Here is a 72089-nt window from a genome sequence, read left to right as displayed (position 1 = left end):
CTTAGAAAAACTTGTGCATGCTTTCATCACCAGTAGGGTGGATTATTGTAATGGACTTCTCACTGGCCTTCCCAAAAAGACCATAAGACAGTTGCAGCTCATACAGAACGCTGCTGCTAGGATTCTGAGCAGAACCAGAAAATATGAACACATCACACCAGTCCTCAGGTCTTTACACTGGCTGCCAGTTACATTTAGGATTGATTTTAAAGTATTATTACTGGTATATAAATCATTCAATGGCCTAGGACCTCAATACATTGCAGATATGCTCACTGAATATAAACCCAACAGATCACTCAGAACATTAGGATCACATCGGCTAGAAATACCAAGGGTTCACTCTAAGCATGGCGAGTCTGCTTTTAGCTACTATGCCAGCCGCAGCTGGAACCAGCTTCCAGAAGAGATCAGATGTGCTCCTACAGTAGTCACATTCAAATCCAGACTCAAAACACATCTGTTTAGCTGTGCATTTACTGAATGAGCACTGTGCCACTGTTCGTCCGACTGTTTGCACTGTATTTTATTTTATGTTTTAATTATTCTGATTTCTGTATTTTATCTTTTATTCTAAACTGTTTTAATTATTCTGATTTCTTTTGATTATTTTAATTTCTTCTATGTAAAGCACTTTGAATTACCATTGTGTATGAAATGTGCTATATAAATAAACTTGCCTTGCCTTGCCTTGCCTAAACAAAAGCGCTGCTTTGCACTCTAGTTGCAATTCTGCAACACACTTACTCCTTTATGCAACACACTTGGTCCTGCATACTACACTCTATTTCATACATAAGACACTTCGTTCAAAAATTAAATCTCAGGGTGCCATTTGGAAAACACATCTTTCCAAAATACAAAACACATCGGGTAATTGCAACATCTCAAATTGACACCTGAAAGCACTTACTTGCAAAACTAAACACCAATGAGCCAGCTACAAAAAGCCCTCAGTTTAGCCATTTCAAGAACTTTGCAAGCATGGATGGAGGGATAGCAAGAGGTAGAGGCAGAGGTAGAGGAAGAGGAAGAGGAGGAAGAGGAGGAAGAGGAGGAGGAGGAGGAGGAGGAGGAGGAGGAAGAGGAAGAGGAGGAGGACATTGTCAAGGTCAAGGTCGAAGAGCCCATGCACGGATCCCTATTTCTGATGATATAAGAGCAACTTTGGTGGACCATGTCATCAACCATGGCCTGACTATGAGGGAAGCTGGGCAGAGAGTCATCTCACATCTAAGCAGCTTCACAGAGGCATCTGTAATAAGAACATTCCGACTAGAAAACAGGTATGTCTTCACCTTCACCTTCTACTCTACTCAGATGGTATTTACAGCACTGTACTACAGTATATCACATTACCACATCATGTGTACAGGGAATTGCAGGGTGCTAATGGTCCTTTTGCAGCCAAAGTGGTAGTTTTTGTGAAACATACCATGATTACAAGCATACCTCCGCCTACTACCATTAAAACACTCCGTTCATTTTTAGGAACAGCAGGTTACTTCACCTCAAAGCATTCAATAATTTGAAGAGAGCACTATGTCAAGCACCAGCATTAGGAATTGCCCAATCTGATAGACCCTTTGTGCATTATGTCCATGAACACTTAGGCTTTATGACTGCATGTCTAATGCAAGATCATGGGGGCAGTTTACGCCCAATTCATTACTATTCTGGTAAACTTGACATAGTCGCTCAAGGTATGGGCCCATGTCTTAGAGCAGTGCAGGCAGTTCATTTAGCTCTTCAGGCTTCATCGGTAATGGTGTTAGGTCAGACTGTAAATGTAAAATGCCGTCATGCAGTGTCCACACTAATGAATCAAGCAAAAGTCACTTCTGTAACCTCCTCCCGTTGAGGAAATTGGTTAGCAACTCTCACAGCTCCGAACATTGTTTTACAGTGTGCACCAGTCACGAAACCATCCTCATGTATGATGTCTACAATGACTGAGAATTTGTTAGAGGATGAAGGAGAAATGACTCACGATTGTGTTACGCTTACATATACACCTACGAGTGGAGTAAAAGAAACTCCCATAGAGAATTCAGAATTTGAGTTGTTTGTTGACGGTTCAGCTCAAGTAATCAAAGGTAACAGATGAGCAGGTTATGCAGTAACGTCCACCATGGAAGTGTTAGCTTCAGGACGTCTTCCAGATCATTTTTCAGCTCAAGCTGCAGAACTAGTAGCCCTAACAAGAGCATGCACGCTAGCTTCAGGATCAGTTGCTAATATCTACACAGATTCCAGATATGCTTTTGGGGTAATGCATGATTGTGGTGTCATTTGGCAAACCAGACAGTTTCTAACTTCTGCTGGATCCCCCATTAAGCATGCTGAATTAGTGAAAGATCTAATGTTTTCCATGAAACTTCCAAAGAAATTAGCAGTGATCAAAGTGAAAGCACATCTCACAACTAATACTACGGAAGCTAAAGGTAATGCTCTTGCTGATATAGGAGCTAAACAGGCTTGTTTCTATGCAACTGTACAAGTGTGTTCAGGTAGTGCAGCACAGAAGACAATTATGCCTCCTGAATCAATAATTGATCTGTACAAAGACGTTCCTCTGTATGAAGCATGGACATGGTTAGACAAAGGAGCCACAATGGATTCATCCGGTTGCTGGACCAAAGGGGGAAAGTATGTCCCTCCCGAATCACTGTTGCCATATTTGGCTCAACAAAAATCACAATTTGGGTCACAGTGGTCCAGCAATGATGAATCACAGGTTCTCAAATCAGTGGTGGAATCCAAAAATTCAGAAATGTAGCCACAGAAACAGCCAAGAGGTGTGTTACATGTCAGAAAAATAATGATGTACCAGCAGCCACTACACCAGCAGCACATGCCCCAGCCCCACCAGGACCATTTCGTCACCTGCAAGTTGATTACATATCATTGCCTCGTTGTAAGGGAAAAACTGATGTTTTGGTAGTAATAGATACGTTCTCAAGATGGGTAGAAGCTTATCCAACAGGGCGTGCTACAGTTGCACTCTTGATTTCATTCCCAGATGGGGATTACCAGATAGCATTGACTCAGATCAAGGTACACACTTCACAGGACAGCTAGTCAAGGAAGTGTCTAGAATTTTGAAGATTAACCCTCAGGGGTCTGAGGGGTTTTCTTGGTCCTGGAGGTGTTTTGACATGCTCTGACATTTGTGCTTTTTTTCAGTTATTTATAAACATGTTAATGGCAAAGGTGTAAATTCACTCTGTATAGCACAAACGGGGCTACGGTAATATGTGAGCAACATGTATGTACATGTTTGTATTTTTGAGAGAATGTTGTTTATGCGTGATTATTGAAAAAACTAAAACTTAAAGTGTCTGAAATAAGGCCACAAAACACATACTAAATATGTGTCTACAAGACTTTTGACTCATGGGCATTGTTGCCTAGAGTTTTTGCTTCAAAATGATCTGAAAATCATCCTGCCTAATAATTTACACAAAACAATACATTGATTTAAATTTTATAAGACACCTTTTGTTTGGAAAGGCAATATGCGTGGAGGCGTGTTCACACCTGAGAAGACAAAGGCCGGATAATGTGCCACATATATAATGAGCTGCATATTAATTGGCGTTTCACACAGGAGTGTCACAGGGTCCCAAAGAACGCAAGGACAAAAGAAATTATCTATATATACATATTTTACAATTAGAAATTGTAACCAATTACAAATAGGTTACAATTACAACAACAATTACAATTTTAACAATATTTCAAGTGTATTATTTCTTTGTAAAAAGTATACATTTTATCATACGTATTAAAAAAGGTAAGGATTCATTAGTTTGAATATTGGAACAAACACTATAATAACATCTTAGTTGATAATTCAATATACCTACTTTATTTTTGACAAAACATCATACTATAGTATTTTTAACAAGCAGAAATTGGTGAACAAAAGCTTAACTATTTAATGTGACAGTAGTCTTTTTTTAAAGTCAAAACGTTATAATCTATCCAAAACTAATCACAAAATCTTGTCTAAACATTCATATTTAGTCTGTAACATATTGTGTATGATATATTAGTATATACATGTTAATTTGCAGTTTGTTGCTTATACAGACATTTTATTTCAACATATTTCAGTCTATTTTTACTCATCTTAGTAGGCTATAGCAATATAGTTTGGATGTGTTCATGTAAATTTAATAACATGTTTACTAATGTAGATGCGAGAGGGAATGAACGGCACAGACACGCGCTGTATAACTGAAGTAAAAAAAGCGCACGCGCGCCTGTGCCGTTCATTCATCATTTAGCCCACACACAGCCACGCAATTCATATTTAAACAGTCTTTTTGCGGTTTATAGAAATTATTCAATATCGCGATTAGAACAAAGCACTTAAGAATAAATGACTTACTACATCAGCTGGATACGTTGCTCCTCGAAATGAAACTGCCAGCACTTCTGATACATTTTCCAGGGTTATTAGATAGTATTATTCCTCACAGGGTAGGGATACACAGCGGTAGTAAGAAACTTACTAAACATGATGTGTTTTATAATCCAGCTGGTGGGCGTTGGCATGTTTGCATGGCTTGCCTTAGATCATTTGCGTTTGAATACCGCGCGCTCTCCGTGGGCGTGGCACATTAACGCGTAATGAGGTATAATGAGCTGGAAAGACAAATACTGACATCTCTCTCTTTTCATACAGATTACATAAACTGAGAATATTGGTTTTTTTATATAAATTCATTTAGAAGAAGAAAATTTCAGCTTCATAAAGAGAAATCTCTCGTATCTCTGTGACAAGTATTGACGGAGTTACAGTTCATTTTTCGGACGCGTTTCATAATGGACCTCACCGACGAGAGAAGGTAAAACGCGCATCATGTTTATTTTTCTTTATTTGACGAAAAGCACAACACTTTGTTTTTATTGTGAGTACCCACAAAAAAAATAAACACTTAACAGGATGTAATGATGTACAGGACTTATATGTAAGATGAAAATCAACAGAGTAATTTGAGTCTCTTTTGCACTGACAAGGTAAAAAGTGAGCTGGTATCGCCGGCGATACCGCCGACCCCAGAGGGTTAAGTGGAATCTTCACTGTCCCGCAAGCATCAGGACAGGTTGAACGATCGAACAGAACAATCAAAACCAGACTAAGCAAAATGCACCAGGAAGGAGTACCATGGGTGGGAGTACTGCCAGCAGTACTGTGTAGTATGAGTGCATCACCTAACAGAACAGTAGGCTGATGTACACATTGCCTCAGATGCCCTGATTGCTTACTGTGAAAACCTAAGAAAGGCAGTACAGAGTGCCAGAGAGAGATATGAGTCATGTTGGCAGACTCCACCAGAAAGTGGACACACAATCATCCCAGGTCAATGGGTCATGATAAAGTCATTCAGAAACAAGCCAATAGAACCTAAGTGGCATGGGCCACATCAAGTGATGTTGATTACAGCAGCTGCAGTATTGTGTCAGGGAAGAAAAACCTGGACTCATTGTACACCCTGTAAAGGTGTTCCCCCACCTAAATGGAAAGGTTAGGACACGGAACCAGTGAGGAGCCCCGGGAAGAACCGAACGCAACAGGCTTCGGAGTTAACCCTGGGTTGAAGACTTCCCTCATAGGCCCTATCCTAGTCCATCCTTAACTCACTGTTCCTTAGGTGTCAAAGGGTTTAAGAAATAGGGAAAGACGGAACAATAATAGCAGACTCAGAAAAAGTTCACAATCCTAGTGTTTGAACAAATACTGCTCTACTGTCTTTTGTTTTTCTTTCTTACTCTGTGCAGACACCACTTGATGACTGTCCCGAGACCCATACACACCAACCTCTTCACCTGCGTATGAAGCCACAACCTCCAGAAAACAACTAGACCCACTTCCGAACCAACTATCACGAAAGAAAAAAATACACAACACAGAGACTCACATGCGAAACCTTCAGTCATCCATCAACATGATCAAGATTGTCGTACTCCTAAGCATCATGGACATCGCACAAAGTGTGGACTCCAGAAACAAAATATTCTTAGAGCTTATGAATATGTCAAGAAATGCCTTGTTCGCTGGAAAGGACGTTTGCATGCCACACCACCTTCAGTAGGAGCAGGACTCCCCTGGGTGGCACACCCTATCTCCAAATGTGACACGTGTACCTTATTCAATCATCATACCAGTGAATTATACAACACGAATACATGTCACAATACAACAATTCCTCCAGCTTCTCCGTGTTGCATTACAGGACTACCATCCTGTAACCTAACTTCAGCTACTCCCATCATGACAGATATACTCCTGCCAATGATGTTCTATTGGTGCATGGAAAATTATGCTCCAGCATCGACTCCACTGGGTGAAATACCTCGTGAACGTTGCAGCTTTGTGATTGAAAGGGGAACAGAATCCCATGTGTACATTACTACAACAGATAAGAAAGAGGAAAATGACTTAACAGAGTGTTTCTCCAGAAACTCATCCCTACCAAATTGTTTTGCAATAAATCAGTTGTGTATGATCTCTCCACAAACTGACACTTTTTAGTTATGTGGAACTTCTGTTTACAGCATCCTCCCCAGCCAATTTAACGGAAGGTGCACCCTGGTTTATGTTCTACCAGCTATCAGAGAAAATACACACTCCACCCCTAGCTCCCCACAGCTACAAAATTCAGCTCCTACCACTAAAGAAGCAGATGGCTGCATTCCAGGACTCACTTGTGCACAAAATAGATATTATGTTGTTGTTTGTTCTACTGCCGTACTATCTATGCGTCCACAGTATCAAGTGTTTCATTCAACATATGAATCACGCCTCTCACGAGAAAATCACAGTTCCTACCAGAAAAGACTATTACCCGTAGGGACGTCAAGGACCCTAAAATTGCAGGTTTGTTTCTGTGTAAGCATGCAATTGCAGAAAAGCAAACACAGAACATGCGTTATATGCCTGTAATGATCACAAGTTACAAGAATGAACGTTTAAGTGTTTAAATTTGTATTTTGTGAGAGTTGTTTAGAACTCTCAAAGGGGGAAATGTAGGATTACAAATTTTATTTAAATGTTTAATTTAGATTTCCAATACAATAGTATTTTATATTGAGAAAGTTTATAAATGATGAGGCCAGGAAATCTCTGCAAACGGTAGGGGTCCCAGCGGGATATATTTCTGACTGTCATCTCAGTACGAGAAGGCTAGGCTTTTTTCTGTTCTCGTTGTTTACCGGCTGAAGAGTCATGCTGAGCAAGTTTGACCACCTGCTATTTTATTACTGAGACCGTTTGTCTTGGAGTTCTTGTCTCAGTGCGAGAAGTCCTGCACCGTACTGTTCTCATGTCTCAGCTCATTTACATGCTTTGTTCATCACAATGTAATCCCTCCCCCTTGAAAGGTATATAAACTACAATGTAAAGTTCCCTTAGTTAGACTTGTCTTGGGTAAGATTTTGGACAAAGCAGACTACAGCAAATAAAGAATCCTGCTTAAAAGATGCCCCCAAGTCTCCTGGTTTTCGCTTGAGTTTTTCTACACTTAAGAAGAAGAAGGTTTAAAACAGACTTCGAGTTGAATATGTACGGGTAAGTGTTACTGTCCTTTACATTTACAATACAGTCTTGGTGAAATCCAGTAGCAGCTGAATATGTACCATATCAGTATCACATGGATCCATTCCTGTGGGGTGAGGTGAGGGTTCTGTATGTGTAGCACTGTAGTGCAGTAATATGTTTTTTTTTTTTTGTTACAGAGAATCTTGGTCATGGATGGAGCAGCACAGCCTCATGCATTCATTTTCATTGATGAAGCTGGATTCGACCTGAGCAAAACAAGACGACGGGGTCGTAATCTAATTGGTCAAAGGGCAATTGTGCACATCCCGGGGCAGTGCGGGGGAAATATCACATTGTGTGCCGTCATAAGCCTTCGAGGGCTTCTGCATTATCATGCAAAACTAGGTCCATACAACAGCCAACATATGTGACCCGTCACAGAAACCAGGGACACAAGTTGGCAGCACAACTTTCGAGCAAAATGAGAAAGAAGAGTTTTTTTCAAATTTGGTGAATTTCATTTTTTTGCAGAATCTGTTAATTGAAATCACGAAGAAGTCTCTCCATGTTTGAGATAGCAGTATTGGTATATTTAAAAGCTTACATTTTGAGGTTGAAATCGGCTTGTTTTCGGAGATTCTAGCATGCAGTAGGGGCGTGGCGTGTCATTGTCTGTGTGTATATCCATACTGAATAACCTGACGCTTTTGCCCCCGCCCTCCAAGTGAACCGCATGGCTACTTATTATGCTGTGCTCTGGCCGGCTCTATCTGAGATCGAAATTCAATGAAGATGGATACCGCAAAGATTGTCGCAGACGAGCTGAACCGTCTGGCAGTTACACCGAAAATGTTTTCGCCACACTTCGTGGGCTCGGGAAACTGAACCGGAGGTATGGGCGCGGCGCGCGCGCCCTCAGTGCTTGAATACGGCGGCTTGGCTCACTGACAGCGGTGGCTGGCTGTTTCACACTGACGTCCCGATTGCTTTGAATGGGGAACGTTTTGTGAACAGGGAACAGAGTTAATGGACTGGCAACAATCTCCATAGAACATGAACTGGCACAGAGAATCGAAATAGAGGATGCAGTTAAGACCTTTGCTGCGATGAAGGCCTGCCGTGCGTGTTTCTGAAATGTAAGTTTAGCTTCATTTGCTCTTTAGTCGTTATTTAAGATGCTGAACCTGCTGATGATATAATGTGCTTGCGGACATTTCATTTGTGTGTGTATACGCACATAAGAAAGTGGTGTAAAGAGATTTGCAACCGTAATTTGAGGAGGTGAAATGTGATTATTTGGAAAATTCCTGTCATGACTGCTTAAAGAAAAATGCCAGCAGGCATTTGCCTCCTGCATAAACTTTAATATTGTTGACATTTTGGGCACGCGAGCGTTGCGCACTATTTGCGTTATATGTAGGCCTATGGCTTATTGGTCTCTGTGTGTTGTTGCTGGTTTTGCGTTATATGTATATGGCATATTGGTCTTTGTGTGTTGTTGCTGGTTTTGCGTTATATGTATATGGCATATTGGTCTTTGTGTGTTGTTGCTGATTTTGCGTTATATGTAGGCTATATGGCATATTGGTCTTTGTGTGTTGTTGCTGGTACGTTGCAAAAAGAGAGAATAAATAATGCTAGCCTATGCAATCATATCTTTGTGTAGGCTAGTTAGTTGACAATAACAGTGTAACAAATTCATAATGGAGATACCAACAGTCAAATATTGGGTAATCAAAGACATTTTAATGGATTCTCCTTGCAGATGAATACACTCACACATTAATTGCACTCACTCACATTCATACACAGTAAATACACTCACTCAGATTCAAATTGGACATTAAATTCACATTTCAGCTCTTTTCTTCTTAGCTGGGCAGGGAGAGGGACAACTTATTTTCTCAACTAATGGTTTTGGGCATGTAATGTCCTTTTTATTTTCTGTGCAAAACTCACGGATATTTTTGTACAGATAAGTCTTTCTTTTGAAAAATCCAGGCCAGGGCACTTGATGACGCTTTGGCGACTTTTCTCTCTTTTGACAGCGACATTTCTCAAATTAATAATATTTAATCGTTCTGAGGAGATCTGCTAACTTGTTTACAAAGAGCGCTCGCTGCGAGTCTGACGGGAGGGTGGATGGACCAATCGCGTGCCGGTCAGTCGAAACGGGGCTTCCCATCGACAAATGATCAGTGTTTGTGTACATTTCTAAGCTTATTGATTGGTTCTATACAACGTGTAACACCATTTGGAGAGCAGAGATAGTGACGTTTCAGGGGATACCCGGGAAATGCTCAGAGGTGACGAGAGGAGTTGAGAAAAGTGATGTTAATTTAAAAAAAAAGTATTATTTTATTGTTTTTCCACATAATCGGCCCATATCTTAAAATGGAACGTAGCGACTTCCAACTCATTTCGCCAAAGCGGGTCACATTTGATTCCTGCCGCTCTTTTGACTACTTTACACATTTTATAAGCTCTTCGCGAGTTCTCAGCTGGTCAAAATACCATCATATGTAGGCTATGCACATACAATGAGCGCATTTAACCCCGCACACCGCTGGCTTTGGGAACGCCCCCAGCGTGAACGCGTCTGACGTATCTATGTCAACTAGTCCAATGGAAGGGATGATCGTCACAGGCGGGTGACGTCATGACCAGGAAATGATAAAAGGGCATCCGGTGCAAACCGGCATTAGCTTCTGTTGCCTCAGCAAGCGATCTGTGTATCTGTCTGTCACTATTTACTGTTGTCTGTTCAATATATATATTATCAAGAAAATGGAGAAACAATTCTGCCCTACAAAGGCTAAGCGCAGTAACTACACATTTGGTCAAAAATGAGCTAAGACTTCTAATGGGCTTTATGACATGTGTTCTGTCTTAATATAACACTATTATTTTTTGTTCTGTCTAAAATATCTGGGTTAAATTATGTTCCGTTTCGGAGATGCATTACCACTAATCTACCCATAACATGTTTGACTGGCTGGTATAAAAACTTTAAAGGCCCTTTTCTCCGTTTCTTTGTTTCCGTAGTTACTGCACTTAGCCTTTGTAGGGCAGAATTATTCAAGCAGTGTGCGCCTCCCTGCCCGCGTTATTTAACGGGTGGGGACACACACAAGCTTTGTGTAATGTGTTTGGGAGTGGAGCATGCGGTTTCACCCTTAGAGGGGGCTGACTGCCAGCATTGTGAGCGGCTACCGCTTCGTATGCTCCACATGCTCCTTTCCCGTCTGTCACTTTTTGAGGAAAGCTGTCAGGCTCGCGTTCCTCAGGGTGCAGGACCCGCTGCTGCCGAGGCAGCACGGAGAATGCATTCCTGGGGATCGCAAAAGGATCTCTCAGAGGGGTTGGAGACGGGTCCGAGGGCTCTTTCTCCTCCTTTGCCTGGGGGATCCTCTGCTCTCTCTCCGGTGTCGGAAGCCTGCGCTGTGGCTTCTTCCGCCAGGATGCTTCAATATTTCAATATTCAAATATTGATTGCCCAGCCAAGAAAAGAGGTGCTCTTCCGAAAAGCAAGTAAGACAATAGTTTTTTAACATCTAATATTTCACCCCCACCATGAGCTCGCGAGCTATCTGTCACCCGGTTCAGCATCGCCTCTGAAGGCCTCAGCTTTGCCCACAAAGCTATTAAAAACTACTTCTAATTTAGTGGGCAAAGCTTATACGGCAGCAGGTCAGGCTGGGGCGTGCTTACACACCATGGCACTGCTTCAGGCTTATCAGGCTGATCTGCCGTGGGAATTGGACAGGAGTGAGGGAGTGGGACCCGATGAAGTTCGAGAACTTCGTCGGGCCACAGATTTGTCTCTCAGGGCTACTAAGGAGACCGCCAGAGCAATTGGGCGGTCTATGGCAGCCCTTGTAGCCACTGAGAGGCATCTCTGGCTGAATTTAGCAGAAATAAAAGACAAAGATCGTGCGTTTCTGCTGGATGCACCTTTTGAGCCTTCTGGTCTCTACGGCGACGCGGTGAATTCAGTAGTCGAGAGATATCAGGAGGCCAAAAAACAGTCAGAGGCTTTCAAAAAATTTCTCCCTCACCGCGTCCAACCCCCTGGGGCTGCTGGGCATGAGCCACCCATGGTGCTTCAGGGCGCAGTGGACTCCAGCTAAAGTCAGGCGCAATGTCAACTCGACGTTGCGATGGACATGAACTCTCTGAGGGGTGTTCAAAAGCAGTCAGTTTGGGTAGTTCCTGCCAGTTTGCTTCAGGTCCCCGAGCTGAGTGTTTCAATTACACCAGAGGCCAGCCTTGAGGGGCTGGTTCCCTTAGTAGATTTTCTGACAGAGTGGAAAAAACTGCCAAATATATCTCAATGGGTCTTGCATATAGTAGAGAGAGGATACAGAATCCAGTTTAGTTCTCGTCCTCCACGTTACAACGGGGTGTTACTCTCAGTAGTGCATCCCGAGCAGGCTCTGGTGATGGAGAAAGAGGTGAAAGCTCTGCTAGCGAAAGAAGCTATAGAGCAGGTGTATCCACCCGACAGGGAATTGGGTTTTTACAGCCGTTAATTCATTCTTCCAAAAAAGGATGGGGGGGGTTGCGTCTCATTTTAGATCTTCGTCTGTTGAATCGTACAGTTCAAAAACTCAAGTTCAAGATGCTGACACTCAAACGGATTGTGACTCAAATCAGATCCGAGGACTGGTTTGTCACGATAGATCTGAAGGACGCATACTTCCATGTCTCCATCCTCCCTCTGCACAGGAGGTTCCTGAGGTTTTCTTTCGGGGGCAAAGAATACCAGTATCGGGTCCTTCCATTCGGTCTAGCTTTATCACCCCGTACATTGACAAAGTGTGTAGATGCAGCTCTGGCCCTGCTCAGGCTGCAGGGCATATGCATTCTGAATTATATCGACGACTGGCTGATTCTAGCGGAGTCAGAACAGTTGGCGGTTCAACACCGAGGTATCGTTCTCGCGCATATGCAGACATTGGGGTTGAGGCTCAACGCCAGGAAGAGTGTGCTTTCTCCATTACAGAGGACCCCTTTTCTTGGTGTAATATGGGATTCAGTCACGATGCGAGCCGTTCTATCGCCCGCTCGTGTAGCTGCTATCCTGTTAGCCACAGAACAACTAAAGCTAGGCCAGTCACGCACTGTGAAACAGTTCGAGAGACTGTTAGGCCTCATGGCAGCAGTGTCTAATGTGATACCCTTTGGCCTGTTGTACATGAGACCTTTGCAGTGGTGGCTCAGGAGTTCTCCCCGAGGGGAAACCCACTTTGTACGATCAAGATAACGCGGCGGTGTCTCCGCGCCTTGGTTATATGGAGGAAAAATTGGTTCCTGTCCCAGGGTCCGGTGTTAAGAGCTCTTTGCCATCGAGTTTCGATCTAGACAGATGCTTCCCTCACCGGCTGGGGAGCGGTAATGGAAGGCCGCTCAGCTCAGGGTCTGTGGAGGAGTCATCATCTCTCTTGGCACATAAATTTCCTGGAGATGATGGCTGTCTTCAATACGTTGAGACATTTCCTCCCACACCTGAGGGACCGTCATGTGCTTGTCCGGACAGACAACACATTGGTGGTCTCTTATTTAAACCGTCAGGGGGGTCTGCGTTCGAGCCTGTTGTGCAAGCTGCCGCACCAGGTCCTCCTGTGGTCCCTGGGGAAAATACTCCTTTGAGGGCAGTGTATATTCCAGGGGTCCAGAATATTGGAGCAGACATTCTGTCGAGGCAGGAGCTGAGGCCAGGGGAATGGAGACTCCACCCGAGGCGGTGGAGAAAATATGGGAATTTTACGGCAGAGCAGAAGTGGACCTGTTTGCGTCTCAGCATGCGACGCACCGTCCACTATGGTTCTCCCTTACTCAACCAGCCCCACTGGGGCTGGATGCTATGGTACACACGTGGCCGAGGCTATGTCTGTACGCATTTCCCCCTGTTGCTCTGCTCCCAGGAGTGCTGGAGCGAGTCCGCCAGTACAGAATAAGACTACTGCTAATAGCACCACGCTGGCCAGGTCGAATCTGGTTTGCGGACCTGATTCATCTTCTAGACGGTCATCCCTTGGAGATCCCGATCAGGAGAGACCTTCTGTCTCAGGCAGGGGGCACCATATTCCACCCCCGGCCAGAGATTTGTAAATTTTGGGTTTGGGCTCCAGTGGGGCCCAACTCATAGAGAGTGGTCTCTCAACCGAGGTTGTCGAGACCATCCTAAGCTCCAGAGCTCCTGCTACAAGGAAGCTATACACATTAAAATGGAGAGTTTTCACTTCCTGGTGTCATCACCGTCAGTGGGATCCGGTTAACTGTTTGGTAAACACATTATTGGAGTTTCTGCAAGAGCGATTTTCTTCAGGTTCATGTCCATCCACCTTAAAGGTCTATGTGGCTGCCATTGCGGCTTTCCACTCCCCGGTGGGTGGTACATCGTTGGGTCGAGACCCCCTGATTACTTGTTTCCTTCGTGGCACCCTGAGGCTAAGACCTGCAACTCGCACTAGGATCCAGCCTGGGACCTGGCAATAGTATTAGAAGGCCTATCTGGGGCTCCGTTTGAGCCCTTAGATTTACATTTAAGACCATTTTTCTATTAGCCATCTCGTCCCTTAAGAGAGTCGGAGATCTTCAGGCCCTTTCAGTTTCCCCCACCTGCCTTGAGTTTGCACCGGGGATGGTCAAGGCATTCTTATACCCTAAACAAGGTTATGTCCCTAAGGTGCCAACCATTATTCCGAGGCCTATTGTGCTAAAGGCCTTCTGTCCTCCTCCGTTTACTTCTTCGGACCAGGAAAAACTGAACCTTTTGTGTCCAGTGCGAGCACTTATGTTCATCGGTCTTCTCCATGGAGAAAGTCCGATCAATTATTTGTCTGTTTTGGATCACCTAAGAAAGGTCTTCCTGCTTCTAAGCAGACAATTAGCAAGTGGATAGTCGAGGCTATTTCCCTTACTTATGAGTCCTCTGGCCAGCCATGCCATTTGGTGGTCAGAGCTCATTCTACGAGGAGTATGGCGGCCTCTAAAGCCTTAATATCTGGAGTTTAGCTTCAAGAGGTTTGTGATGCAGCGTGTTGGTCCTCACCGCTCACAATCGTCAGATTTTATAGCTTGGACCTGGATGCTGCCCCACGGTCTCAGGTTCTCAGTGCTTAGTCTGGTGTTGACAACAGGCTTACACTCAGGCATTTTGAAATTATGGAGACTTGGGTATTCTCATTCCCAAAGCGTTATCGACGCATCGCGAGTTCCCTCGAAAAGGGAACGTCTCAGGTTACGACTGTAACCATAGTTCCCTGAGACAGGGAACGAGACAATGCGTCGCCCTGCCATACTTAATGCCTCCCTGTGATCGACTTGCTTCGGCTTTTTTCAAAGCTAATGCCGGTTTGCATCGGATGCCCTTTTATCATTTCCTGGTCATGACGTCACCCGCCCGTGACCTTCATCCCTTGCGTTGGACTAGTTGTCACAGATGCTTCAGACGCGTTCACGCTGGGGGTGGTTCCCAAAGCATTATCGACGCATCGTCTCGTTCCCTGTCTCGGGGAACTATGATTACAGTCGTAACCTGAGATGTTTTTTTGGTCTGGACCGAATGAACCAAGTGAACTGTACTAAAAGTGTGAACAAATGACCAGTTCACAATGCTCTACCCTAAAACAGGATCCATATTATTGAGAAGGTATCTCCTTTCTAAGTGGGTAGTTCAGAATAGGCAGCAATGGACCAGACCTTATGTCTGTAGCCAATAATCTAACTCTGGAAAAATAGAAGTGGAATAAGTGATATTGACATACAGTTATGTCTGTATTCCCAGCCTGAGGAAAATTGCAGGCCTCTTTTTTTCATGTCAAACAGGTTTTTATGTTATTTCTCCACATTAAAAGTCCCAAATGAAATACATGACATGTATACAGGCTTTATTTTAATAGCATTTTGCAAAAGCAGGATAGAGGTGTCATGGATTGGTGTGGAAAAGCGAGAACTCAATAGCAGAAAATGAAGGTTTAATAAAAATAGAAAATAAATCCAGGTACAAACTGAAAACAAAAGCAGACAAACAGATAAGCAGGTCTAATGGCAGGAACACAAGGAAACATAATATAACGAACAAGCACAGGACTAGAAACACAGGGAGACTAAATAGGAAACAAACAAGGAGGGTAACGAACAAGGCAGGTGGGAAAGATTAAATTAATTATCAGGAAATGAGATGGGAGGGGCTAGACAATTGACAGGAGAGCACATGGCACAATGAATACAAGACAAGCCATGTACTCACAATACACCAGACCAACACAAACACATGACAAACCGGGAGTGTCACAGCTCTGTCACTAAACCCAGAGAAGACACAGATAAGGGTGACAGAACTGTGACACTACCCCCCCTCAAAGGGACGCCAACTGGCGTTCCCAAGGAGGGACACCAAAAACAAGACAGCAACATGAAAATACAAAGCACCCAAACACAACAGCAGACCCGACAGACAGATCGAAACACCAAGACAGGGAGGGGAGTGAGGGAAGCCAGTCCAGTCACTACCTGCCTAGCGAGCCACAAAGTCCTAAGCATAGACCAGGGAGGGACGGGAGGGTTGAGCCAGGTAACCTCAGGCTTGTCAGGAGTCCTGGCTGAGGTCCAGGGTGGTGCAGGCTGGACAGTACACCAGGGCGGATCAGGCTGTGCAGGACACCAGGGCGGATCAGGCTGTGCAGGACTCCAGGGTGGATCAGGCTGTGCCGGACCCCAGGGTGGTGCAGGCTGCACACTACACCAGGGCGGATCAGGCTGTGCAGGACACCAGGGTGGATCAGGCTGTGCAGGACCCCAGGGCGGATCAGGCTGTGCAGTACACCAGGGCGGATCAGGCTGTGCAGGACACACGGGCAGATCAGGCTGTGCAGGACACCAGGGCGGATCAGGCTGTGCAGGACACCAGGGTGGATCAGTCTGTGCAGGACACCAGGGTGGATCAGGCTGTGTAGACCCTTCGGGGGGCCATGGTGGAGATGACCATTCAGGTGGCCATGGTAGAAACCACTCTTCTTGCGGCCATGGTGGACAAACAGGCACCGCTTCAGGAACAGGCACCGACTCAGGGACAGACACCGGGTCAGGAAACGTAACGCAAACAGTCTCTGGATCGGCAGAAGTGACTTGAACGGTCTCTGGATCGGCAGACACTTATCCCGATCTAATGATGTACAACACTTAAAGGGATAGTTCGGACAAAAATGATATTTAACCCATGCATTACTCACCCTCAAGCCGTTCGATATGCATATGTCAATCTTGTTTCAGACGAACACATTTTCAGTTATTTTAGAAAATGTCTTAGACCCTTCAGTGGATATAATGTGAAGCAATGGGATCCACCTCCTTCAAGTCCCAAAATGTGCATACATCCTTCACAAAAAATCTGTGCGGTTTTGTCGTAAAAATATACAAATTTAAAACTTTATAAATGAAAATATCTGACTTCCGGCAACGATCGACGCGCGTTCACGGGTGATGGAAGTCTACATACGAGGTAGGACGTAGCGTAGGAACTGTCGTGACGTAGAACGAACGCGCCTGCGCAGCCAGAGAGCAGAGCAAAACTCTGCTCTCTGGTTGCGCAGGCGCGTTCCTATGCTACGTACTACCTCGTACGCCGACTTCCATCACCATTGAACGCGCGTCGATCGTTGCCGGAAGTCAGATATTTTCATTTATAAAGTTTTAAATATGTATATTTTTACGACAAAACCGCACGGATTACCCTCAGAAAAGGCCTTTGTTTATCCCCCCTGGAGCCGGATGGATTACTTTTGTGAAGGATGTATGCACATTTTGGGACTTGAAGGAGGTGGACCCCATTGCTTCACATTATATCCACTGAAGGGTCTAAGACATTTTCTAAAATAACTGAAAATGTGTTCGTCTGAAACAAGATTGACATATGCATCTCGAACGGCTTGAGGGTGAGTAATGCATGGGTTAAATATCATTTTTGGCCGAACTATCCCTTTAATATGTAAGATCAAAATCAACAGAGTATTTTGAGTTTCTTTTGCACTGATAAGAAAAAAAGCGAGACTATCATGCCCCAGAGGGTTAATATATCTTCCTGAAATCTGTTGTATTACAGATGTTGTCACAAAAATTGTATCCATACAATAAGACAAAATGGCTCCCTTTCGCTGTCACTCCGAGTTACGTCGGATGACGACGAATGGCGAAACCCCATTCGTCGTCATCCGACGTAATGTCTCCGTTCCACTACTCAGTACATACGTAACCAAGACGTTTCATTTAGTAACTTTTCCCATTAAATGTTGCTTAGTGTTCTTTTCAGGCTTTAATAAAATAATGTAACATTTGGGGGCAAATAAGCAGAGGAGCAGGCCAAAACTAGAAGCTAAAATAGCAAAAATTTCCACAGCAGTTGTAAATTTACCAGGCGAACTGACATATGCAGGTACAAATGCCAGCCACACTGCACAAAATATAAGCATGCTGAAGGTGATGTATTTGGCCTCATTAAAATTGCCTGGTAACTTCCGTGCTAAAAATGCCAGAAAAAAGCAGACACAAGCCAAAAGGCCTATGTATCCCAACACACACCAGAAGGCCAGATCAGAGCCCACACTGCAATCCAGGATGATCTTGGACTGTTGATATTTAGTGTTTCTATAGGGGAAAGGTGGGGACGCTACAAGCCAGACAGTACATATGACCACCTGAACTAGAGTGCAGCAGAAGATTATGATTCTCTGCTGTATTGGGCCCAACCATTTCATTATATTGTTTCCTGGTCTGGTAGCTGTAAAAGCTGCCAGCACCACTAAAGTTTTGCCCAGGATGCAGGATATGCAGAGGGAGAAGGTGATGCTGAAGGAAGTGTGTCGTAGCATGCAGGACCAGGATGTGGGTTCCCCAATAAACACCAAAGCGCATAAAAAACATAGAGTCAGTGATAACAAGATGAAGAAACTGAGTTCTGAGTTATTCACACGGACTATAGGGGTTCCTTTGTTGTACAGAAATATCCCCAGCACTGTGACAGTCAGAAAGGCTCCCACTATAGCTATCACAGTTAGGCTGATTCCCATTGCATCATGGGAGAGAAACTCAACTACCTTCAGGACACACACTGTTCCATTTTCATTTGACCAATAATCTTCAGGGCATGACAGACAATCTATTGAATCTATATAAAAAAAGAAGAAATAAAATAAAATAACTAAATCAAATGATGGAGGCTTTATATTTTATTTTCAATAGGAAAACATACATCACCTGTCTGATTACTGATCTTGCCAATATCACATGGGACACAATCAAAGCAGCACAGAGGTTGCCCACGACGGACAGCCTTTCTGAATCCTGGAGTACAGCCGTTACTGCATACAGACACCGGTACCTACAGTATATCACAATTATTGTTATTATAAAGTAAAAAAAGTGCAATGACTCATTTAAATTGCATTGAAGCATAAACAAGTTTTTAAAAAATCCCTTAATACACTCAATGTTTTTATATTAATAGGCACTCAAGGATCACATAGTGACATTTATTTGACAAGATCAATAGATGGCAGTGCAGTGTACAGTCAACACCTTGCCTTGTTCTGTTGTTTAGACCACATAATGGCCTGTTCCTCAATAACCAGTTCTCTCCCAGAATGCTGAGCACCATCATAGAGGCCCACTTTTACAAACTGAATATCTCCACTTGAGTGTTTTTGCCAGTTTATCAAGTCATATGATGGGATTGAATCTCCCTTGATATCAAAGTTAACTTCCTCTCCAGAAACAGAAAAGGAGATTTCCTGTAAATAATGCTGAAGCTTTGGAGTATAACAAAGCAACAAGAAGAGGGGGTCAGTTTAGTAAGAAGAAAGACACTTCATCTCATACAATATAATTGCTATTCTGTCTGAAAACCAGTTCTCATCAAACCCAAACATACTTTTACCTGCAATGGAAACACATTGCTGAGGTTTGCACATGATAAATTCTCAAACGGTCCATTTCCAGGCCTACAGTAAATGAGATTATGTAGAGAATGAGCAAAGGCATACACTGCTTTATACACATTGTAGGTCACACGAGGGCTGGAAGTGTTCATGTAGGCCGAGTGTTCTTGTCGGAGAGTTTCTTTCCCTGTGCAGGAGGGCAAATGACTGTTCAAGTTGGATGTGGAGGAGGAACAACCATACAGAGCCTCCCACAGCTCCTGAACTTGGGGGTTTGAAGGGTACCTTTCTGGGGTCACTGTTTCGAGGTAACCCTGGAGACCTGGGATGTGTCCTTGACGTATTGCATACCCAATTGTGCCATCTAAGAATGGATAAGTTTCTGCTAAAATTGAAGCTGTAATCCAAGCCTCACTTGCAATCCACTGAATTCCTGTGATATTTTGAGCCACCAACTCTCTTAAGAACGGGTAAAATTCCCCCTCTCCTGAAAAAACAACGACCACATTAGCTGTGGATTCATTCATTACTTTAAGAATCTTCAGGACTTGTTCCTGGGTATAGTCTTTAGGTATCATTTCATGATAGGCCAGACAAATGTTAGTATTTTCAATTTCTCGCTTTAAGCCTTGCAAAGCAAATCTGCCATAGTCATGGTCTTCAGTGACCACACCAATCCATGTCCAGCCAAACCTTTTTAACAGTTGTGCAATAGCTTTGACCTGATAATCATCATTGGGAACCACTCTGAAGAATGTTGGGAACTGCTTCCGATCACTTAGACAAGAGCAGGTTGAGAAATAACTTATCTATAAATTTAACAACAAAAAAAGAAGAAAGAAAAAAGCAACAACTGTTAGCTAACTTTGTACATATATAACAGAAACATATATAGACAATACAAAAATGTCTCAAGAGTGGTAAACATATATATATATATATATATATATATATATTTATATATATATATATATATAATTTTTATTTTTATTTTTTTTTCATCTACCATGGGAATTCCGAAAGGCTCCAGAGTTCTGGAGACAACAATGGATTGTGATGATCCAGATTCCCCTATAATTCCTAATAAAGGACTAGCTCCAGAACACATAAAACTTTGAACAACATCCTGCCCATTCAGTACTGCCAGGACTGCTTTCTGAGCCGTTACAGGAGTGGCACAAGAGTCAAAGATACTATAAGCCAGAGTATGGTTTGGTAAAAGGTCTTTTCTGTTGTTAATTTCCTTCACAGCAAGCTTCATAGTGAGAGCCCATCGGAAAGCTCTTGGATCAAACCTGCATAAAAAAATAAATAAATAAAAACACCTTAGTTGAAATTCTTGTAAAATAATGGATAGGTTTCTCAGAATTATTTTTTGGAAAAAAAAAATAAAGTAAACAGTAAATAATAGATTTTTAAAAACTACAGGTTAGGAAAGACATTAAAAAAAAAACATAAGACATGTCCTTACCCTCGACACTGTGCTGCTAAAGGTCTCTTTATGTAGTCTGTTGGTGGAAGCTCTACTCTGTAATGCAAAGGAAAAATTCCTCCTATTGTGAAGTCTCCACTAGTCATGAACACTGGAAGATTAAAGTCACCCTGTGGTTTGCAGCTTGAAGTCACAGCTGCACTGGAAAGGTGAAATACAGAGACAAAAATATGAATCATTATCCTGTTAACCTCCACGAGAAGAAAAAAAATGCAGAGTGATGCTTCTCTTACCTTCGGTTTTATATGTTAGTCATGCATATTATTATGCATGACTTCTTCCTGAGCTATATTGAATCGGGTGTACTATGATCTTTCCCATGATGCCTCAAACTGAAACTATTATTAGTGTCTGTGTTAGACATATTATACATTACTGTATTTAACTACAATATCAATAAAGGTTTATTTAGCCTTGTCAGTCAAATTAATAACATGTTCTGATTAATTATTCAAATTATTCACAATCAGTTGCATATGTGAATATTTGCTGATAATTATGCATAAAATCATAAAACGCAACTGCCAAATGACCTAAAAGTTTATATAAATGTTATTGTATTATGTTGCGGTTCAGATAATTGATGGTATATAATTACTGTACCATGTAAATCAAGGCCGTAACCATGTCTTGAACATTGGGGAGGGGGCACTTTTTTCGTGGGGGGAGGGGGTGCTATTGGTCTTTTTATTTAAATGAATTCAGATGCTTTGACACCATTATATAAAAACTTAACTGAGCTGGACGATGACATCACTGTTTTCGCCATATATTTATATATATGTGTGTGTAAATTAACTAAATTAATACTTTTTTACAACTAAAATGAACCATCGCTGAACTAACTTAAGCTGGACTATGAAGCCATTTTCTTCTAGATCTGCTGTACAGCCGAAACAATTGTGTTGCATTATTTTCCTGTAATAACTGTAAAGCTGCTTTGAAACAATTTGCATTGTAAAAAGCGCTATATAAATAAAGGTGACTTGACTTGTCCCCCTCAATGTATATGGTGATTACGGCCCTGATGTAAATATACCAAATGTAAAATGAGTAAACAACGCTTAAGTTTGTTACAGTGTCCATGCTACAGGTCTGATCCACCTTTATTAAAATTATTATTACATATTTACAGTATTTATCAGAAAGAGCTTTATTGCCAAGTGTGCTTGCACACACAAAGAATTTGTTTTGGTGCTGAGGCTTCCAGTGGACATATACAAATACAGATACAACAAGAAACATGAAACATAATACTACAAATTATAAGAATAAAGAATAAAAATATAAATATATGAGAATAAAAGTATCACAGTTGGGTTTAGTCAGAATAGACATTTCCAGATTTACAGATTATGAACATATTTACAGTGTTTTGAATATTATAATAAATAAATCTAAATATAAGTATAAGTATCACCTGAGTTGTAGGATATTGCAATAAATAGTGGGAGTATTGCACTTAAAGGCATATGCCTTGGGAGGTGTGTTAACTGTTCAGAAGGGAAATGGCCTGTGGGAAGAAACTGTTCCTGTGCCGAGATTTTCTTGTGGCCAGTGATCTAAGTCTCCGTTTTGACGGTAACCGTTCAAACAGGTGGTGTCCAGGGTGAGTGGAGTCTGTGATGATTTTACCTGCTCTCTTCCTCTCTCTGGAAGAGTACAGGTCCTGGAGGGATGGCAGGGGGGCACCAATGATCCTCTCCGCAGTCCGGACTGTCCGTTGTAGTCTCCTGATGTCTGATTTGGTAGCTGAACCAAACCAGACAGTGATGGATGTGCATAAGACAGACTCAATGACGGCTGAGTAGAACTGAATCAGCAGCTCCTGTGGCAAGTTGAACTTCCTCAGCTGGCGAAGGAAGTACAGTCTCTGCTGGGCTTTTTTTACAATGGAGTCAATGTGATTGTCCCACTTCAGATCCTGAGAGATGGTAGTGCCCAGGAACCTGAATGACTCCACTGCTTCCACAGTGCTGTTCATGATGGTGAGTGGGGGGAGTGCTGAGCTGTTCCTCCTGAAGTCCACGATCATCTCCACTGTTTTGTGCGTGTTCAGCTCAAGGTTGTTGTAACTGCACCAGACAGCCAGCTGTTCAACCTCCAGTCTGTAAGCAGACTCGTCACCGTTCCGGATGAGACCGATGACAGTGGTGTCGTCGGCAAATTTCAGGAGCTTGGGAGAGGGGTCTTTAGAAGAGCAGTCATTAGTGTACAGGGAGAAGAGAAGTGGGGAGAGAACGCACCCTTGAGGGGCGCCAGTGCTGGTGGTGAGAGTCCTGGATGTGTGTTTCCCCAGTCTCACTCGCTGCTGCTGGTCCGTCAGGAAGCTGGAGATCCACTGACAGATCGAGGATGGTATGGAGAGCTGGGTCAGTTTGGCTGTGAGAAGATCAGGCATGATGGTATTGAAGGCCGAACTGAAGTCCACAAAGAGGATCCTTGTATAAGTCCCAGGTCTGTCGAGATGTTGCTGGATATAATGCAGTCCCATGTTGACTGCATCATCCACAGACCTGTTTGCTCTGTAAGCAAACTGAAAGGGATCCAGCAGGGGTCCAGTGATGTCCTTCAGGTGGGCCAAGAAATTTAAAGTCCATAGTTAAAAAAGCACCTGCATAGCTATGGTGAAATTAACAAACATAGAAAATAACACATTTAAAGTTGTTATGCGACCACTTTATTAACAGACAGAATTGCATGTAAGATTACAAACGTTCTAAACATTTTTAGTTGAGTGTTTAAAGGTTGTCTCGTGGTTGAATGTGTATCAGGCGTGCATTATAATTGGTTAAAAGAAGTGATTAAATTCACAAGGGCTTGGCACATTAAAGATTGACAGCAGGAGGGGCCTATGCTTTTGGTTTGCTTGTCTTCAGGTGAAAAGTTAAATCCATCCCTCAATCGCAGGTTATCTATATATGCCGTACCCATTAGATTAATTTCTCTTTGTCAGTTATGGCATGGCTTTATGGAATGTTGCTTACATTGTGGCCGCTGTGTATTGGTTTGCAGAGTCAGCTTAAAAGCAAGTACAACTGTGTATTTCAGGGAGACGAGGATAAATACAGCTTTTACCAGGGGGGAGATGTGGTTTTGGGAGGGATTTTTCCTTTGCATTCCAGCCCTATATCATCATTATTTTCTTTCAGGACCAAACCTAAACCAACCAAGTATAAATTGTGTGTCATGCTTTCAACATCTGATAGCTGTTGTGTAGATCAATTTAAATGTTTAGAAATTGTTTTAATTTTCTTTGTTATATTGCAATTATGCAATGCATTCAATACATGTGTGTGTGAAATCTGTTGCAGCTTTACCCCTCGAGCACTGCGGTGGATGCAGACGATGATCTTTGCTGTAAGAGAAATAAACCAGCGGCAAGACCTTTTGCCAAACCTATCTCTGGGCTACCACATCAGGGACAGTGGTGATGACATACCTGTATCTGTCAAGAGGTCTCTTCTCCTGGTTAATGGACAGCCAGAGAGGGGCAGTGGACAAAGCTGTGAAGACACACAAAAACAGCCAAGCCCTGTAATTGTGGGAGATGCAGCATCAGGAGTCTCCATGGCTGTTCTGAGAAGTCTAGGCCCATTCAAAATACCAATGGTAAAACATTTAACATTATTCATTTTTGCATTTCTTTCTTGGTTATGAAGGCTGTAATGTTGTATTGATTTAATGATATCATATATTGTTTGACAGATAGATTAATATTACTTAATTGATCTCCAGTAAAATTAAAATTAGACTTTTAATCTTACTGAAATGTGTTTTCATATTTTAGGTGAGCTACTTTGCATCCTGTTCCTGTCTCAGTAACAAGAGAGAGTTTCCAGCATTCATGCGGACAATGCCAAGTGATCTATTTCAAATTAAAGCTTTGGTAAAACTTGTATATTATTTTCAATGGACATGGGTCGGGGTGATCGGTGTGGATTCAGACTATGCTCGGTTTGCCATCCAGCTTTTCCTGAAAGAGTCAGAGAGATTTAACGTTTGTCCTGCTTATGTCCACTTTTATCCTGTTGCACTGACACAAGATGCAGTGGAGGAGCTTGTGAACATTTTAAAAGCCTCATCTGCTACAGTAACAGTAAACTTCTCTGGGGAATCAGAACTACATAGTATACTAAAAGAGTGCAGACGCCAAAATGTTACTCATCTTCAGTGGATTGCCAGTGAAGCCTGGGCCACATCAAAAGTCCTCTGGGAGGATTTTGGTGATCTGTTAAACGGAACATTGGGGTTTGCCATACGGAGAGCTGATATCCCACATCTTGGCAGTTACCTCAGAAGAGTACATTTTTCTGTTGCTGAGACGTCCCATTTTCTTTCTGAGTTTTGGGAAGAGACTTTTCTTTGTCGGCTGAATGGGTCATTAAACACCCATGCACATGGAGAAGCAGCACAGAACTGGCCACCCTGCAATGACAGTGAGAGTTTGGATGATGTGCACACTCCTTATTCAGATGTGTCACAACTCAGAGTGTCCTACAATGTTTATAAGGCTGTGTATCTAATAGCACATGCACTACATGACATGAGCACATGTGTCCCAGGAAAGGGCCCCTTTCAAAATGGGACATGTGGGAGTCTGTACCAAATAATGCCATGGCAGGTGTGTGTTACTCACCATTTTACGTTCTCTGCATTTATAGCACTGATATGGAATTATCAAGCAGTGTACAAGTTTTAAAGCAACGGTTAAATATAATATCTATGTATCTAAATATTTCCCTCCATGCATTTGAATGTTTTTGCTTTGCATCATCCTTTCTTCGAACCTTCATCTAAGCTCCTACACTACATGAAACAAACACATTTCACAACATTAGGGGAAGAGGTCAGATTTGATGACAACGGTGATCCTATTGCATCCTACGATCTGATGAACTGGCAAAGAGGGTCTGGTGGCTCCCTTCAGCTAGTGAGGGTGGGATTCTATGATGTCTCCCTTGAAGAAGACAAGGACCTAATAATAGATGAGCCAGTAATTATGTGGCACAGAGGAGAGAAGGTGTGTGCCATCCCACTCATCACAAGATATTGTTTACTATGTTTGTTTTGCCTTCAAATCTTCCCAATGATTATGGCTGAACTTAATGAAATCCAGTTTTGTAACTTTACTTGGCAATGCACTATTGATTTCATTTTGTACTAAACATTTATATATATAATTTGATTCACACTGTAGTTTAGTGTCCAATTCTCACAATTAACTTACTATTAACTTTGAATTTTGCCTCAATAAACTCCTAATTACTGCTTATTAATAGTTAGTAAGGTAGTTGTTAAGGTTAGGTATTGGGTAGGATTAAGAGATGTAGAATATGGTCATGCAGAATAAGGCATTATGTGCAGGACCGGCGAGTGCACTTCTGCTGCTCTAGGCGAAAAACAATTGTGCCGCCCCTCTATTTGCAACGTATAGCCTACCAGCAACAACACACAAAGACCAATATGCCATATACATATAACGCAAAACCAGCAACAACACACAAAGACCAATAAGCCATAGGCCTATATAACGCAAATAGTGCGCAACGCGCGTGTTCCCAAAATGTCAACAATATTAAAGTTTATGCAGAAGGCAAATGCTTGCTGGCATTTTTCTTTAAAAAGTCATGACAGGACTTTTCCAAATAATCACATTTCACCTCCTCAAATTACTGTTGCAAATCTCTTTACACCACTTTCTTATGTGCGTAAAACACACACAAATGAAATGTCCGCAAGCACATTATATCATCTGCAGGTTCAGCACCTTAAATAACGACTAAAGAGTAAATAAAGCTTAACTTACGTTTCAGAAGCGATAATTTAGTTAGTTTTGACATCCTGCATTAGTCCCTGATCAGTGATTAATGAACGATCTGTTCATTGCGTATGTCATGTGACGCAATGAACGGATCACCCAAATGAACGTAAGACTCGGAAGGTAAAGTAATTATTTATGTTCCCTGTAAATAATTTTTTACTGCATTATGATTTCTTAATTCAGAATATGATCAACATTGCATAGGTGGATGTGATCAGGGAATTTGGCTGTTAAAAGTATAACATTTAAAGCCACTTAAATAAACGAAATGACTCGAATGACTCAAGAGAGTCAGTAAAATGATCAGAACTTCCCATCACCCAGTCATGACTCGTGAGAGCAGGGGCGCGCCGGCACTGTGGGGGTAAATCATATAAATAACCTATTTTGTGAATTGTTGATTCCTGGTTGTCACACATTTTGCCGCCCTTACAAAAGTGCCGCTCTAGGCAATTGCCTAGTTCGCCTATATGGACGCGACGGCCCTGATTATGTGCTTTATAAGTACTAAATTACAGCTACTAACTTAGTAATATGCATGGTAATAAGCAACTAGTTAACAGTGAGACTTGTACCCTAAACTAAAGTGAAAACAAAATATGTTAAATGTAAATAATACTTTTTTATTGATAAGGTTGCGTAAGTTGCAGGTTTCAAGTTGCATATTTTTTTATGCAATGAAAGTATGTGGTGATATGCACTCTCATTGAGTTCAGACTACATTTCTACTGCTTGTTCTGCTGTGGTCATTAGGCACCAGAATCATTGTGCAGTCAAAGCTGTCTGCCAGGCTCCAGGAAGGCCAGGCAAAAAGGAAAGCCAGTTTGCTGCTTTGACTGCATACCATGTGCCGATGGAGAGATCAGTAATCAAACAGGTGTGAATTTCTTCACAGCTCCTCACTTAATGGAATTTTGAAAAAGTAATAATAATAAATAAATGAATATACAAAACATAGTCAATCAAATCAATCAATCAATACATGTAAAAAATTATATAAATACATTTTATGCTCCCCCTTTTCACAAATTTTTCCACAGACTCAAATGATTGCCTGACATGTTCAACGGAAACATGGCCAAACCAAGCTCGAGACATGTGCATTCCAAAAACATTAGAGTTTTTGTCCTTTCAGGAGCCCTTGGGAATAATCTTATGGGCATTTTCAGCATTCGGGGCCTGTGCAGCATTAGTAGTGCTTGGTGTGTTTATAATGTACAGGAAAACACCAGTCATACGAGGAAACAATATGGAGTTAAGTTTCCTTCTCCTCCTGTTCCTCTGCTCATGCTTTCTGATTGGTCTGACATTTATAGGGAAGCCCACTGACTGGTTATGCCGGACTCGGTATCCAGCCTTTGGAATCAGTTTTACTCTCTGTATTTCATGCATCTTGGCAAAAACTGTAGTAGTTTTAATGGCATTCAGGGCCACCCTCCCTGGCAGTAATGTTATGAAGTGGTTTGGCCCTGCTAAACAAAGATCAAGTGTAATCTTATGCACTTTTGTGCAAGTACTTATTTGCATAATATGGTTAACATCTAAGCCTCCTGTTGCAGCATATAACACCAAGTTCATGAGTGCAACAATAATTGTTGAATGTGCCGTAGGATCTGAAAATGGTTTTTGGTGTGTGTTAGGATATATTGGCCTCCTTGCTTCTTTGTGTTTCTTGTTAGCATTTTTGGGCAGAAAACTACCAGACAACTTTAATGAGGCTAAATGTATAACATTCAGCATGCTTATATTTTTTGCTGTGTGGATAACATTCATTCCAGTTTATGTGAGCTCTCGTGGAAAGTATATGGTTGCTGTCCATGTCTTTGCTATTCTGGCATCTGCCTTTGGTCTCTTGCTGTGTATATTTGCTCCTAAGTGTTATATAGTACTTCTGAAACCTGAGAGAAATGACAAAAAACATATGATGAAAAAATAACAAAACAAAAAAAGTGTTAAAAGGTTGTAATAATACGGTACAGTAATGGCCTTTTCCTCAGCAGGAATGACCTATACAATTTATCCAGTAAATAAAATTAGTTTTAAATCCATTTTGTTGTTGGTATTATTTGCACTTGACTTTTGAGATTCACTTGCCATTATGTTCACCAATAAATGCACTGATCACAGATAAAAAATAAAAAAAAAAAATACTGTGCAGATACTAAACACTGTAAATGTAGACTTTTTTTGGTAATAAAAAATGTATTTGTATGTTATATCATTGACACTGTAGCTATTATGTACTTACATTGTACGATTATATGTACATTTCGGTTACACATTATTTTAAGGTGTCATTGTTACAGTGTAATTATATATATTTAAGTACTTTTTTTTTTAAGTAAGTAGAGTAATATCAAGCAACTACATGTACTTACTATAGGGTTAGGGTAGGATTAGGATTTGGTTGAGGGATAGTTGCATGTAATTATGCATATTTACTGTTATTACTATGGTAAGTACATGTAACATATGTAACAAGGACACTGTAAAATAAAGTGTTACCTAAATTTCAAATTATAGATACAATTTATGTCTGCTTACTAGCCATATACAACCATGATTCAAAACACCATAGCGCCTCTTACTTTCACAGTACAATCGATCACAGTGAAAAGCTTTCCTTGTTGTTATGGCTACACTAGTGGCATGGATAAACCTTTTCATAGGAAGGGGTAGAAATATATAAAAAGTAAATTGAATTTTGCTGTAATTTAAAATAGGGACTAGTAGTTTCCTCAACATAATATTTGCTAACTCATTGTTTCTCTATATTTTTATAAATGTTATGACGGTGAAAGTGAACCCAGGCGCAGACAGGATGCAGTGACACAAAGTTTATTGTAGACAGAAAACAGAGAAAACAAAACCCACGAGGGGGCAAAACATGAACAGCAAAAGAATTGACAAGACTAGACTAGACTAGGACTGACAAACAAGACCATAAACTAACTACAGAAACAGGATCAGAAATTATCCAGACAAAACTCTCACAAGGTACTCACAGGTAAGTTTAACACACAGGTGGAAATCACCATTTGTATCACAAACAATCACAATGAACCGACACAGGACAGAAAACACAAGGGACTTATAAAGGGAGACACTAATGACAAGAACAGGTGAAGCAGACTAGACAATGACGAGACAAGGATAACAAGGGGGCAGGGTATGTAACGAGACAACACAAGCACATGGCCCAAACAAAAGGCCATTTGCTTGCACACAAAACATGGGTCTGTCAGGATCCAGCCTCAAGACTAGGGGAAATCAAGGACAAGAAGGCCAGATCATGACAATAAATGGTTTGTTTGCCTTCTTTTTTAATTTATTTGTTTAACTTAAAACAAACAATATAATAGGCCACTTGTTCACAGTAATAAAACATATAAAGTTTTGCATCAAGAATAGCACAGAAGTGGTTGGCGATATACCGGTAGACAAAATTGAACTGTTAGAAATGTGTCAACAGGTAGAGATTTTGGAATGTCGTCCTTATTGTTGCACTGTCATGAAAGCTTATCATTTGCATGCATTTTTTTTATCCACTGCGGTTTGAAAACAAGTGATTTTAAACCGTTGAAGCGGAATAAGCAGCAAAAGAGAAATCCTTTCGCAATATGCGTGCGCTGTCTGAGGGGCCGTTTACACGAAACAGTTTTCAACTAAAAACGTAAAAATGCGTTTGGCCATTCATTTACATTTAATTTTGGGAGCCTGAAAAGGTAAACTTTTGAAAACGGGATTCAAAGTGCAAGTTTTGAAAATGTTACCGTTATCGTCTCCGTGTTAATTACAAAACGCAAATTTGTGAATTTATATTTTACATATATTTAAGACTAAAATCCTTTTCCAAAAATAGATTTTATTGTCTGACCTTGGCTTTCACCTTTTTTAGGGTGCCATCAGCTGACTTTGTCCTATTGGGGTAAATTATTGTTGGCAAATTGTCTGAAACCTCATACACATTCAGATGCATTTTCACTATCTAAAATGTAGTGAAAAGCTCTTGGTGTTTTAAAAAAAACATTAAAAACCTTTCTTCTAATTCCATTTCATCTTGTGCTACTATATTTCATTTGGAACTTCCATGTGAAAATGTCAAAAACTTGACACAGATTCATATTGCACATTGGTGGTGGTTGAGGAGGTTACTCCAGACATGAGGCATATACAATTGCTTATGGATATCATATTTGTTTGTTTGGGAATGAAGGCTTACACAATTTAATCCACAGCATGCACATCTCAACATTATCCTACTTAACGATATAGAATAGCAAAAACTTCCAGAGTCCTCTCTGTATATGGTATTTTTACATGTGCCCCATGCAGCTCATTTATTTATTTTCATATTTTTTAATCACTTATGTATAAAGCAGTTTAAAAGGACCCAAACCCATACAGGACCTTTATTATACAATTTTTAGACAAAATGCCAAATGATAACAGTTTCCAAGATAGGATTGGTTAATAAAATGTTTAAGGTGGGGCTTAGCAAAAGTGTATTTGCATGCATGTTGCATGCATTGGGCAGTTGTGGCCTTATTGTTAGAGAGTCAGACTTGTAACCCGAAGGTTTCAGTTTAAGTACCGGCAGGCAATGTAGGTGAGGGGAGTGAATAAACAGTGCTCTCTTCCACTCTCTATGCACTTGGATGGGTGAAATGCAGAGCATAAATTCTGAGAATGTACATCATACTTGGCTACAGTCACATCACTTTCATGATTCATACAAGAAATTTTGGCCAGCAAGAATGTTAATTCCAGATATCTACATTGAATTTCTTCCCAGTCACAAAGATAATTGCAGATATCTCCAGAGAAAGGTCTTTCTAGTAAAAAATCTGATTGAGATATCCAAAATTAAATTTGACTTGGAAGAATTCCAATTCAGTATATCTCTTATTAAGTTTTTCCTAGTCAAAAATCCAATTTAAGATATCTACAATTGTGAACTTAAGTAGTAATACATTACTTTCAGATCTAAACATGTATTTTGGATCTTTAAAGAAGATATATTGAAGATACCTTAAATTTGAGTTATGACTAGTCAATCACCAGTAAGCACTATCTTGAATCACTATCTTTTTTTTACTCATGGTAATTCAACTAGTGGTATATATAATTAGAATAATGCCTAGTATAAAATCAATTATAGATAGTACTTTAAATTAAAATACGAAAATTGTCAAAATATAAATGCGTATGTGTAATGCATTACCCATATATAATTGATATAAAATCAATATAATAAATAATTAGCAGCAAAAGCAGGGCAATTTTGTTACTAAAATGCTTTCACTGTGAAATGCATTATTGCACCAGATATATATATAACATTTCCTTACGTCTGAGGTTTAGTTTAGGTTTGTGATCTCTTCCCAAGAATAAAACCTACTCCAGAGCATATTAGTAAAATTCTTAGCACAATTCTTAGGTTTAATATTTGGTCAACTTATATGGGTTAAATTAATCTTTTTGCTAAGGAACAACTGTGGACTATCCCTGTAAGTAAGAACATGGCGTGAATGAATTTTGCGCACATACGTTCAGCCCTGTAAGCATTAATCCTGTAACCTGATGAACTGGACTTAAATAAAAAAGTACTATTTTTTCATCATATGTTTTTTGTCATTTCTCTCAGGTTTCAGAAGTACTATATAACACTTAGGAGCAAATATACACAACAAGAGACCAAAGGAAGAAGCTAGAATAGCAAAGACATGGACAGCAACCATATACTTTCCACGAGAGCTCACATAAACTGGAATGAATGTTATCCACACAGCAAAAAATATAAGCATGCTGAATGTGATAAATTTTGCCTCATTAAAGTTGTCTGGTAGTTTTCTGCCCAAAAATGCTAAAAGGAAACACAAAGAAGCAAGGAGGCCAATATATCCTAACACACACCAAAAACCAATTTCAGATCCTACGGCACATTCAACAATTATTGTTGCACTCATGAACTTGGTGTTATATGCTGCAACAGGAGGCTTAGATGTTAACCATATTATGCAAATAAGTACTTGCACAAAAGTGCACAAGATTACACTTGATCTTTGTTTAGCAGGGCCAAACCACTTCATGACATTACTGCCAGGGAGGGTGGTCCTGAATGCCATTAAAACTACTACAGTTTTTGCCAAGATGCATGAAATACAGAGAGTAAAACTGATTCCTAAGGCTGAATACCGAGTCCGGCATAACCAGTCAGTGGGCTTCCCTATAAATGTCAGACCAATCAGAAAGCATGAGCAGAGGAACAGGAGGAGAAGGAAACTTAACTCCATATTGTTTCCTCGTATGACTGGTGTTTTCCTGTACATTATAAACACACCAAGAACTGCTAATGCTGCACAGGCCCCAAATGCTGAAAATGCCCATAAGATTATTCCCAAAGGCTCCTGAAAGGACAAAAAGTCTAATGTTTTGGGAATGCACTGGTTTTGAGCTTGGTTTGGCCATGTTTCATTTGAACATGTCAGGCAATCATTTGAGTCTGTGGAAACATTGGAGGGAAGGGGAAGCATAAAACACCAATTTTCCCTTCTTCTCAGAAAACCATTAAGTGAGGAACTATGAAGAACTTCACACCTGTTTCATTACTGATCTCTCCTTCAGCACACGATATGCAGTCAAAGCAGCAAACTGGCTTTCCTTTTTGTATGGCCTTCCTGGAGCCTGGCAGACAGTTTTGACTGCACAATGATTCTGGTGCCTAATGACCACAACAGAACAAGCAGTAGAACAACGCTACATTTACTTGACTCTTTGTATAGGGAAATTTTGTCAGATAACCACAATTCATGCACAATTTTCTAAATTGTTTAAAATGTTGCAGGATCATCTTAATCAGGGGTGTCAAATTATGCTGCTTGAGGTTTCTAGCGAATCTGAAGGTCTTTGGCCTGCCCCAATACCTATACTTGCAGTCTTTGCAGTTGAGCACTTTGTCTACTTTCATAATACTATTTCCTGTATTTGGCCTAATTGTTTTAGAGACATGAAGACTGCAGTGTTGCGAAAAATACAAGCTTTTTTTAAAAGAGCTTAATTTATTCATTTTGATTTTAAATGGGTCCTATTATGCTTTTTCACTTTTTCAACTTTAGTTAGTGTGTAATGTTGCTGTTTGAGCATAAAAAAGATTTGCAAGGTTACAAAGCTGAAAGTTCACTCCAAAGGGAGATATTGTTTTTTTTAAAACAAACCTGTGGTGAAAATCAAGTTTTTAATGTTGTTTATATGACTATGTGGTGTTTTTAATATGGTTTAAGACAAACCATGTGCAAATTCATAAGTCAACACCATTGATGAATATTTTCTCCTTAAAATTGCAGTGAACCAAAGACAGTCTCAAAAACATGGTTTGAAATGGCTGGTGTTTCTGACGTCACAAACTACCTTGTAACCAATCACGTCAATGTGTGATCCTCAACAAGTGGATCTCTGAGCTGGTGTGAGTGAGTGGAGGTGGGGCTAATATTTAAATAATCTCTGCCCACGGAATACGCAAAAAAAGTTGGCGAGGTCTGGTTGTATTACATTAGAGCAGTGGTTCTCAACTCCAGTCCTCGGGACCCACTGCTCTGCACATTTTGTATGTCTCCTTATTTAACACACCTGATTCAGATCATCAGCTCGTTAGGAGAGACTCTATGATCTCAACTGAGTGTGTCAGATAAGAGTTGAGAACCACTGCATTAGAGAAGATGAAGAGTGTTGTTGCTGTTTTTTCGTCCCCGAAAAGTTTGTCCTAAGGCTGACGAACTTAGAGTGGTTAAATTTATTTTAAACACTGTTCCTGAACATTATAACCTCAACATTTGTCTGTGCGCTCCACATTTTACATTTTACATAATTAGCCCAATATCTAATTGATTTTTTTCAACATCTCCAATTTTCAGAGCATCCGAGTTCTTGAACATGATGCATGATGGGATATGCTTAGCATCAAAGTGGTATTAGAGATACTGTGGATTTAGTGTACATCAAGGGCACTGATCTTTGGCATTTACCAGACCTTGGACAGTCTTGCGCACTTACATCTTGTTATTGGGCAAAACGTCTCGGTTTCTAATGTAACCCTCGTTCCCTGAAGGAGGGAACGGGAGATTTGACGTCGACGTGACGACGTAATTGGGATCACTTCAGGGAGCCCTATCAACTTCGAGTGTCTAAAGAACGATCCAATGAACGTTGGCTTGCGTGAAAAGCGCCACGCGCCCCGCCCCGCAGCGCAGGTATAAACAGGAAGCGGGTGTACGCACTCATTGTTTTTCGCTGAGGAGCCGAGATTGTGACGGCCGTACAGCGATGGTCAGAAACCGTGGCGGCGGGACGTCACGTCTCCCGTTCCCTCCTTCAGGGAACGAGGGTTACATTAGTAACCAAGACGTTCCCTTTCAGTCGCTCAAGTTCGACGTGACGTCGACGTGACGACGTAATTGGGATCCCATGGAAAACGCCGTGGTTGCTGCCACATCCAGCGCCCTACAGAAGACTCTCAGACCCCCATCTGGCTGGGGCGGAAGACCTGCGTAGAGGGAGTTCACTGCTGTTCTGTTATACCCCACACAGTGGAACTCTTGGATAACACTGGGAAAGCGTGCCTTCCAGGGGAGAAGGACGCTGCGGAAGCCACATCCTGCCCGAATGGCGGTAACATGTGGAGAATACACATATGGACTGGCCGGAGGGTCAGTGCAACATACGGAATGTCACTGGGGTGGCTCCAGCCTGAGAAGGGGGAGGCAGCACCAGACAGTGACGGCAGAGCAGACTCTGCCAAGGGAAAGACACGGGCTCACCGCAGGGAGCTGATCGTAGAAGAATACGCATATGGGATCGACGCAGGAATCACCACATATGGAACCCAGTCTAGAACAAGTTACACAAGCATATGAGCACCAGGCCTGGCGTCAGACACTCCGCAACGTCTAACTGCCGAGGGGGTGCGGAGGAACTCTACAGGGTTCGCCTGAGTGGGGAACTCGACTGGAGCAAAGAAGCGCATGTATCTGCTCCATGTGGAGGAGAGTGGCACAGCAAGTCGACACTAGAGCGGGAACTTTGGTGTTACCGGCTGAATGAAGCGAGCACACAGGAAGAAACCGGCTCCACATGTAAGTTATAAAACCTAGTGAACGTGTTAGGTGTCGCCCACCCTGCAGCTCTACAGATGTCTGTCAGCGAGGCGCCGTGTGCCAGCGCCCAAGAAGAAGCGACACCCCTAGTGGAGTGGGCTCTCAACCCGGCAGGGCAAGCACACCTTGGGCTTCGTAAGCCAAGGCGAAGGCATCCACTATCCAGTGGGCCATCCTCTGCTTGGAGACAGCGTTTCCCTTCTGCTGGCCTCCTTAACAGACGAAGAGCTGAACTGAGGTCCTGAGGCTTTGTGTTCTGTCCACGTACAGGCGGACAGCGCGGACGGGACAGAGAAAAGCCAGGGCTGGGTCTGCCTCCTCCGAAGGCAGGGCTTGTAGGTTCACCACCTGGTACCGGAAGGGAGTGGTGGGAACCTTGGGCACGTATCCGGGCCGGGGTCTCAGGATTACGTGAGAGTTAGCCGGGACGAATTCCAGGCACGATTCGTCGACCGAAAATGCATGCAGGTCCCCTACCCTCTTGATAAAGGCCAATGCAACCAGGAGAACTGTTTTACAGGACATAATTTTTACATCTGCTGACTGCAAAGGCTCAAAGGGTGGTCTCTGAAGTGCCGGAAGGACCAGAGACAAATCCCAAGAGGGTATAGAGAGTGGGCGAGGAGGATTTAGTCTCCTGGCCCCCTTCAGGGACCTGACGATCAGGTCGTGCTTTCCCAGCGACCTACCTTCAACTGCATCGTGATGTGCGGCAATCGCGGCAACATACACTTTAAGTGTGGAGGGAGACAGCCTTCGCTCCAGCCCATCTTGCAGGAAGGAAAGCACAGCTCTGACGAGCAAGTTCGGGGGTTCTCCTCGTGCGAAGAACACCAGTCAATGAACAGGTTCCACTTCAACGCATAGAGGTGCCTCATAGAGGGAGCTCTAGCGGAAGTGATGGTGTCAACTACCGCCGGGGGTAGGTCACCTAGAAACTCCGCGTCCCGTCCAGGGACCAGACATGGAGTTTCCAGAGGTCTGGACGCGGGTGCCATAGGGTGCCCCGTCTCTGAGAGAGCAGGTCCTCTCTCAGAGGAATGAGCCAGGGAGGGGCTGTCGCGAGGAGCACTAGTTCCAGGAACCAGGTACGGTTGGGCCAATACGGCGCAACTAACAAGACCTGCTCCTTGTCCTCCCTGACCTTGCACAAGGTCTGTGCAAGAAGGCTCACTGGGGGAAACCTATACTTGCGTAGGCCCGGGGGCCAGCTGTGTGCCAGAGCATCCGTGCCGAGGGTCCCCTCGGTCAGGGAATAGAACAACTGGCAGTGAGACGTGTCCGGGGCAAACAAATCTACCTGTGCGGTCCTGAAGCCCTGAAAATCAGCTGGACCCCCTGGGGATGGAGTCGCCATTCTCCCGGTAGCACCCGTGAGAGCTCGTCGGCTGCACGGTTGAGCAGGCTCGGAATATAAACGGCACGAAGCGACCTCAGATGCTTCTGACTCCAAAGGAGGAGATGGCGGGCGAGTTGTGACATGCGGCGGGAGCGTAGACCACCTTGACAGTTGATGTACGCAACGGTCGAAATGCTGTCCGTACGGACCAGTACATGCTTGCCTAGTAGCGACGTTTGAAGCGGCGCAGCGCAAGATGTACTGCTAACAACTCGAGGCAGTTGATGTGCCAATGCAGTTGAGGCCCCGTCCACAGACCTGAAGCTGCATGCCCGTTGTACGTGGCCCCCCAGCCGGTGGCAGAGGCATCCGTGGTGACCAAAGAACGAAGGGTCCGACCACAAGCTGAGAGTTTGGCGACTTTCGTGAAGACACGGGGCGACAGGGCCAGCCCGAAGGGTAAGACTTTGTACTGATATGCCCGTTCCTCGAACGCAAAGCGAAGAAGCGGTCTGTGTCGAGGGAGAATCGTGACATGAAAGTACACATCCTTAAGGGCAATCGCTGCAAACCAATCTTGGGCACGGATGCATTTGAAAATGCGTTTCTGCATAAGCATCTTGAATGGCAGCCTGTGAAGGGACCGTTTCAGGACACGCACTTCATTGTACCCACGCCTCTCATGGGTACAATGAAGTACGGGCTGTAGAACGCCGGTCTTCATATCGGCTGGAGGGACCGGCTCGATCGCCTCCTTCGCCAGTAGGACTGGGATCTCTGCCCTGAGCACAGGGGCACTGTCCGCCAGAACACGGGTGAACAGAATGCCCCTGAACACAGGGGGACGCTGGGCGAACTGAATCACATAGCCGAGTCTGACAGTATGGATGAGCCAGCGAGACGGGCTGGGTAGCGCTAGCCAGGCTCCCAGACACCGCGCAAACGGGACCAATGGCACCACAGACGTACCCGGGGTGGGGCAGCGCGGCGGAATGCAGGGACCCGACTCGGATGGTATAGCGGCCCGGAGTGGGGTCTGAGTGTGTGGTGCAACACGTACCTGCTTCCGTCGAAGGGCAGAGTGAGTGTGCAGATGCGTGATTGCGTCCGGAACACAGCCACTGCTGCTCGCTGGTGATGAAAGAGGGGCTTGAGGGTGACAAGGCATAGCGTCGTCGACCGCCAAGCGCGCCCTTTTGGGACCCAGAGGTTTCAGAAATTGCTCTTTTGTTGAAAATGTGGGTACCACTGGCCCGTGGGTCAGTGGCGGAAGAAAAAGAAAAGGAAACAAAGGATTCTCCGCCCGGCCCTCCACCGGGGGAAGGAGCGGTGCCTTCACCACCTCCTGAAGAGCAACTTGATCCACCTCTGGGTCACCCGTCTCAGGGTCATGAGCTATTCACAAAAGCTGCCTCAGTGTGCTGAACGCCCAAACACGAGAGGCAACAATTGTGGCCGTCTGCTAGCGCCAGGGAATGACCGTATCCAGAAACGCACAAGCGGAATGACATCCTGAAAAGGACGCAGGTCACGCTTGTGTTGCTCTTTTAGTTGAAAACAAAATATATAAAAAAGAAAAAATAACTCTCTTAGTGCTGAAGCACCCAGGGATAGCTGCGGTGTAATCGGGGTACACACTCAAAGAGGAACGCCCACCGCAACAGCAGTTGTGAGCTGTAATGCTCGCGGCCACCGCTAATCGCACCTTCACACCAGCACTGGAACAGAGTATTTTCCTTTTGAAGCAGTCTTCAACGTTGCAGTAGTCTGCAGAAACTCAGAGTCAAAACGAAAGCTCAGCTCTGAAGCGAAAGACAATGAGTGCGTGCGCCCGCTTCCTGTTTATACCCGCGCTGCGGGTGGGGCGCGTGATGCTTTTCACGCACGCCAACGTTCATTGGCTCGATCTGTAGACACTCGAAGTTGATAGGGCTCCCTGAAGTGATCCCAATTACGTCGTCACATCGAACGTGAGCGACTGAAAGGGAACTAAAAGTAAGGATATTGGGCTAGATCCCTTTATTAGCTGGTTCAGGTGTGTTTAATTAGATGAGGCTAAACTCTGCAGGACAGTGAGCCTCAAGGATCAGGATTGAACACCCCTGATGTACATAAAACAATGAAAATGAACACATGTATAATATATTAAAACGTGTATATGTATAGTATGGAAAAAAATCAACAGTGCATTTCCATTTAAAATTATGAAACTGGATACTTCTAAGTTCAGCAATAAACATTAAGTAGAGTTGAATGAAAAGCAAACATAGTAAACAATATCTTGTGATGAGTGGGATGGCACACACCTTCTCTCCTCTGTGCCACATAATTACTGGCTCATCTATTATTAGGTCCTTGACTTCTTCAAGAGAAGCATCATAGAATCCCACCCTCACTAGCTGAAGGGAGCCATCAGACCCTCTTTGCCAGTTCATCAGATCGTAGGATGCAACTGGATCACCGTTGTCATCAAATCTGACCTCTTCCCCTAATGTTGTGAAATGTGTTTGTTTCATGTAGTGCAGGAGCTAAGGTGAAGGTTGGGAGAAAGGATAATGCAAAGTAATTAACTCATTAAAATAAAATATTTATATATTGTATATATATGTATAAATGTATATATATTTTTAGATTTTGATCCCTTATTTTTGTATCATTTAGCCATTGCTTAAATACTTGCACAATAATAATTCATTAGTAACACATTATAGGAGGAGAATGTAAAATATAAAGTAACACACACACACACACACACACACACACACACACACACACACACACACACACACACACACACACACACACACACACACCTGCCATGGCAGAGTTTGATACAGACTCCCACATGTCCCATTTTGAAAGGGGCCCTTTCCTGGGACACATGTGCTCATGTCATGTAGTGCATGTGCTATTAGATACACAGCCTTATAAACATTGTAGGACACTCTGAGTTGTGACACATCTGAATAAGGAGTGTGCACATCATCCAAACTCTCACTGTCATTGCAAGGTGGCCAGTTCTGTGCTGCTTCTCCATGTACATGAGTATTTAATGACCCATTCAGCCGACAAAGAAAAGTCTCTTCCCAAAACTCAGATAGGAAATGGGACGTCTGAGCAACAGAAAAATTTATTCTTCTGAGGTAACTGCCAAGATGTGGGATATCAGCTCTCCGTATGGCAAACCCCAATGTTCCCTTTAAAAGATCACCAAAATCCTCCCAGAGGGCTTTTGATGTGGCCCAGGCCTCACTGGCAATCCACTGAAGATGTGTGAGATTTTGCCGTCTGCACTCTTTCAGGATACAATGCAGATATGAGTCCACAGAGAAGCTTATTATGACAGTGGCAGAAGAAGATTTTAAAATGTTCACGAGTTCCTCTGCTGCATCTTGTGTCAGCGCAACAGGATAAAGGTTGACATAAGCAGGACAAATATGAAATTTTTCTGACTCTTTCAGGAAGAGCTGGATGGCAAACCGAGCATAGTCTGTATCCACACCGATCACCCCGACCCATGTCCATTGAAAATAATGAACAAGTTTTACCAAAGCTTTAATTTGAAATAAATCACTTGGCATTGTCCGCATGAATGCTGGAAATTCTCTCTTGTTACTGAGACAGGAACAAGATGCAAAGTAGCTCACCTAAAATATGAAAAAAGTAAGATTAGCAGTGCAATAGCAGTACAAGGCAACATCTACAGTATATCAACATTATATTGTATATTGTAAAATTATCAATATTTACATATAATAAATTATAAAATCATGCACATGTATGCACGTTAATCTAAATGATACAGCATCATGCATCAATACATAATCACAATTTTCATTACCAAGACAAATACATTTTATTATTGTTAATAAAATAATATTTAAAAAATTGTTTTACTAAAGGTATTTTGAAGGAGCTTAGACTTCTCAGAACAGCCATGGATATTCCTGATGATGCCTCTCCCACAATTACAGGGCTTGGCTGTTTTTGTGTGTCTTCACAGCTTTGTCCACTGCCCCTCTCTGGCTGTCCATTAACCAGGAGAAGAGACCTCTTGACAGATACAGCTATGTCATCACCACTGTCCCTGATGTGGTAGCCCAGAGATAGGTTTGGCAAAAGGTCTTGCCGCTGGTTTATTTCTCTCACAGCAAAAATCATCGTCTGCATCCACCTCAGTGCTCGAGAGGTAAAGCTGCAACAGATTTCAAAAACACTTCATGAATTTTACTGAATTTTAATGAATTAAACAACTGCAATGCCGCAAACAAAAATGCATTATGCACTAAGAACAATTTTTAATAATTGTATTCTTTCACGCATCATCTATAAGGAGAAACATAAAACACAACACACAATTTATACTTAGTAGCTTTAGGTTTGGTCCTAAAAGAAGAAACCGATGATACAGGACTGAAATGCAAAGGAAAGAGCCCTCCCAAAACCACACCCCCCCCCTGATAAAAGGTGTATGTATCGTCATCTCCCTGATAGATACACCTATCTTTATTTTTATGCTGACTCTGCACACCAATACACAACATAAACCAAAGTGTGAGGAGGGTGGCATAAAATAGTGCCATAACTGACACATAATCTGGTGTGTACAGAATTTATAAACAATCTGTGATTGAGGGATGGCCTTAATTCATGAAGAAACACACCAATCTGCAATTCCTACTGTCAATCTTTAATATACCAAGAGACTGTGAATGTAATCTCTTCTTTGAGCTAATGGTAATGCACACCTCCCCCACATTTTAACGTGATCAAAAAAGACATAAGCTTGGTATTTTGTATTTTCGTTAATTTCATTGTAGCTACTGTATAAGACATTTAGCAGGGTCTACAGTGTAATATAAGATTAAATTGTAACTGTGCGAGGAGCATACTATAAGTAACAGCAATGACGTACTTTTATAATAATTATATCTACCATATGTTTATTTATAATACAATTATATTTGAATAATATCTGATATGTGTAACTTGCCACTAATAAGTGTTTCCATTTGGGATTTTTTATTTATTTATTTTCTCACCTCTCTAACGCAGTGGTTTCTTCAGACCACTAAACAGAAGGTGACTTTGAGCTGTCAGTTGTAAAGACTCTGGGGCGGATCTAATCCGTGGGGAATTTGCATATCATAATTAATAATTGGTAATTAATAATTATTCATACATGTTTGGATTAGATCAGTCTTACATGTTAATAAAACTCCCGATAAGGGATGATATGTCATTTTACCTGCATGCATGTCTGTGTATCCTTGCACTTAACCACAAGTTGATTGCAATTAACTACACGGACCACGTCTTACAAAACAGGCTAAATTAATTAGCTCAATTGTCAGACTAATATTTGTGGGAATCCACAATATCATCTTACTTTATAGGATTTCAGGAAAAGCAATTCTGTGGCCACAAGAATTGGGTTTCCTGCCCTATAAACACATACTCTTTAAAGTATCTTTAATTTGTAAGCTCGTTGCTATAAGATCTTTTGACACTTGAAAATGAAAATGAGCAAAAAGGCAGTACATCAATCAAATGAATATAATGAATTTAATAAGGCAGGACTACTTATGTATTTACTACGGTTACATGGGATATATGTATTTACAAACATAATAAACAACAAAACACGATAAGGCATCGATGAACGAGAAATGCATAGAGTGTGGACAATGGAAACACGTGTGAGAGGGGAAGAGGGAGAGAGAGAGAGAGAGAGAGAGAGAGAGCATTGGCAACATTCACCCTGACAGTCCCCTGTCTGTAACAACACGAAAACATCATCTTAATGCTTCTTAGAAGCTCTATAAAGAGATATACTGAAGTTTCTGGGTCTCTCTGTGTCGCGGCATTCCTGCGCGTGCGTGAGCAGAGTCCTTTAGGAAGCGTCACTGGGTGCTGCTTGGCGCGCGTGTTGAACGGAGTTTCCAAGTCTTTGGGGTAACATTACCAAAGGAAAATAGTTCGGCTAAGTTCGTTTTACTTTGTGGAAGTGAACAGAGTCGACTACGGAAAACAAAACTTTGACTAACAAAGAAAAGAAATAAAGATCTCTACGGGGAAATCACGCGGAGTTAACGTCACATCTTTGCATGGCTGGTGAAGAAGCGTGTGTGCGTCTCTCGCCACGTGTGCGTGTTTCTCCTTCAAAACGAGCGCGCGCTCGTTTAAAGGTCCCTTGTAGATGGATTTGCTGAAGAGATATGTCACGCGGTGTTCTTTACACTCGTCGATTGGAATTAAACACGGAGACTTATCTAAGACTGAAAAACACAAACTAAACTAGAAACAAATAAAAGAAAGGCGAAGAGCTCGCCCGGAGGCGAGACGTTACATTATGACACGAGGACAAGAGAAGTAAGAGCGCGATAAACTGGTATTCAGTCCTTTTGAAGACCTGACGTTTCCGCCTTCTTTGGAAGAGGGTCCAATCAGGAGCTGTCCCTTTGGAGGGAGATTTTATGACCCTTTGTGTTATAACCAGGCATTTAAATCTCTAGTTTCATTGGGTGTTTAAGAGAAGAATCTTCACAATTCTTATAATACTAATGTGTCCCAAAGTTTAGCAAAATGTAATGTCAATTAACAAATGGGGAATGAAGATTGGAGTTTATCGAGACCAAACTTGCCACAAATGGATTTGGTTAAACATTAGTTGGCAAAGTTTAAAACATTATCGCATTAGAGTTGTCGAGAAACATAGGCCAAACCACAAAAAGGCAACTCATGAAATAGGGAACTTAGATACATTGTTCATACAATTCTCAAGTGGATATATAATAGCATATATATATATATATGAATACAGGATTCATTTCTCTTCCTTGGTTAGAATTCAGAGAGAGCCACAGTTCTGTGAACATTCCTTTGGGTCGTAAACGCTGTTATCTAAGAACACCAGTGATGTTAGTTTTGGTCTCTTTTCACTCCAAAATGGAAAACATAGTAAACTATATTTTACTGGATATTACTGTACGTATTCTGATTGATCACACCGAAAGCATTCTGGAGGTGTCCAGAACTATGTGTACAAGTTATGGGAATAGACAGTTATATTTAAAATGCATAATGAAGGTATTTATAATTCACTTTAAGCTACGATAAAATCATAGTCATTCCAATGTGACATGGGCAAATGGACACACATAAAAACACATTGAATATATCTGGTTAAATGTCTTTTAAAGAAAAGAAGTTTCTTTTCGCTTTGGAATCCACTTCCTTTGGGACATTCCGATCAGTCATAAAATGTCTTGTAATCGGACACCACGCTCTGTCCTGAGTGTTGTCTTCACTGGTGGGGGAATGTGTGTGTGTGTGTGTGGGTGTGTGTTTGGGTTAATTTACATTCAGAGATTTTTGGTCTTTAGCAGGATGTATTTAGTTATTCAGATTCACCCACTTAGCCCAGTCCTTACAGTCCCCCTTTTTGTCTGATGAAGTCCCTGTGTGGACTTAATCGGACAACAATCATCACAATGGACGGATGACAGGTGAATCATGATGATCGGGTAGCAGGTACTCTCAGGCTGAGGCTGAGGGCTCAGCTTGATTAAGTTCGACGCAGCCTCCAGCGTGGTACCCTCTTCCTGAGGGTCCCGTGGGCTTGCCTGTAGATGTTCGCACCTCGTTGAGCCTCTTGCTCAGGATGACTGTCGAGCGTCTGGGTGTGGTTGATAGAGGTACCCAGCGTAGGGTCGGCCGCAATCCAGGATTGGACAGCAGGTGTGGTGGTTAAGTAGGGCAGTTGAGACAAAGCTTGGAGGGCTGTGTCGATAGGATAAATGTCAATTCGCTGGGACCCCCCCTTTCGCAAACCACAACTCCCGTTCTGGAGTTAGGGTGAAAGTGTGGTTACTGGAGAAGGATGGGATTTCCAGTTCTAATTTGTGCTCTTTGCTTGGAAGATGGTACCATGCCAGGTTGTCACGGTGAAGGATGGCACTTTTCGGGACTTGGATTCACCTGCTCTGGTGGAGCGAGGTGACACAGGTGTCAGTGTCATTCTGGTCGTAAGTGAGTGCAGCTGTGCGCACAGGAGTGTTAATGAGCCACCTGCCACTTACAATCTCTGCTTGGGGCTTGATGACTTGAGTGCGAGGCTTAGCTTCGGCAGGGCAGCGGGTGTCACTGATCTGCAGCCCGCAGATTCCGTCAGTGTTGTCTCTGAGGAAGTGTTTGTTAGGGCAGAGATAGTGAATGTCTTTGGTCAGTGTCCACATGTGTGGATTCGGAGCTGGGGACAGCTTAGTGTCGCTGTCGTGCAAGTCAATCACGTACGGCGTGCGGATCTTGATGTGAGTGTTACCTTTCAGAATCTGACATTGCCAATGTTCTTGAGCCGGTGGATTCGGCTTGACTGTGCTGGGTAAGTTCAGGAGAAAGCCCCCTTTTCTCTGCTTGTGGTCGACGCAGAGTGGGATGGCCCTACCCAGCGAGTGGGCAAGGTGTATTTGTAGAGAGTCAGTTGGCGTGGTGATGGCGGAAGCCAGCACGGTTTGCACAAGGCTTAAGGGTATCGGGTGCGGTGGAATTCTACCCATGGCTAGGCTGTCAATGGACATGGCTGTCACCTCCAACAGCAGGTCTGTCATCAGGGCTGTTACCAGCTGAGTTTGACCAAAGTCATTCTGGAAGACCGTAAACAGCCGTTTCATGGAGTTCACTGTCTGGGTCAGCCGAACGCTGTGGGTGTTGAAAATTACCACAGTTCCCTTTAATGTCTTGTCGATGGTCTGCAGGGATGCACTCTGTGTTGGGAGTTGCTCTGTTATCTGTGGAATCTCAGTCTGAATTTCGGCTGCATGCCGTCTCACGTTGGCTAGGTTTACTGCATTCATGCTGGACCTACAAGTGTTAAACAGAGTTCTGACGGCAGTGCGGCGGCGGTTGTGGCCACCTGGCTCCACTGGCGTGACAGTCATTTTCTCAAGTTCGTTGAGCATGTGCTCGACATCGGCCTCAGCGTGAGTGAGGGCGTCTTCTGTCCATCGGCCCCTACCCAGCTGTATTGTGTTCTGTAGGCGTTGCGAGGATCAGGTAGCACATACACTTTCTGAGTGCGGGTCCGGCAGAAAAGGAGTCCTGGTTCTTCCCTTAGGACGATGTCTGATGCTGGACCTGGTGAGATGTCCGATTGCAGCTGCCCTCTGGTTGGCTGGAGGCACAGGATGGCGAACCACAGCAGCATCCTGGTAAAAGTGAAAGGGAGAGGGAGAGAGAAAGAGAAAGGGAGGAAAAATTTCAGCGAGTGTCGTCCTTGGTTGGCTAGGACAGTCTTTTCGCTTTGAGGACGCCGGTATGCCACTTGCTTCGGTGTCTTGCAAGTGTCTCTGGTGCTGCGGTGTGCAGCACATGGTGACTCATGGGCATACATTGGCATGACCCCCCTTTTGCACTGTGGCACCACAAGCTGTGGCGCAGTGATGGCATCAGGTGCAGAACGCTGAATGTTGTCTACTGCACGCAGCATGTGCCGGTTGACGTCGGTTGTCTGGGGCATTGGTTGTCGGTGGGTGCAGACGGCGTTCGTGGGTGGTTGGAGGGGTTGAGAGGTGGTTTCTCATAGTGTCCATTGTTTGTCATAGTCTTTGGTAAGCTGGAAGGTTAAGGTCAGGTTAAGCAGAGGCTCTGTGACATTTTGTCGCACTTGTGGTGAGAGACTAATGCATGACCCTACAAGTTCAGAACCAAGGTTTAATGGGTTCCCTAGGAATGTAGCATAAAGCTATGCGTTTCACGTGTAGCTAGCTAGTGAAGTGTGTCTTGTATCCTTATCTTAGCTGTGGATGTTAGGAGGCTAAGACTTATGTTGGTTCCGATAGTATTTCCTGGAAAGGGCCTAGCCGAGATTAAATAAATGACTTAAGATGGTTCTTATGACTAAATTATTTCTCTGGACTTAAGTAGTGGTTCACTACGGCTTGATGAAGTGAATGATAGGGGGGAAAAGGACCGCTTTCCTATTCTAATTATGCTTATCAATCCTCAGGACTATAGTCATGCCCTAGTAATCGTTGAAATTACTTGTGTTGCAGGGTCATAAAAATGAGTGCACTTGTTGAAAATAAACAAAATCACAAATAAAGGTGTCTCTGTTTCCTTTCTGGGCCCTATGGGAAATGGAACCACCTTCCAACAAGAGAGGAAATGGAATTGAATCATATAGATGACCGAAAAGACAAGGTAATAGCTGACTGCTGTTATTATTAAAGTAAAAATAAAAATAAAACGTAGGTGAGTGGTCAAAACAGCGGGAATGATCTGAATGTGAGAATAGTCAGTAGCACTAGTGACTAAACTTTGAATTTGCTTGGACCAAAACTCCATGGTGGGTTACAGCGGTTGCGGGTTCACGACCACTCTATGTGTCCCTTCAAAGGTTTAGTCAACATGCTGATGAGAATTCTCATTACTATACGGATTCTTCTCTAGCTACACATTTTACATGTACTTAAGCTTAAGTTTAATTGGCGATTTAGCCTACAGTGCTCAGCAAGGACTATGCCTAAACTAGTGAAGGTGAACTTTAGCTAAACAGAATTGAAAGTACGGAAAGTGAAGAATTACAAACCCTAACTGGGGTTAAAGAAAGTATTCTAGAATACTTTGGGCTGTATAAACAGCAGCTGTAATTAAGGCTTCAAGTAAATGATGCTAACTGCTAACTGTAGAAGTTATTATTTAGCTTAGCCTAAGCTGGATGGATGTTAGGTTAGCCTAGCCTAAGCTAGATGGATGCTAGGTTAGGTTAGCTTAGCCTAAGCTGGATGGATGGATGCTAGGTTAGGTTAGCTTAGCCTAAGCTGGATGGACGCTAGGTTAGGTTAGCTTAGCCACCTAGGCTGGTTTGTTTACAAAGTGACATCACGAGTTAGCACTTCCTGTGACAAGTCGTTGTCATGGGAACTAGAGCATGTCAGAACAATTCGACAGTACCTGAATAATGTCTGCACCTTTTAAATGAGTTATGCATGTTTAAACGGGTTATAAGGGGGCGCCTATACTTTAAAGTCTTTCGAGAACTTGACGTTACATTAAGTAAAATGCGACTGTGTTTTGGCATTTGCTAGTTTTACTCATGTAACTCTTCTCTTTACTTTACACAACTTATTCTATTTGTTTACAGAGTAAGGAAATAGATTTGCTGTAAGTCAAAGGTTGTCTAAGCATCTATAGTTACGTCACTCTCATGCACAAATGCTGGTTTTTCCGCGAGTAAACAGTTTTGATCGCTAGGTAGCTTTCTGCTTGTAGCTAGAATTTAGTTGAATTACATCAATCTAACAATAATTTGTAAGGCCTTTACATTGTAGAAAGGGGAGCATCACCCAGGTCTACATATATATAACTCTGTCCTGAGCTTTCTATGTCAGGAACAGCTTTAGCAATACTGCAATTTGGGTTTCTTTAACCAAAGCAGAATAGATATCGGTACAGTTTACAAGCTGCTGATATGAGATTTCTTTGTCAAACAGACTTACGCTTTACTGCTGAACTTACTGATATTAGTTGGAAATCTAAGACTCTTTCACTTACAGTAGGGATGTCAATTTCAGCTATTATTGTATCTGCATTTAGACAAGCCAGCAACCAGTGATCAAAATGCATATCACATTTTGTGTTCCGCTTGGATCGTACTGAGCACATGCACACCTGTAGGTTAAAAGTAGTTTAAAACTCAGGTGGTTTTCCTACACTATGGCGTAAAGGTGACGTATGCCTCATTGGGAGCTAGTGTTTCCTGTAACCCTTTATTGTCATGGAAACTAATGTTTAGCAGTGTCATTTCAACCAGCATGTAGCAAATGTTTGTTTCGAAAAAGTCGTTCATAGTCTGTTGGCCGTTGAGATTTACACGTCCATTTAAGATTCTTTTAAATCAGTAAAATTCTAATTTTACGAATGCAGAGTTTTGCAACTCTTTGAGCACACATTTTCATCTACTTTTACAAGTTCTATGTCCTATTCTGATCAGGGACCTTTTTAGCAGAGTCGTGCACTGTGTTCGTGCAGTGTCTTCTGGTTTTGCAGTTCAAAATCATTGGGGTTTTAGGAATTCTTTCTGAGGAGGCCTTCTGTGTTAGAGGCCTTCTGCATTAGGTCACGCATCGTTGAGTGGGCATTGCGTGGTCTTTGGCGAGCTGGAAGGTGCAGGGTAGCGAACTTGAATCTTGACTTGGTGCTGAGGCTGTGTACCCATGGATGGCTGCTGGAGTTCCTGGGAACTCTGTGACCTTGAAGTCTGGCTTTGTTGTAGTTCTCGTGACCTCTGTGACCGGCCAGTCTGGCTTTGGTGACCCGTGTGACTGGAGGGGGAGGGGTTCTTGAACTTGGGCCCAGACTGTCAGGTGAATGGGAGCTACCTGTTCGAGCCGGATGTTGTTCTGGCTGTACGACTGCACGTTCACCTCACACGTTTGGGGTATAAGAGTTCGATCTTTGCTCTTAGCTTTAGCGCTGAGTCTTTCAAAGAGCTGAGCTGACATTAAAGTGAGGTCTGAGCCGGTGTCTACCAGGGCTTCCAGGCTCACCTCATTTTCCAAAGTGATGGCTAGGTAGAGTTTCCGGGCCACCCCCTTTTCGATCAGGTTCCCCAGGAGTCTTAGCGTAGGGGCTGGTGTGGTGATCGATGGGCGGTTAGGGCCGGTCTTGTGTAGTTCTCTGCGGAGACAGACAGACAAGCACCATTTCTAGGTATTTTGGGCTTTTGGACCCAGCTGTGGGAAACTGTGCTGTGTCGCTCAGGCTGTGCAGCTGTCAGCTGTGGTGGCTGGGTGATGCTGTCATTTTGTGATGTGACAGTTAGCTCTGTGCTCTGAGGCTGACGAGCAGTGTTCTGGTTGCCTGGTTCAGGTCTTACGCTTAGACATAGGATGTCTGTCTTGTCCCTCTTGTCTCCTTTGGAAAGTCTTTTGTGAAGAAGCTCTTTCAGCGACTTCAGGGTCTCAGCTGTCTCAGATGTGGCGGCACTGTTTTTTTTCTGATGTGGGTTCAGACTTGTGCTTACCAGTGGCATGTCGAGAGGGGTTCCGCTCTGGGCTGTCTGGGCTTGATGGTCTGGTCGATGGGGCTCGGCTCTTTCTGGGCCATTGGTCGGTTTCCCATGTGGCTCCACCTTTTGGGTGGTCGGGTGGTTGTTGCAGGTCCCAGAATCTGTCAAAGCCCTCGCTCTGGTGTCTTGGACAAGCACAATCGCAGTAGTGCTGCCCTCTGTTGGCCTGGAACGGTCTTGACTCTCTGTAAACAGGGCTATGGTGTTGTGGGGCGCCCTCTAGAGGCAGCTCTGAGTAGGGCTCAGAGACAGAGTAGATTGTGGGATTTTTCAAAGTCTTTTCGGACACAGTCTTTTGCTTTGTGTAAGCTCCTTTTAGCTGTTGAGTAGTCATGCTATGTGGTCAGGCCAGGATGTCTAGATGATGACTCACTGTGGGGTGCAGATTTCGGAGAGACAAAGTTCTGAAGTTGAAATCATCCTCCATGCCGGACTGATTGAGGTCCATGGCTGTGATTAGTCTTTGGTCTGATTCTGGATCAGAGAATTTTTTAGTGAAGGCCTGCCGCAGCGGCTGGTAGTCCGACTTGACTGTCTCTGGTTGACGGTCGAGGAAGCTGCGCGCATCACGACTGGACGTGGTTCTGAGCAGGTACGATCTGTCCCACACGGTGACGTTGGTAACAGTTTGTAAGTGAAAGTCAATGTCCTGTGGGTGGCGTGCACATTGTGGCCTCCTGCAGGGTTCGGAGTGAACATAGGGATGTTTCTGGCCAGCTTGTTAAGTCTTTTGGGAGCCATGCCGTGGATAGTGGCAGGGGCTCTCCTGGAAAGGCTCTTCCCCCCTCGCTGCTGACGGGGGTTCTTGTGGGCTGGCTGGTGATGTTTTGAACAGTGGGCTTTCACCCCCTGTAGAGCTCTGGGTTCTTGGCTGAAAGGTGCGGACTGGCTGGTCAGGGAAACTTTGTGGTGTGCGTTTCCCCTTCCCGGTCCTTCTGCAGTCTATAAGAGGGTTTCAACTCTGTGTGAACGGTGTCAAGTTCGTGTTCGAGATCTTGTCTCTGCTGAACGAGCTTGTGGATGGTAGCACGGGCCTCTTGCGAGTTTCTTTCGCAGGCCGTGGCTTTCGAGTCTCTTTAAGTTCAGTCTCTGCTCTTTGCAAGGGGCTTCACTTTTGTCGGAGTTTCTCGTTGAGTTCCTCTCTGGTTCTTTTCTCTGACTGCACTCTTTGGTCTATGTGCAGATGAAGATCAGATAGGGCAGTTTGAAGTCTTTCCACTTCCTTCTGTAGCTCGGGGTCGTTGTCATCCTCGGCTTGCATCCTTAGCGTTGCAACTTTGTGCTCCAGGGCGATGCGGCTCCTTTCGTGGAGACGTGCTTGTGCGATGAGCTGGCAAGTGAGGTTGACGTGTCTGACCGGTCTTTGTCGTGGGAGCTTTGGCTTGGTTTGTGCGCCATCAGCCTGTCCACGTCTGCGATGCTTTGGCTCGGGGCTCTGAGTCACTGGCGACCTTGGTCAGGAAAGGAGGTGTCATGAATCTCAGCCATGTCTCCAGGTTGTCCCAGCGGGTTGTGGGACTGTAGGACCGGAACATACTGGCTTCACTGTGGGCGAGAGGAACACAACACACACACACAGAGACCAATCCAAGTTCGTTCTACGTTTAACAAGCTATAATACGGGCTATGCCGCGTATGAAAATTTGGTTAACTGATGCCGACAGTTAAATCATTTGGTGGGACAATTTGGGTAGGTCAGCATGGGCCTTAATAAAGATTTTTAACGGGGCGGTAGCTTAGGGGTCACCTGTTGATGCTAACGGCTTGGTTGTCAAATTATTATTCAGCATTCCTTGTTGTCTCAGATAGGTTCTGTCTCTAGGTGAACTGAAAGGAACAGAGCACAACAGAAAAGAGCAATGGCAAGATAGCAAAGTTTGAAGTAACATGCAACCATCCAAGATGGAAAGGTCTGTAATGAAATGGCGTTAATAGTACACAGGAAGTGTTACAGGGGAAGAGTAGGCCTAAGCCTGCGATTTGTGGCTCGGAGAGTAGGAGGGAGCCAAACACTTCAATGACCGGGGGAATCTCTAGATTCTGTGGCCAATACTAAGTGATGGATTTAATACCTTTTCTAGTTTCCCTGGGGTGAACTGAGGTCATTCGGGTTGGAGTCAGCATTGTGGTTGGTCTTTCTGTCGTCCCAAAACACTTGACAACAGTGTCCCGGGCCCTTCCGCATATCTGTACCGATGTGTGCCCTCACGCAACTCGACCTTGAACACAACCGACAGTGCCAAATTGGTGATGTCGTGTTGCGGGCTGCACCAACGGAGAAATACAGGAAAGTCCGAGACTCGTGCTCAGTCAGCGCTGGTGACGCAGGTCAGACGAACCAGCTTACTGGACCCCAAGCAGAGATGACTGTCAAATCACCACAGCACGAGAGAAATTTCTACCTACAAACACAAAACAGGATGAAGGACAAGTGAACCTTAACGTGAATTAAAGCTCTCTCTATCTAAATCAAATTGAGTGTCTATTTTTTGTAGAAAAATCATCAAATGTAACTGCTTTACTAAAATTATGGTACAAACAAAAAGGGAATTATGACAATGTTAATTATCAGAACAACCTAGCCTCCATTCAGAGAAGAGATTAAGTGCAGCAGGAAGAGCACAGGAGGAAGTAAGCTGTAGTGGCGCGTTTGGGCCACAAAGGGTTTGGGCCACTTCCTCTTAGTGGTCTTGGGCCACTTCCTCTTAGTGGTCAACCTGGCTGACAGAGAACTTGATTTAAATTGCATTCAAACTGGTTTAAATACAATTCAAATCAAGTGTATGCATAGATGTTAAGTAACTTCTAGAATAGTAAGGATACAGTTGTCATAACGTATCAAATACATTACGTAACGTATCAAATCAAAATTATTAAAAATAATTTGAAAAAGGAAATATAGAAATAAAGCCATAAAACCATTCCCATCAGGAAAGGAGACTGAATTCAAATTGATCTTGACATTTGTTTGTTTCAAACCAAATTTGAATAAGTGTAGGAAATTAAAGGTTGCATTATATTTGATGATGATCACGACTACGGTGAGGTATCAATGATAATAACCAAAATAAAACCAACTGGGAGAAAGCCACTTCAGAAAAGAATGATGTTGGGAACTAAGTGATGAGCTGACGTAGAGGGGGGAGGCCACAAGGGGCGCATTCCTCCTAAGTGGTCATCAGAAACTGCTACTACTTACTTTTAAATTTTAAATTCAACTGTGGTTTGAACCAAATTCAAAATAAGTGTACACAGTCAGGAGTGAAATCATGTTAGTAAAACTGGAACTTGCACATGCATTGAAAGTTAGAAGCACAATTTCAGAAATTCACTGGAAAAATCTGAAATTGTGATGAGAGAGATTGTTTAGGAAAGGACGACCTCGTTACTAGTGTCCACGAGATGGCGCTATTTCGCTCATGGAGGGTACAGTCAGGGGGCGGTGCGTAATTCAAGAACTGTCAAGCACTTAGGCCTAAGTGCTGCCCTCTAGTGTTTGTCAGCGGAATAACAACCAGCCTGCTTCCATGTGTGATAAAATTTGAGCGTGCAGACGCTTTGTTTTCTGTAAGATCACACTTATCCAAAATAAAATCTCAGCGGGTTTTTTTTTCCGGCTATATTTCACAAAACGGCGTGGCAGGAATTTTTTTTCTACACACACACATAGGGACAACAGGAATTAGGCATCGGTTTTTCGATGTGCACGGAAGGATTTCTTCGCTTCCACACACTAATATGGACAACAGGAATTATACGTCTGTCGTTCGGATCCAAATAACATTTATCAAATAGCACTTATGATTAAAAATGTTTTTAGGTTTTGGATTTTTTTTGGTGCTATATTTTAACAAACATGTCTGGCGGGATTGCTTCGCTGCGTCGTGCAAAATAAAACAGGAAATATTCGTCTGTTTTTTCGACTCCCATGACATATTATCAAATAGCACTTATGATTAAATATGCTTTAGGTTTTTTACAATTGAGTAGCTACGTCAATGTTTAACCAGGAGTTCATCGTTAATCTAACGATTATAATATCAGGCCTTTCTTAAGAATAGTGAAAGAGCATTGTTTCACTAAATCTAGTCTTCACCCTGACAGAAGAATCTCGTTCGGACAGGGGAGTTTAACATTAAAATGTCACAATTCAAAAGAGGTTTCTTCGTCTTTTGTTGGACAAATTTAATACTATGAAACTGTAGTTTTACTTTTAGTTATTGACAATGGCAAAAGGAATGTTAGACATTATTTTGCAGCTGTTAATGTGCTGAAATTGACTCGGCTTTGTGCCTTTAATCAGTCAGCCAGTGAGTTCGCGTTGCGTTCGCTCACTCGAGGCGCGCGTACAATATTAAATCACAATATAGACATCGATTGAAACTGAATTGCTTAAAAACAAGTTTAAAATGTGCCTGCATTCTCCACCAATTATGTAAAGACTCTGGGGCGGATCTAATCCGTGGGGAATTTGCATATCATAATTAATAATTGGTAATTAATAATTATTCATACATGTTTTGATTAGATCAGTCTTACATGTTAATAAAACTCCCGATAAGGGATGATATGTCATTTTACCTGCATGCATGTCTGTGTATCCTTGCACTTAACCACAAGTTGATTGCAATTAACCCTCTGGGGTCCTATGTGTTTTTGGGGTCCTGGAGGTGTTCTGACATGCTCTAGCATTTGTGCTTTTTTCAGTTATTTATAAACATGTTAATGGCAAAGGTGTAAATTCACTCTATATAGCACAAACAGGGCTACCATAATATGTTAGCAAGATGTATGTACATGTTTGTATTTTTGAGAGAATATTGTTTATGCATGGTTATTGAAAAAACTAAAACTTAAAGTCTCTGAAATAAGGCCACAAAACACATACTAAATATGTGTCCACAAGACTTTTGACTAATGGATGTTCTCGCCTAGGATTTTTGCTTCAAAATGATCTGAAAATCATCCTTCCAAATCATTCACATAAAACAATACATTGATTTAAATTTAGTAAAACACTTTTTGTTTGGAAAGGCAATATGCGAAATGGGCGTGACTCATGTATTATGGTCTGATTCACACCTGTGAAGACAAAAGACCTGCTTAATGAGCCTGCATAATGAGCTTTTCACAGGTGTGTCACTGAGCCACAAGACAGAATACAAGGACACAAGAAAAGAAATGTGTATATATACTACAAAATTGGTTCACAGTTGGAAACATCTATAAAAAAATAGTATTTTTCCACTTGTATTTTTGCTTGCAAATTGTATAATATCCAAGGTGAACATTTCTAGTAATTGTGTAGTTAATTCTCATACTGTATTTTCAGAAAGTTTTGGATATGTATCCTCTCCCCAAATTTGTCACTAATAAAACACAATACAAATAATTTGAAGAGAAGGCTTATATTGACCTTTTAAGATTTTGTTTACATCTACCTTGTACATATATTATTTGCTATTTTATTAAAAAGGTTACAATTACAGCAACAATTAAAATAACAATATTTCAAGTGTAATATTTCTTTGTAAAAACTAAAGTATACATTTTATCATACATATTTCAAAGTTAAGGATTCATTAGTTTGAATAAAGCCTACATTGGAACAAACACTATAATAGCATCCTAGTTGATGACTTTATTTTTGACAAAACAAACATAGCCTAATATATTTAACATTTGAGCAGAAATTGGTGAACAAAAGCTTATTCAATGTGGCAGTAGTCTATAGTTTAGGCTACAGTAAACAGTTAATAATCTATCCAAAAACTAGTCAACGAAATGTTGTCTTTCATATTTCTTCTGTAACATAGGCATATCGTTTGTTGTTTTTATGATAGCCTATATTAGGGCATATAAATATTAATTTGCAGTTTAATACGTTGCTAATACAAAGACATTTTAACGTTATTTCAACATATTTCAGTCGATTTTCACTCATCTCAGTATAGCAATAGGGTTTGGTAAAAACTGTTCAGTTCATTCATTCACACACAGACGCGATTCATATTTAAACAGTCTTTTTGCAGTTTACATACACTATGATATCGCAATTAGAACACTAATAAAAAAACTTACTTCTCAGATGGATATTTCATATTTCTTTGTAAAAACTAAAGTATACATTTTATCATACATATTTCAAAGTTAAGGATTCATTAGTTTGAATAAAGCCTACATTGGAACAAAGACTATAATAGCATCCTAGTTGATGACTTTATTTTTGACAAAACAAACATAGCCTAATATATAACATTTGAGCAGAAATTGGTGAACAAAAGCTTATTCGATGTGGCAGTAGTCTAGTTTACAGTAAACAGTTAATAATCTATCCAAAACTAGTCGACGAAATGTTGTCTTTCATATTTCGTCTGTAACATAGGCATGTCGTTTTTTGTTTTTATGAGCCTATATTAGGGCATACATATTAATTTGCAGTTTAATACAAAGACATTTTAACGTTATTTCAACATATTTCAGTCGATTTTCACTCATCTCAGTATAGCAATAGGGTTTGGTAAAAACTGTTCAGTTCATTCATTCACACACAGACGCGATTCATATTTAAACAGTCTTTTTGCGGTTTACATACACTATGATATCGCGATTAGAACAATAATAAAAAAAAACTTACTTATCAGATGGATCCGTTGCTCCTCGAAATGAAAAAAAAAACAGTACATGTTCTGAGGTAAATGTCCCAGGATTATTCCCCACACAGCCTCGCAAGAAGAAATAGGGTACATTAATCTGATGATTACATTTGTTGTGTCATCGCGTTTATGGGGGGCGTTGACACTTTGCATGTGTTGCTTCAGATCATTTGCGTCTGAATACCGCGCGCTCTCCGTGGGCGTGTCAGATTAGCAGAATAATGAGCTAAGAGAACGATAATGAGATCGGCTGACACCTCTCTCTTTTTTAATAGATTACATAAACAGAGAATATTTATTTTAGTTTTGAATTAGATATTTTAAAAGTACAAACTTAAATGATAATAAAGATATATTGCTCGTGCTTGTGTGAATAGTATTCGCTGAGCTTTGTTTAAGTTTAGAGACGTGCACCAGAAAAATTTTTAACGGAGACAGAGAGGCAGAAAGCACACCCTGTTTATTTTCTTCATTTTACAAAAGCACACGGTTTTGATGTTAATGTGAGTGTACACAAAAAAAAGAAGACCCTCTATAGTTTATAATCATGTGTTGATTTTATTTATATGACCAAAAATGACGGAGTATTTTAAGTCTATGTTGCTGCTATGTGGAAAAAAAACAGCAAAACGCGCCGGCGCGTTTCTCGACCCCAGAGAGTTAACTACACGGACCACCTCTTACAAAACAGGCTAAATTAATTAGCTCAATTGTCAGACTAATATTTGTGGGAATCCACAATATCATCTTACTTTATTGGATTTCAGGAAAAGCAATTCTGTGGCCACAAGAATTGGGTTTCCTGCCCTATAAACACATACTCTTTAAAGTTTCTTTAATTTGTAAGCTTGTTGCTAGAAGATCTTTTGACACTTAAGGGACTTGAAAATGAGCAAAAAGGCAGTACATCAATCAAATGAATATAATGAATTTAATAAGGCAGAACTACTTATGTATTTCCTACGGTTACATGGGATATATGTATTTACAAACATAATAAACAACAAAACACGATAAGGCATCGATGAACGAGAAATGCATAGAGTGTGGACAATGGAAACACGTGTGAGAGGGGAAGAGGGAGAGAGAGAGAGAGAGAGAGAGAGAGAGAGAGCATTGGGAACATTCACCCTGACAGTCCCCTGTCTGTAACAACACGAAAACATCATCTTAATGCTTCTTAGAAGCTCTATAAAGAGATATACTTAAGTTTCTGGGTCTCTCTGTGTCGTGGCATTCCTGCGCGTGCGTGAGCGGAGTCCTTTAGGAAGCGTCACTGGGTGCTGCTTGGCGCGCGTGTTGAACGGAGTTTCCAAGTCTTTGGGGTAACATTACCAAAGGAAAATAGTTCGGCTAAGTTCGTTTCACTTTGTGGAAGTGAACAGAGTCGACTACGGAAAACAAAACTTTGACTAACAAAGAAAAGAAATAAAGATCTCTACGGGGAAAAGTTAACGTCACATCTTTGCATGGCTGGTGAAGAAGCGTGTGTGCGTCTCTCGCCACGTGGTCACGTGCGCGTGTTTCTCCTTCAAAACGAGCGCGCGCTCGTTTAAAGGTCCCTTGTAGATGGATTTGCTGAAGAGATATGTCACGCGGTGTTCTTTTCACTCGTCGATTGGAATTAAACACGGAGACTTATCTAAGACTGAAAAACACAAACTAAACTAGAAACAAATAAAAGAAAGGCGAAGAGCTTGCATGGAGGCGAGACGCTACATTATGACATGAGGACAAGAGAAGTAAGAGCGCGATAAACTGGTATTCAGTCCTTTTGAAGACCTGACGTTTCCGCCTTCTTTGGAAGAGGGTCCAATCAGGAGCTGTCCCTTTGGAGGGAGATTTTATGACCCTTTGTGTTATAACCAGGCATTTAAATCTCTAGTTTCATTGGGTGTTTAAGAGAAGAATCTTCACAATTCTTATAATACTAATGTGTCACAAAGTTTAGCAAAATGTAATGTCAATTAACAAATGGGGAATGAAGATTGGAGTTTATCGAGACCAAACTTGCCACAAATGGATTTGGTTAAACATTAGTTGGTAAAGTTTAAAACATTATCGCATTAGAGTTGTCGAGAAACATAGACCAAACCACAAAAAGGCAACTCATGAAATAGGGAACTTAGATACATTGTTCATACAATTCTCAAGTGGATATATAATAGCATATATATATATATATATATATGAATACAGGATTCATTTCTCTTCCTTGGTTAGAATTCAGAGAGAGCCACAGTTCTGTGAACATTCCTTTGGGTCGTAAACGCTGTTATCTAAGAACACCAGTGATGTTAGTTTTGGTCTCTTTTCACTCCAAAGATGGAAAACATAGTAAATTATATTTTACTGGATATTACTGTACGTATTCTGATTGACCACACCGAAAGCATTCTGGAGGTGTCCAGAACTATGTGTACAAGTTATGGGAATAGACAGTTATATTTAAAATGCATAATGAAGGTATTTATAATTCACTTTAAGCGACGATAAAATCATAGTCATTCCAATGTGACATGGGCAAATGGACACACGTAAAAACACATTGAATATATCTGGTTAAATGTCTTTTAAAGAAAAGAAGTTTCTTTTCGCTTTGGAATCCACTTCCTTTGGGACATTCCGATCAGTCATAAAATGTCTTGTAATCGGACACCACGCTCTGTCCTGAGTGTGGTCTTCACTGGTGGGGGAATGTGTGTGTGTGTGTGTGTGTGTGGGTGTGTGTTTGGGTTAATTTACATTCAGAGATTTTTGGTCTTTAGCAGGATGTATTTAGTTATTCAGATTCACCCACTTAGCCCAGTCCTTACACAGTATCAATAACAACTGGATACTTCATTATAGGAGTTGTTAGGACATGACATTTATACTCCATTAAAGTAACTGCTAGTTGTTTGATTTGATCTAATATTGGAGTCTGTTTTTTGAATTGTCATCTACTGTATGTCACAGGAACTGTCTTATTTGATGTAAACAGAATTAGAATGTAGATTTACAAGTATAGGTGTTACTGGTATTTCCCAGGTGATGCTCCTTTCTTACAAGAACACAGAGTTTTACATGGGAAAAAATAACATACGAGTTTTAATAATTTACTGTGTAGTTTTTATAAAGAGAACTCTTCCTAACATTTCTACAAACAAATTAACTAAGATCTTGACAACATTTTAGTTGCTATCAACACAGTGACCATCAAGAAATAAATGAAATAATATTAATATTAATACTTTAGAGGTGCAAAGCAAATGTAGGTGCCTGTACTTGTGGTTATAAATGTTCATTGTAAACATCCATGATGAGGACTGGAACTGTTTAACATCAATGAGATGTACATTTCAGACAGTTGATAAGGTAAGATTTATCATTAATGTTAAAGGACAGCAAGGACACAATTTGCCATGTGTTTTGTTGTTTTTATCAGCCACTTAAGCAAGCAAGCTTTAAAGTGAGCTTTAATTTATTCCATGGCACATCATGGTGCATCCATTCCTTGGAACAAGGAAGAAAAACCACTAATGGATCCTCAGTACATAAGCCCAATTCAAAAGAGTCTCTATGATATTTGGTAGCTATACTGTCACTACCATATTTTGGCTGGTTGCTAGGAATTGCCAAGGTGCTGGATAGTAAATCCCCATTGGTTGCTATGCATTGCTAAGGTTTTATGGCTGTTGCTGGCATTGTAATGTATTGTTGCTCTTATGGCCTATAAACAATAACAGGGTGTTTGTGGTTGCAAGGGTATCCAACCAAGCTACTAGGGCAGGGGTTTCCAAACTCGGTTTCTAGTATGCCTAGTAAGACCTTTATTAGCTGTTCATGTGTGTTTAATTGGGGTTGAAGCTAAACTCTGCAGGACCTTCCCGTTCTCCCGGTCTCGGCTGTCACTCTTATCACTCAATAAATTATTATGTATCTGTTCTAATGGCATAATGAACAGAAATTGCTCTTTGTAAATAATTGGAATCTTTCTGGGAGCAACCTAGGCTCTTCCATGCTTATGGCCTGCACCCCAGCAGAATCGGAGTGGATCTGCTATCAGACAAATCTCGACGTTATGCACCATATGACTGGTAAGTCAAACCTCAAACCACAGTCTTTGTTCTATCCACTTAAATGATAGAAGTGCAAGTGTAGTACATTCTATAGAGACTGTGTCTCTTCCCCGATTAGTGTGTTCAAACAATAAATCTATAGGATCTACAAAAAATATCATGTTGATTAAACCTGAAAATTTCAAAATTAGTGAACAAAAACAATTGTTAAGCTAGGGCTCCTAAACAATTAGATTGCTCACACCCAGGGGTAGACTGGCCTTCTGGAGAAGGCCTTCTTAAATGAATTATTATTGTGCAAGTATTTAAGCAATGGCTAAATCATACAAAAATAAGGGAACGAAATCAAAAAAATATATACATTTATGTATTTTAATGTGTTCATTACTTTGCATTATCCCTTCTTAAAACTTAAAGATAAAGGCGGTTGGCAAAGTCCTTAGAGACAGAAGCTACATTATATATATATATATATATATATATATATATATATATATTTTTTTTTTTTTTTTTTTTTAAGAGATGTTTGGCAATAGTGCTGCCAGCAGCAGTGCACCTCCAAGCAGCAGTAGCCCTAATCTTGAGCCTGATGAGGGAGAGACAGCAGCAGTTGCTCCTAAGCAAATAGTTCTGGTGAGTCGCCTGTCACACTATAGAGCATGTAGTCTATGAACAGCACTAAAACTTAAAAAAACAAAAAACTTCGAACCAAATTATTAATATTTTGCTAATTATTTATTATATATAATATTATATGAAATATATTTACTTTTAAAGGTGCAGTGTGTGACTTTTAGCGACATTTAGCGGTTCGGTTGCAAGTTTACACTAAGGGCTCAGCCCACCTCTCACCCCTCCCTTTCGAAGAAGCTACGGTGGCTAAAACGGGACAAACATCGTCGTCTGAGATGGCAGAGAATAGCCAGAGTAAACCAAGTTTCTGTACCACAGTCCATTTTAAACCACATTATGGATAAAGTTTACAAAGCCATAGTCAGGTGAGGATCAAGGGTCTTAATACGTAATATAATAATAGTAATTAGTTGACTGTCTCACGAACGTAACCAGCACATTTCTCCCCACATAGCAAACCCATAATACAGCGAGGGAGAAGAACCACATGAAACTATGCAACTATACATTTTTTCTAACAGGGTAGTAAAAGTTTAGCTGGCTAATATGAGCTGTTACTGTGGCTGAGCTGGTTAAAGCGTTAAGGCTTGTTTATACTGGACGCGTCCGCATGAGCCCAAAGGTACGAGCGGCAAAAATAACGTGATTGTAACAGCGCGCGCGCCTCCACATCCCCTAGACACCATTTACTACACACAATAGGCTTTTTTTCTCTGATTTTGGAAACTCGATCGACTTAAAATGCTTCCAAGATCGACGGGTTGGTGATTCCTGTAACTGTTTTACGGTCAATGACAAGAGTACTAATCAGCTGTCTCACGAACGTAACCAGCACAATTTCCCCACATAGCAAAGCCATAACACAGCGAGGGAGAAGAACTAAGTTACATGAAACAATCCAACTACATATTTTACACCACTGACAAGGGAAAAGTCACTACTCATGGTGTTTATGGCTAGCTTCTAGCTTTCTGCGGCTTCTCTTTCAAGTTGTAACGCTGTTTGTTCGCTGTCGGCTACGGTAGAACCATGACGTCACAATATGATATAAATGTCTCACTCTAAGGTAATAAAAACATTACGGTTTTTGTGGTAATTGTGGTTAAATGTGGTAATGTCAGATGAATAAATGTATATTAGATGCAGGTTAGGGTAGGATCAAATTTCTCTCTGTGGAAAAGAATGTGTGTAATACTCAAAAAAGTTTGTGTGTTTTAACGTGTGTGTGTCTGGGTAGCGTGTGTATAAATGTATCGATACATGCACAGGTCCAAGGGCTCGATGTTTGCAAGCACACATGCTCATATGTGTACATGAAAATAATGAGCATACTCCTGAAAACTAAATTGTTCTGTTATTTTCAGTCTCTCCCATTCACTTTCAATGGTCGGCCATTGTGACCATTTTTGACCATGCCTACTCTCAGATAAATGAGGCCCACGATTAATCAGATGCAAACAGAAATATAAAACCAGTCCTAATTGAAAGAGAACAAGTTGACAAAAAGATTGAATCCAAGATTGGGTGAAAATATGGTATAATGAGTGATTTATAAGCTATTTTTTATAGGCCGGTCATTTTTGACCGGGAACACCACAAGTGTGACTATGTGGCATATTTTTTACAAAACAAAAGTTTCAAAACAAAATTCCTGGTGAAAATTTTAAGTTGACTAGTGTGATCAACAATACCAATTTTTTTCAGATTTTATTTAATATTTCCAAAATTATTCAATTTTTTTTTTAAATTTACTCAAAAAATGAAATGCCTACTCTCAAATAAATGAGGCCTATGATTATTCAGATGCAAATCAAAATATAAAACCAGTCCTAATTGAAAGAGAACATGTTGACAAAAAGATTGAATCCAAGATTGGGTGAAAATATGGTATAATGAGTGATTTATAAGCTATTTTTTATAGGCCGGTCATTTTTGACCGGGAACACCACAAGTGTGACTATGTGCCATATTTTTTACAAAACAAAAGTTTCAAAGCAAAATTCCTGGTGAAAATTTTAAGTTGACTAGTGTGATCAACTATACCATTTTTTTCAGATTTTATTTAATATTTCCAAAATTAATAAATAATATTAAAAAAATTACTCAAAAAATGAAATGCCTACTCTCAAATAAATGAGGCCTATGATTATTCAGATGCAAATCAAAATATAAAACCAGTCCTAATTGAAAGAGAACATGTTGACAAAAAGATTGAATCCAAGATTGGGTGAAAATATGGTATAATGAGTGATTTATAAGCTATTTTTTATAGGCCGGTCATTTTTGACCGGGAACACCACAGGTGTGACTATGTGCCATATTTTTTACAAAACAAAAGTTTCAAAACAAAATTCCTGGTGAAAATTTTAAGTTGACTAGTGTGATCAACAATACCAATTTTTTTCAGATTTTATTTAATATTTCCAAAATTATTAAAAAATATTTAAAAAAATTACTCAAAAAATGAAATGCCTACTCTCAAATAAATGAGGCCTATGATTATTCAGATGCAAATCAAAATATAAAACCAGTCCTAATTGAAAGAGAACATGTTGACAAAAAGATTGAATCCAAGATTGGGTGAAAATATGGTATAATGAGTGATTTATACGTTTTTTTTTTTATGGTCCGGTCATTTTTGACCGGGAACAACACAGGTGTTATAGGGTTTTGAACACCACATGAGGGCAAATACGGTGAGCATTGAAGCATTAAAGAAAACAACGGAATTCCTCTTCAATGAAGTAAAGGATGTCAAAGATGATGTGAAAATTTTGAAAAAGGACACGAAGGCGATGCATGAGGTCAGTAATGCACATAGTAAGAAAATGTCGGAGTTCGATTCCAGGCTTAACGAGATAAAACGGTATAAAAGAAGATGGAATCTGAGATTGTACGGTCTGGCTGAGCAGACAGGTGAAGATGTGAAGGCACAAGTCGTGGATAACTGTTGTGCAATTCTTCCAGAGTTTACCACCAAAATACAACATGATGTTGATACAGTACACCGACTCGGAATAAAAACTTGAAGGAAACGCCACGAAAGGGAGAACGGTCATCATCCAGTTTGTATCTAGATCTTTACGAGACGTAGCCTGGCAAGCCAGACCTACATCAAGATGTTAGGTCTGGGAATGGACAATTGGCATACCTCAATCCGAGGGCCGGGATAAACGGTTGTCTTTCAAATTCCCTCTGCACGCAATAGGACAGCGCTACAACCAACCAGAGCAACGAACGGCTGTGGCTGAGTGAGTCCCATGCGTTTTTCCACCAGCGGAGCTAGTTGATATATTAAACTTTTGCCGTATCCGGTCGTCAAAACTCCGAACACATCTTCCTTTTTTAAGTATGTGACGTTCTTAAGTGACGTTCTCTTAACTTCAAGTCATCCAGAGTCGCGGCCAAAGCCGATTCGAAAGACCGCTGTTCGCGAAGAAGCATCTTATTTGTTTTCAAGTAGCAGGGAAATCACCTATGGAAATCACCCGGAACTGTCACAACTCTGCCGTCATTATGTTAACCCACCAACTCTATACACGATGTGATTGGCCTGACCAGAGTTTGTTTTTTCCAGCTCGAATGCCAACGGAGAGTTGCTAGACCACACTAGCTGCAAAATAATTTGTGCTGCCGTTAGGGTGCGTCTAGATTTCTAGGCTATACGAGACATGCTTTGGAAAGCGGCTAAAACCAGCACCTACCTGAGGTCCAAGGAGCTATGATTTGGAGAGGATTTAACGACTATGGACAAAGCCATAGGCAACGTAGGCAACTTTGGCCAAAGGTGGAGGCTGCTCGGCAGGTAGGGAAGAGGGCTTACACGCCTTTGTTGATGGAAATGAAATACCTCCCTAAAGATTGAATATGATTATATGTTTTAGTAGTAGTTATATGTTTTAGTAGTAGTTTTTTTTTTGCAGGAAATTTAAATGTGATTGTTATTATATTCAAGAAACACACGCATCTTTGTCAGATCATAATTTTTGGAAATTGCCAATGGGGGGGATGATTTATGGATGTCATATGGGAGTAATCGATCAGCTGGTGTTGCAATATTAAAAGGTACATTTAAGGGGAAAATAATTCAAACTAAAATGCATGATTCAGGTCGATGGGTGATACTGGTTATAGAAAAGAATACAGAATTTTGTAATTTGGGGAATATTTACGCAAGTAATTTTACCACACAAAACAAAACTTTATTTTTGAATTTTGAAGACCAGATTGGAAAAACAGTGGAACAATATAGCAATGCAAAATTAGTACTTGGAGGGGATTTCAATACAATATGGGATTCTGAAAAAGATTATTTTCTATGGAGCTAGAATTGTGTCTTTATTACATGCGAGAAAATAAATGATCTGAGAGATAAAAAAAAGTTTGAGAGAAAAAGTTATCACACTGATAGCAAAAAAGCATTTCATGAGAGAAAAAAGAATATTTGAGGGAAAAAGTTTTCATACCAATAGCAAAAAATAATATTTGAGACTAAAAAAAGTTTTGAGAGAAAGTATTTTTTTCATAGAACATAAAACATATAAATTTAATTTAATTTATAAATATAAATTCTATCTAGATGAACCGAACAATGGTGTAATGATTCAGTTCGACTCCCAAGACAAGACGATGCTCACCCAACTGGCCAATAGGAACGTTCCAATAGGACAAAAAGAACGTGGCCTCGCCCATGACACAATTTTCACAGCTAAAGCAAAATCCTGACACGAGAGCAAAAAATTGCATCGAGAGCAAAGAGAAGCGTTTTGAGAGAAACACTATTAACTAGAAAATGTTTTCACACTGATAGCAAAAAATATATATTTGAGATTTTTAGTATTTTGAGTAGAGAAGTATTTTGAGAGAGATTTTTTTACTTTAAAAAATTCAAATTTATATTTTTTATGTTCTATGAGAAAATACTTTCAAAACTTTTTTTAGTCTCAAATATAATTTTTTGCTATTGGTATGAAAACTTTTTCTCTCAAATATTCTTTTTTCTCTCATGAAATGCTTTTTTGCTATCAGTGTGATAACTTTTCCTCTCATGAAATGCTTTTTTGCTATCAGTGTGATAACTTTTTCTCGCAAACTTTTTTTCTTCTTCTCTCAGATCATTTATTTTCTCGCATGTAATAAAGACACAATTCTAGCTCCATAGTTTTCCACCTCGTCCAAGTAACAGGTCTGTTCTTCCGGAATTTAATAATTTATTATCTACTCTGGACCAGGGCTGCGTTTCCCAAAAGCATCGTAAGCCTAAGAAGATCGTAAAAACGATCGTATGAATGATCTTAATATTACGGTCTGTTTCCCAAAAGCATCGTAACTTAAGTAGCACTTGAAAATCATCGTAGATCTACGAGTGCTCTAGAGTAATCGTAAATCCCCAAGTGCATCGTACGAAGACAGAGTTATGAGGTCACCTGCAGGACAACCGGCACATTACACATTTAACTTTATTCAAGTGCAATGTGATTATAATATAAGTTTTGATTGTACTTTATTGTACACTTTATTACTCGTTTTTTGTTTAAATGAATTTATAAATAAAATAATTAAAAAGGGCAGAAAACAACAACAAAAAAGAAATAATTTAATCTAAATTAAATGAATGAACAAAAAAAATTATAAAAGGTGTAATATGCCTCAAAGACTGGGGAAATAGGATGAACTAAAAAAATATGTCAATGTCTTGCTGACATGCACGAAAACCAGCCATGTAACCTGTTTCTTGGTTGGCCATCATGTGGTCCCATGCCATCTTTGTCCTTCTCCACCTCTTCATCCTCCTCCCTGTTAAGGACACTCTCATATATCCTGACTACAACAACAAACATTCTCAAATTATCATGTTCTCAACATTCTCAAACTGCTGAAATGTTGTGGCTGCAGTCTGGACAACAGAAGATGGAGGCTGAGGCCTGGGAGGGTTGTTTGGAGGACTAGGAGATGGTAGATGCTGGGAGATGGCAGATGAAACGTGTTTGGTTACATATGTTACCCTCGTTCCCTGACTAGGGAACGGAGACGTTACGTCGGATGACGACAAATGGGGTTTCGCTTAGAAAGCCTATCAGCTTTGAATATTACAAAACAAGCCAATGGCAAAGAAATGCCATGGGTCTGCGGAATTTGCATGACGTAACTCCGCCCCACCTTGTGGCTATAAAAGGAGGACGCCAGCAACATGCAGATATGTTTCTTCGCTGAGGAGCCAAAACTGAGCTCAGGCGATCCCCGTGGTACAGCGGAAAGTGGCAGGCAGACGTAACGTCTCCGTTCCCTACTCAGGGAACGAGGGTTACATACCTAACCAAAGACGTTCCCTTTCGTTGGCACTCCGAGTTACGTCGGATGACGACGAATGGGGTTACCAGTCTAATCACGCCACCTTCTCAGCTGTCTTCCAGTGCCCTGCGTAAATCGAGATCCCTGTCGTAGACTGGACGAAGGACTCCATTTATCACAGGAATACCAAGGTACACTGGGAAGCATATCCCAAGCTAGGGGAAGTATGCAATTAATGCCAACCCAGAGGGGGGGGGGACTTAGAGAATACACATATGACCCGAAGGAATCATATGGAGAACACTGGAGTATCCAGGCGCAGGTGGAATATTTCAACCCCAGGTGTGGCAAGGTGGCTTGCCAAGGGAAAGACACATGCTCAGAGAGGCTTACAGTGGAAATACACATGTGGGGGTCGCTCAAGGGAGGGACCATGCACACGGGAGGCACCTAGCCGACGCGCCGGCAATAGACACTGGCGCCGACGTCAGGAGTGCTGGAGGAACTCAGGGCTTTCGGGGAAGCTCACCTGAGGAGAATATCGCACGTATCCAGTCCGTGGAGTGGAATGGCGAGCAAGCGAAGACACCTGGCGGGTCCGGTACTAGCTGGTTGAAGCGAATACACGAGAGGACACTGGCTCCACTAGGAGATTATAGAGTCTGGCGAATGTGTTAGGTGTCGCCGAGCCTGCAGCTCTGGAGATGTCTGTTAGCGAGGCGCCATGCGCTAGAGCCCAAGAGGACGCCACGCACCAGGTGGAGTGGGCAGTCACACCAAGGGGGCACGGACGACCCTGCTGCTGGTAAGCCAAAGCAATGGCGTCAACTATCCAATGAGACAACCGTTGCTTGGAGAGAGCCTTTCCCTTCAGCTTCCCGCCATGACAGACAAAGAGCTGGTCTGAGGTCCTGAAACACTGCGTTCTGTCAACATAGGCGCAGAGCTTGCAGGCTCACCACCTGGTCCCGGAAGGGAGTGGTGGGAACCTTGGGCACGTATCCATTCGTTCCCGAATTCCAGGCACGCTTCGTCAACGGAGAATGCGTGCAGGTCCCCTACCCTCTTGATGGAGGCCAGTGCAGCCAGGAGCGCTGTCTTCATTGACAGGAATTTAAGCTCGACTGATTGCAGGGGCTCAAACGGAGCACTCTTCAGGGCAGTTAGAACCACTGAGAGGTCCCAAGAGGGAACGAGAGGAGGGCGAGGAGGATTTAGTCTCCTCGCTCCTCTCAGGAACCTGATGACCAGGTCATGCTTCCCCACCGACTTACCTTCGATGAGGTCATGATGTGTGGCAATAGTGGCAACATAGACCTTGAGGGTTGAGGGAGACAGCCTTCGCTCCAACCCCTGTTGTAGGAAGGAAAGCACAACGCTGATCAAGCATGTCCGGGGGGCTTCTTGGTGAGAAGAGCACCAGTTGACGAAGAGGTTCCACTTCAACACATAGACGTGTCTCGTGGACAACGCTCTAGCGGAAGTGATGGTAGCCACCACCACTGGTGGTAGGGTACTCAAACCTGCCTCGAGCCGTCCAGGAGCCACACGTGGAGGCTCCAGAGATCGGGAACGAGGGTGCCACAGGGTGCCCCGTCCCTGAGAAAGGAGGTCCTTCCACAGAGGAATGGGCCAGGGAGGTGCTGTCGCAAGGAGTACAAGTCCGGGGAACCAGGTCCGAGGGGGCCAGTACGGCGCGACAAGAGTGACCTGCTCCTCGTCCTCCCTGACCTTGCGCAGGGTCTGCGCAAGAAGGCTCACTGGGGGAAACGCATATTTGCGGCCCGGTGGCCAGCTGTGCGCCAGTGCATCCGTGCCGAGCGTGCCCTCGGTCAGGGAATAATACAGGGCGCAATGGGTCGAGTCGTGAGAGGCAAACAGATCTATCTGTGCGTCCCCGAACTGGTCCCAAATCAGCTGAACCGACTGGGGATGGAGTCGCCATTCTCCAGGGAAGGGCTGAAGCCGTGAGAGCTCGTCGGCTGCACAGTTCAGAGCTCTGGGAATGAAAATAGCTCGAAGCGACCTCATATGCTTCTGACTCCAAAGGAGGAGGTGGTGAGCGAGTTGTGACATACGGCGGGAGCGTAGACCACCTTGACGGTTGATGTACGCTACAGTAGCGGTATTGTCTGATCGGACTAGTACGTGTTGACCCTTGAGCAACGCCCGGAAGCGGTGCAGGGCAAGGCGTACTGCCAACAACTCGAGGCAATTGACATGCCATAGCCGCTGGGGTCCTGTCCAGGAGCCCGCAGCAGCATGTCCATTGCACATGGCGCCCCAGCCCGTGGTGGAGGCATCTGTTGAGACAACAACATGCTGGGAAGCTCGTTCCAGGGGGACACCTGCCCTGAGTAAACTGAGGTTGGACCACGGGGTGAAGAACTGACGGCAGGTCGGAGTAACTGGTACTCGGAGCGTGCCTTGTTGCCATGCCCACCTCGGGACTCGGTCGCGAAGCCAAAGCTGAAGCGGTCTCATATGAAGCAATCCGAGCGGCGTGACCGCGGCTGCAGATGCCATATGCCCCAGGAGCCTCTGAAAAAGTTTCAGTGGAACCGCACTCTTGCCCTCAAATTGTCTCAGGCAAGTCAGCAGTGACTGCACGCGCTCGCTCGTAAGCTGCGCGGACATGGCGACCGAGTCGATGTCCATACCGAGAATAGAGATCCTCTGCACAGGGCAAAGTTTGCTCTTCTCCCAGTTGACCCGAAGGCCCAGACGAGCTAGGTGCCGGAGCACTAGGTCCCTGTGTTCGCAAACCTGATCTCGAGAGTGAGCTAGGATCAGCCAGTCGTCGATATAACTCAGGATGCGAACCCCGTGTTCCCAGAGGGGAACAAGGGCAGCCTGAACGACCTTCGTGAAGATGGGAGGAGACAGGGCTTGCCCGAAAGGGAGAACCGCGTACTGGTATGCCTGCCCCTCGAAAGCAAACCGTAGGAACGGTCTGTGTCGAGGAAGAATGGAGACATGAAAGTAGGCGTCCTTCAGGTCGATCGCTGCAAACCAATCCTGGGGCCGTATGCATTCGAAAACGCGTTTGGCAGTGAGCATCTTGAACGGCATCCTGTGAAGGGAGCGGTTCAGTACGCGCAAGTCCAGGATTGGCCGTAACCCACCGGTTTTCTTGGGGACAATGAAGTAGGGGCTGTAAAAGCCGGACCTCATCTCGGCTGGAGGGACAGTCTCGATTGCACCCTTCGCCAGCAGGTTGGCAATCTCTGCTCTCATGATGGGGGCATTGCCACCGACCAAAGTGGAGCGGACTCCCCTGAAGCGGGGAGGAGACCGTGCGTACTGAATCGCATAGCTGAGCCTGACGGTCCGCGCGATCCAGCAGGACAGACGGGGAAGCTCTAACTAGGCTCCCAGGAACTGAACCAGCGGGATCATGCGAACCACAGGCGTCCCCCTGGAGGGGCAGCGAAGCGGAGGTCCCGTGGGGGCCTGCTCTGCCAGGGGTCTGGCGACAGGGGGACAAGGGCGAAGCGGTCCGTAGACGGCACGCCATGTCAACCGCCTCCAGGACAGAGGGGGGCGAGGAGAGCGCGGCTTGTGGGCGGCGTTCTGTGTTGCCCGAGAACTCTGCGAGCTCAGGGAAGAGGGGGTCGTTTCTGTCATTAACCACTTTAGGGTGCTGCCCACCCGTGGGTGAGCAGCGGGGAGCGGAGAACAAAAGAGGGGGAAGGAGTGGTCCTGCTACCATCTCCTGAGAAACGACCATCATCCCTGAGCAGCCCGTCTCAGGAGCGCCGCTTGGCCCGGCGTTAAGGGGGGCGGGGCAGGAGAGGGCTGTGGGGCCTTCTTGCGGCCTCCGCAACCGGCCCTGGGTGGAGGCTGCTACGTGGTTTGGGCGGGAGGGGCGGGAGCCGCAGGAGGGCGCCCTCGGCGGGAAACAGGCTGAGGCGTCTGCCCGGCCGGGCGGGTGGAGGCAGCAGCGGGCCGGCGGGGCAGAATGTGCTTGATGGCCTCGGTCTGTTTCTGGGCATTTGAGAACTGTTGGGCAAAATCCTCAACTGCACCGCCGAAGAGGCCGGCCTGGGACAGGGGGGCGTTGAGCAGACGGGTCCGCTCGGTG

At 42.5% G+C, this 72089-nt stretch overlaps 3 protein-coding genes across 3 annotated transcripts; 1 reads left to right on the top strand and 2 right to left on the bottom strand.

Moving 5' to 3' along the window:
* Positions 1–17817: 17817 nt before the first annotated feature.
* Positions 17818–21159, bottom strand: LOC143697138 (extracellular calcium-sensing receptor). Its single transcript, XM_077194056.1, has 6 exons — positions 20960–21159; positions 20495–20783; positions 19488–20297; positions 19135–19359; positions 18809–18932; positions 17818–18719 (listed from the first exon to the last, which is right to left on the bottom strand). Exons 1-6 carry the CDS (start codon positions 21157–21159, stop codon positions 17818–17820), a joined length of 2550 nt encoding a protein of 849 aa, XP_077050171.1.
* Positions 21160–23938: 2779 nt separating this feature from the next.
* On the top strand, positions 23939–28752 carry LOC143697137 (extracellular calcium-sensing receptor-like). Its single transcript, XM_077194054.1, has 6 exons — positions 23939–24162; positions 24295–24592; positions 24771–25604; positions 25782–26003; positions 27558–27681; positions 27845–28752. Exons 1-6 carry the CDS (start codon positions 23939–23941, stop codon positions 28738–28740), a joined length of 2598 nt encoding a protein of 865 aa, XP_077050169.1. The 3' UTR covers positions 28741–28752.
* Positions 28753–32306: 3554 nt separating this feature from the next.
* On the bottom strand, positions 32307–41878 carry LOC143697136 (extracellular calcium-sensing receptor-like). The gene is made up of 6 exons (XM_077194053.1): positions 41652–41878; positions 41193–41490; positions 40109–40942; positions 39602–39823; positions 33405–33528; positions 32307–33309 (listed from the first exon to the last, which is right to left on the bottom strand). Exons 1-6 carry the CDS (start codon positions 41876–41878, stop codon positions 32414–32416), a joined length of 2601 nt encoding a protein of 866 aa, XP_077050168.1. The 3' UTR covers positions 32307–32413.
* Positions 41879–72089: the final 30211 nt, after the last annotated feature.

Source organism: Siphateles boraxobius, unplaced genomic scaffold (genome assembly GCF_051911475.1).
Source record: "Siphateles boraxobius isolate OS27281-9 unplaced genomic scaffold, OSU_SipBor_1 31, whole genome shotgun sequence".
NCBI lineage: Eukaryota > Metazoa > Chordata > Actinopteri > Cypriniformes > Leuciscidae > Siphateles > Siphateles boraxobius.
Note: the sequence above shows the minus strand (reverse complement) of the source record. Positions and strands in the feature narration are given on the sequence as shown.

What these genes read in the sequence shown, in the direction of transcription:
- LOC143697138 (XM_077194056.1), bottom strand. Translation starts at nt 21,159, where the DNA reads ATGATTCATATTTTTGTCTCTGTATTTCACCTTTCCAGTGCAGCTGTG. An exon ending in GGTCTAAACAACAGAACAAG is followed by an intron (nt 18,933 to 19,134) that starts GCAAGGTGTTGA and finishes GATATACTGTAG; the next exon opens with GTACCGGTGTCTGTATGCAG. An exon ending in CAAGATCAGTAATCAGACAG is followed by an intron (nt 18,720 to 18,808) that starts GTGATGTATGTT and finishes TTTTTTATATAG; the next exon opens with ATTCAATAGATTGTCTGTCA.
- LOC143697137 (XM_077194054.1), top strand. Translation starts at nt 23,939, where the DNA reads ATGGCATGGCTTTATGGAATGTTGCTTACATTGTGGCCGCTGTGTATT. An exon ending in ACCAAATAATGCCATGGCAG is followed by an intron (nt 25,605 to 25,781) that starts GTGTGTGTTACT and finishes CCTTCATCTAAG; the next exon opens with CTCCTACACTACATGAAACA. An exon ending in AGAGATCAGTAATCAAACAG is followed by an intron (nt 27,682 to 27,844) that starts GTGTGAATTTCT and finishes ATTTTTCCACAG; the next exon opens with ACTCAAATGATTGCCTGACA.
- LOC143697136 (XM_077194053.1), bottom strand. Translation starts at nt 41,878, where the DNA reads ATGGCACTATTTTATGCCACCCTCCTCACACTTTGGTTTATGTTGTGT. An exon ending in AAAGCTACTAAGTATAAATT is followed by an intron (nt 41,491 to 41,651) that starts GTGTGTTGTGTT and finishes AATCTGTTGCAG; the next exon opens with CTTTACCTCTCGAGCACTGA. An exon ending in GCTCCTTCAAAATACCTTTA is followed by an intron (nt 40,943 to 41,192) that starts GTAAAACAATTT and finishes TTCATATTTTAG; the next exon opens with GTGAGCTACTTTGCATCTTG.